General features: G+C 44.2%; 3 protein-coding genes and 1 pseudogene across 5 annotated transcripts in view; all 4 read right to left on the reverse strand.

The window, feature by feature from the left end:
• Positions 1–9,226: 9,226 nt before the first annotated feature.
• On the reverse strand, positions 9,227–20,927 carry slc18a1 (solute carrier family 18 member A1; the record flags this gene model as incomplete). The annotated part of the gene is made up of 17 exons (XM_079222079.1): positions 20,907–20,927; positions 19,537–19,635; positions 17,838–18,076; positions 17,021–17,145; positions 16,444–16,502; positions 16,091–16,174; positions 15,860–15,952; positions 14,847–14,936; positions 14,285–14,328; positions 13,004–13,064; positions 12,611–12,706; positions 12,416–12,494; positions 12,195–12,246; positions 11,400–11,463; positions 11,207–11,326; positions 10,699–10,832; positions 9,227–9,337 (listed from the first exon to the last, which is right to left on the reverse strand). The coding sequence occupies exons 2-17, from the start codon at positions 19,631–19,633 to the stop codon at positions 9,227–9,229; spliced, it is 1,548 nt and encodes a 515-aa protein (XP_079078205.1). The 5' UTR covers positions 19,634–19,635; positions 20,907–20,927.
• Positions 20,928–29,971: 9,044 nt separating this feature from the next.
• ppiaa (peptidylprolyl isomerase Aa (cyclophilin A)) lies at positions 29,972–32,608 on the reverse strand. Its single transcript, XM_079222088.1, has 4 exons — positions 32,451–32,608; positions 31,130–31,249; positions 30,516–30,688; positions 29,972–30,370 (listed from the first exon to the last, which is right to left on the reverse strand). Exons 1-4 carry the CDS (start codon positions 32,517–32,519, stop codon positions 30,238–30,240), a joined length of 495 nt encoding a protein of 164 aa, XP_079078214.1. The 5' UTR covers positions 32,520–32,608; the 3' UTR covers positions 29,972–30,237.
• A 4,927-nt stretch (positions 32,609–37,535) lies between these two features.
• Positions 37,536–54,228, reverse strand: LOC306740117 (zinc finger MIZ domain-containing protein 2-like; annotated as a pseudogene). Its single transcript has 20 exons — positions 54,179–54,228; positions 53,897–54,011; positions 52,739–52,941; positions 52,025–52,184; positions 51,649–51,951; positions 50,627–50,798; positions 47,665–47,783; positions 47,473–47,565; positions 47,150–47,340; positions 46,759–46,900; positions 43,311–43,389; positions 43,054–43,185; positions 42,874–42,979; positions 39,822–39,979; positions 39,353–39,420; positions 39,196–39,264; positions 38,871–39,115; positions 38,612–38,763; positions 37,994–38,155; positions 37,536–37,643 (listed from the first exon to the last, which is right to left on the reverse strand). The product of its transcript is annotated as a zinc finger MIZ domain-containing protein 2-like (transcript).
• A 12,829-nt stretch (positions 54,229–67,057) lies between these two features.
• LOC306739977 (2-oxoglutarate dehydrogenase complex component E1) overlaps positions 67,058–69,324 on the reverse strand; it is a 28,216-nt gene continuing 25,949 nt past the window's right edge. For both annotated transcript variants that reach the window (XM_079222078.1, XM_079222077.1), the window contains 3 exons: positions 69,264–69,324; positions 68,794–68,948; positions 67,058–68,611 (listed from right to left, as the gene is read on the reverse strand). The exon at positions 69,264–69,324 is cut by the window's right edge and continues 103 nt beyond it. In XM_079222078.1, the coding sequence (XP_079078204.1) occupies positions 68,491–68,611; positions 68,794–68,948; positions 69,264–69,324 (337 nt within the window). In that variant the 3' untranslated portion in view covers positions 67,058–68,490. The remainder of the gene's footprint in view (positions 68,612–68,793; positions 68,949–69,263) is intronic.

Here is a 69,324-nt window from a genome sequence, read left to right on the forward strand (position 1 = left end):
GTGAAGAGTAATACAGATTCCTGTTCTAACTACAACTGAGCTGCTGTAAGGGGAATTAAGATTTAACTTGTTTTGTGTAAGGCCTTTAGGCCTGTTAATTAAGAACGATTAACTTGAAATACTCAATATCAAAAGCTAATGCCATATACATGTCAACTTTGATAAGTTTTGGGATTTAATAAAGCCCCCAAAAAGGCTTTTCATTGGAGAGCTTTTGGCTATAAACCTTGATGTTAGCCTCCATGCTTTCACTAATAAATAACAACTAAAACAGTTAACTTTAGTTTCATGTGACTTTACTTACTTTATTTTCATTTGTTCTCCCTTCTTTGGCCATCAGTTGTCTCTGTCTGTCAGTGCTGCTGTCGTTTTTGATGCAGCATGTCTCTATGATGTCCTCCTCAGGAAAGTGAAACTCAGTGAACCAGGGTGGGGGATGGGCAAGGGTCAAATGGGGACCGCAAAAGTCAGGAAAAGTGTTTGTGTGTTCATCCCTCACTTCTTTGAGTCAGTGCAGAAATATTATCATTGCATCGCTTAATTTGTGTTTCACGAAAACATCAGTGCTTCAAAAGAAAATATATGTTAATCCATTTTTTTATGTCCTTAATTCTAAATTAATTTTGCAAAGTTGTGCTGATGCTCCAAACTATAAAAAAAAGCATAGTACGTTGACTATCATAGTGTGCTGTATTAATAGTTCAGTATTAAATGCTCGCGTTTATAATTCATATTATTTTTACATTTCATAACGCATGTTCCTACTGACAGTGAGCAACTGAAACTCCGTGACACGGCGGTTTGGGGATAGGTCCAGTGGGGACCGCAAATGTCAGGAAAGGTTTGTTCATACCTCACTCTTATTTTGATGCTTGTAGTAGGGCTTACTGTCTTCATACAAAGTACTCACTATATCATCATACATGGAGCAGAGATCTCTCCTATGTGCCACATCCTTACAGTTAGCATCAGTACACATAGTATCATCTCTAGGTAGATGACTTACTTAAAGATTTGTCTGTACGAGCATAATAGGCTAAAAAGTCCTCCTTTTGTGAGAGTTGACCAGCTCAGTTTTTCCATGTTGACACTTATTCCATTGCTCGTAAGTGCTGGGAGATCATCAACATTTATCGACATAGAAAAAGGTATATGATCAGTTGTTGCTGGCCCATAAAGAATGTCCATACTTCTCAATGAAGCATGTGCATCAGCTGTACTAACACAATGATCCATGACATAGTGTCAGGCCTCACTAATGTATGTAGAGCTATCTGTAGGCAAAAGCACTTCGCTTGACAATATAAAGTTATTATCTTGACAGAACTGAGCCATATGATTGGCAAATAATGAGCTAGTGTTTGAGATATCTGCATTCATATCCCCAATTACATATATACTAGAAGAAGTATTATCTTGAATAAAGGAATTGATTGAGGCAAGCCTATTTAGATATTCATTCTTATTGTGATTGCACTCATAGGGTGTATAGACATTTAGGACAAGGAATTCCTTATCATCGTGAGTAAACTGTATTGCAATACACCAGTCAACACCAAGCCTGAGCAGATGTATCAATAGATGATGCACATGTGCTTTATAAACGTGTTTTAATACTGCAATTAATGATTCATTCAAGTAGTTACTAGTCGTTAGTTAAGTATGTTCTGTGACCTCAGCTAGCATACTGGACGAATATCAATAATCCATAATGTGTACGTACGAATTATGAAACATACTCACCACTCGTGCCACTGACGGGCATCGCCCCATCACCATCATATTAATGCTCTTTATTACTTTTGTTCAGCTTTGAGGCACTGCTGGCATTTCAATATCACTTATTAATGAGTTGTAAAGCATAGATAGTCCTCACTTTATATGAGGTCAGAGAACATATTTAATACTTAAATACCAACTATTAACTACCTGAATTAATAATGAATTGCAGTATTAAAACACGTTTATAAAGCACATGTGCATCATCTATAAGTCCTTAATAATTGGTTTGCAATATATATATATATATATATATATATATATATATATATATATATTACTTCATTGGTTTGCAATATATATTACTTAATTTACAAATGGGGAATCCATCATTTATAAAGTATGAAAACCCAATCATGACACGCATAATAGTCAAGCTTATTAATCAAGAATGAAACATTTATACCTGTTTACGAATTGCATACTAATGAGTTAATAATAAGTGTTGGAACGATGCTTTATGAATAATGAATGAAGTGTTTACTCATGCTTTACTACTGCTAAATAGTGTGTAGTTATTATATTTAACTTTCCAATCCATATTCAAAAATATGTTAATATGTTTTTATTATCATTAATTCTAAATTAATAAGTTGTGCTGATGCTCCAAACTATACAAAAAGCATAGTTACGTTGACTATCATAGTGTGTTGAATTAATAGTTTAGTATTGAATGCTTGTGTTTATAATTCATATTATTATCATATTATTATATTATTTCCTACTGACTGAGCAATTGAAACTCCGTGACACGGCGGTTTGGGGATAGGTCCAATGGGGACTGCAAATGTCAGTAAAAGGTGTGTTCATACCGCACTTCTTTGAGTCAGTGCAGAAATATTATCATTGCACTGCTTAATTCGTGTGTCACGAAAATATCAGTGCTTCAAAAGAAAAAATATATTAATATCTTTTTAATATCCTTAATTCTAAATACATTTTACAAAGTTGTGTTGATGCTCCAAACTACACAAAAAGCACAGTAAGTTGACCATCATAGTGTGCTGTATTAATAGTTTAGTATTGAATGCTCGCGTTTATAATTCATATTATTTTTACATTTCATAACGCATGTTCCTACTGACAGTGAGCAATTGAAACTCCGTGACACGGCTGTTTGGGGATAGGTCCAATGGGGACCGCAAATGTCAGGAAAGGTTTGTTCATACCTCACTTCTTTGAGTCAGTGCAGAAATATTATCATTGCATTGCCTAATTCATGTGTCACGAAAACATCAGTGCTTCAAAAGAAAATGTATGTTAATATGTTTAATAACGGTTTACATACTATTGCATACTAATGAGTTACTAATAAGTGTTGGAACGATGCTTTTTGAATAATGAATTAAGTGTTTACTCATGCTTTACTACTGCTAAATAGTGTGTAGTTATTATATTTATCTTTCCAATCCATATTCAAAAATATGTTAATATGTTTTTTATATCCTTAATTCTAAATTAATAAATTGTGCTGATGCTACAAACTACACAAAAAGCATAGTAAGTTGACTATCGTAGTGTGCTGTATTAATAGTTTAGTACTCAATGCTCGCGTTTATAATTAATATTATTTTTACATTTCATAACGCATGTTCCTACTGACGGCAAAAAGCTGAAACTCCGTGACCGCTTAAATGTGTGCTTACGTCATGCAAAAAGTAAGGCATCTGAATGAATCAAATTTGCATACACACAACAATTATGACAATTGTATGAAGTTGTAGTTATTACTACAAGTTATAGGTCATATAAGTAGTGAACATGACTACTTGAACTGGTATAGTTCCAAAGGCAGTTGAATAAATTCTGAACAGGCTAGCTTAGTACAGTAGTGGGCTTATAGCCATGGTTTGTGTAAATGTCAGAACACTAGCTAACTTACAGGCATGGTCTGTGTTAATATCAGAAAACCAGCTAACTTACAGTCTTGGTTTGTATTAAACGTGATTTCGAGATGGATTTTTGTTTAAATATCAGAACTGCGTCTAACAAGCCTGCTTTTACATGGCCTCAGTTTGTATGACTATCAAAACAGCTGCTGACTTACAGCCTTGGTTTGTATAAATATCAGAACAACAGCTAACTATATTCTCAGTTTGTATAAATATCAGAACACTGGCTAACATACAGCTCTATAGTTTATATGATATCAGAACACCAGCTAACTTACAGCAATGGCCTGTGTGAATATGAGAACACCAGCTAATTTACAGCCATGGCCTGTGTTAATATCAGAATACCAGCTAACATATAGCTATGGTCTGTGTTTATATCAGAACACCAGCTAACTTATAGCCATGGTTTGTTTTAACATCAGAAAACCAGCTAATTTACAGTCTTGGTTTGTATTAAACGTCAGAGGACTGGCTAACTTAGAGATGGATTTTAGTATAAATATCAGAACTACGGCTAACAAGCCTGCTTTTACATGGCCTCAGTTTTTATGACTATCAAAACATCTGCTGACCTCCTTTTGTATGAATATCAGAACACCAGCTCACTATATTCTCAGTTTGTATAAGTATCAGAACACTGGCTAACATACAGCTCTATAGTTTGTATGATATCAGAACACCGGCTAACTTACAGCCCTATGGTTTTTGTTTTTAATGTCAGACCACTGCTTACTTATAGTCTCAGTTTTTATGAATATCAGAATATCGACTTACTTGTCACTACTATTTGTATGAATATCATAACCAGCAAACCTATAGTCTCAGTTTAAGTACTGGGGAACTTTTGTATATCTTTCTGGGTTCTGTATACTATGGCTGTCCTCTTTCAGGCCCTTTTTTCCCTCAGAAGTCTCAACTTTAAACACTTGGAGCTCCTTACATATACATAATTATCTATCAATTATAATAAAATAAAAAAATAATCTAGTCAATAAGCATGTTCATGGTTTGTTGATAGTTTATACTAATATAGTTATTCATTAAGAATACTTTAGGTCTACAAAAAATGATCATCAGTTTCTCCGTAGATCTGTGCCTCTTGTTCCCCGTGTTAAAGTAGTCGTATGAACCCCAAATGGGTTATATTAATTGTGTTACTTTATATAATTCTTTATCACTTTTATAACATATTTTGATCATAACTAGGAATATCCAGCATGATCTAAGCAAGATTTCCCAAAAATGTCTTTTGCAGCGGTTGCCGACTTGTACAAACTGTATGGTTCAGGCCCTTACCAACATCCCACGTACTAATACGACACCTTTTGGGTAAGATTAGGACCTAAAGAATCACAATAAAACGAAGCTTAGGGGTGTTGCGACGGATTTTCAATCAAAACTCTTTTTTATTTTGGGAAAACATTGCTGTATGACGTGTTTAGAAATATGGGCGGTACACGAAAGGCACAGAAAGCAGTTACGTGAGACAGAGAGAAGAAGAAAAACAACGTTTTGTGACTTTACAGGTACTAATAGGGGGGTTTATAATTATTATTATTGCTTTGTTAGACTCCCACAAGCCTTCCGGTCACGTGGATGTGTTTGTTAGTGAAATCTGACTTTGTAAGGGGTACTTATCACGAGTTTAGTGAAACGTTACGGTCGCCGCAGCAAGTTCACAGAGTTCTTACACTTAACAGTTACTTTAATTTACAGTAACTTTTTTTAAGTTCATAAACATTGTGGTTGTGGAGATAATTAAGTTTAAGTTTTATAAAAAGAGACTTTTTTTTCGAAACAGGCTTAAAAGGTTAAGAATAAAACTGTTTTGAAAGGAAGTTCATTGATTAAATGGGTTTAGTCATGGATTTCATGAAAACTTAATCGATAGCATGAAAGTCTGATTACATTAAAGTGCTCAAACTGTAATAATATCTATGAAATATGAAGTTTATTGGATATACACACTTACACACTTTCACACACTTTGTCAGGAAACGGTCCCCACCGTGCAACGACACACACCGCAATACCCCCTATGACCACTAGGTCACACACAAAGTAGGGAAAATCAACCCCGTGGGGTCCATTTTTTTTTCTTCAAAATAAAAGCACCAGGCATATCAGCAGGCTGTTTCCTATTGATTGCAATGCTCGTGCCCGTGGGGACCGGGGGTCGGTCCCCACGGGGAAAATCGGTCCCCACGGGGTGAGTGATATGTCAGGTGTTGGTCCCCACCGGGATAGAAAAACACACACACACACACACACACACTCACACACACACTCACACACACACACACACTCACACACACACACACTCACACACACACTCACACACACACACACACACACACTCTCACACACACTCACACACACACTCACACACACACACACACACTCACACACACACACACACTCACACTCACACACACACACACACTCACACTCACACACACTCACACACACACACTCACACACACACACACACACTCACACACACACTCTCACACACACACATATTAGCTTCTGTGTTTATTCATATTTCAAAGCCAGAGGAAATGTTTTGAAGCTGCTGTCAGAGGGTGTAATTATCACGATTAACCACACACACACACACACACACACACACACACACACACACACACACACACATCAGAATCAGAATCGGCCATGCGTGTTCATACACACATGGAATTTGCCTCCGGTTAAACGTTACTCTTCATGCTAATGTAGATACACAATACACAATAAACAAGATAAATATGAAAAAGACATTAAAGACAACAGTAGTCAAAAATAGTGCAAAGTAGTACAGATGTAGATTAATTGTTCATCATGGTAGCTCCTCCCATCATGCTAATATTAAAGTTCGCTCAGGGTTTAAGATGAGCTAATATTAAAGTTAGCTCAGGGTTAAAGATGAGCTAATATTAAAGTTAGCTCATGGTTTAAGATGAGCTAATATTAAAGTTAGCTCAGGGTTTAAGATGAGCTAATATTAAAGTTAGCTCAGGGTTAAAGATGAGCTAATATTAAAGTTAGCTCAGGGTTTAAGATGAGCTAATGTTAAAGTTAGCTCAGGGTTTAAGATGAGCTAATGTTAAAGTTAGCTCAGGGTTTAAGATGAGCTAATATTAAAGTTAGCTCATGGTTTAAGATGAGCTAATATTAAAGTTAGCTCATGGTTTAAGGTGAGCTAATATTAAAGTTAGCTCATGGTTTAAGATGAGCTAATATTAAAGCTAGCTCGTGGTTTAAGATGAGCTAATATTAAAGCTAGCTCGTGGTTTAAGATGAGCTAATATTAAAGCTAGCTCGTGGTTTAAGATGAGCTAATATTAAAGCTAGCTCGTGGTTTAAGATGAGCTAATATTAAAGCTAGCTCGTGGTTTAAGATGAGCTAATATTATAGCTAGCTCAGGGTTTAAGATGAGCTAATAATAAAGTAAGCTCATGGTTTAAGATGAGCTCATATTAAAGTTAGGTCAGGGTTTAAGATGAGATTATATTAAAGTTAGCTCATGGTTTAAGATGAGCTAATATTAAAGATAGCTCATGGTTTAAGATGAGCTAATATTAAAGTTAGCTCACGGTTTAAGATGAGCTAATATTAAAGATAGCTCATGGTTTAAGATGAGCTAATATTAAAGTTAGCTCAGGGTTAAATATGAGCTAATATTAAAGTTGGCTCGTGGTTTAAGATAAGCTAATATTAAAGTTAGCTCAGGGTTTAAGATGAGCTAATATTAAAGTTAGCTCAGGGTTTAAGATGAGCTAATATTAAAGTTAGCTCATGGTTTAAGATGAGCTAATGAGCTAATAACACATATAAACACATATATATACACATATAAACATGTATAAACACATATATAAACACATGTAAACATACATATAGACACATAGACATATATATATAAACATATATAAATACCTATAAATGTTTTGTTTGTTTGTGTTGTTTGTCTCTGTCTCTTGTCCACATTGTAAAGCATCTTATAAGTTTGAAATATTATTAATATAAATACATATAAACACATATATAAACAGATATAAACATATATATATATATATATATATATATATATATATATATATATATATATATATATATATATATAAACTTGTGTATAAACATGAATTAAAACTGAGCTGATCTTCTTCTTCTTCAGCCTAAAGACAGAGGTCAGCTGATCGACTGGAGACTATTCTTGTGGAACAAGGTTTCCATTGTTCTCTGGTATCAGAGCTAATGCTAATGATATCCGTCTTTGTGGAAAACCTGAGTCTCTGTGAGCTTTTCATCCACTTCCTGTTTACTCTGTGAGCTTTTCATCCACTTCCTGTTTAGTTTCCATCTGACGGAGCTTCAGTCCGTCCTGTCGTCACTTTCTTTGACGAAGAAACGAACCGCCAGGAAATTAAAGAGCAGATAAGAAGAATGTGAGCACACACACACACACACACACACACACACACACACACACACAAACACACACACAGGCGTCGTCCAGGTTACAACATGTTTTAATGGTCAGATACAGACTTGGGTTCAGTTTCACATGTATACATATATATACTATTTATATACTATACTTATTTTGCTATATATTATTAGAATTCACTCGTCTAAAAAACTAAACACAAGAGCTCAGAGTTTAAACATCATTGTTTACTTCCTGTCTGAGCTCCAGGACTCGCTGGGTGCGTTTAAATCCAACGTTTTTTATGTTATTGTTTGACAGTTTTTTAAATCTTGAATTATCCCTAAAATGTTTTGAGCTGAATAAATGACGTGAAGCATCATGTGACCAACTGAACAATATAAACAAATATGGAAATCAAGTTTTCAACATCGATTTTCACCGTTTCAGCTTTTTATTTTTTTAGTTTCATTGCACCCTTTTCTTCTGCTCTGGTTTCGTGATAATAATAATAATAATAATAATAATAATAATAATAATAATAATAATAATAATAATAATAATACAAATACAAATTATAACAGAAGTAATAATACAAATAATAATAGTAGTACTAATAATAGTAATAGTAAAAATAATAGTAATACTACTAATAATAATGATGATATTAACAATAATAATCACAGAACGGTAGCGGGCGTAAACAAGCGTTCATTCTGTTAAAATGTGGGATTCATTCATTTCAGAAAAGATTCAAAGAGTTTTGTTGGTAAATCTGGGACTTTCATTTTGTTAACGTTACGACCGAGAACACAATGCGTAGCAACAGAAACCAAGGGGGGCGGGACTTAGTGAACGGTCTTTAAGGGGATTTTGCATAAACTTATTCACATTATAAATCTGTAAACGTGCACACATGAACACATTTCTCACTGAACCCCAACTGTGTGAAGCACGATCATCAATAATCAATTATATTGTGTGTTATTGTGTGTAGAAATATAGAAGGTGATAAGGGTTTATATATCGACACTGTCCCTTTAAGAAGTGCTCCGTGTGACAACAGGAAGTGTGACGATGAAGGTAAAAGGTGTGTGTGTGTGTGTGTGTGTGTGTGTGTGTGTGTCACTCCTCAGTCTCCTCTTCTTCGCTGTAGTCGCTCAGAGGAAAATCCCGGCTCTCCTTCTGTGTGTTGTAGCTCTTCCTGTGCATCACACACTCCTGGTCGATGATCGCCTGCCACACACACACACACACACACACACACACACACACACACACACACACACACACACACACACACACACACACACACACGTTGATCAATAAACCTGGCTTTGCGTCTGTAATCTGTGTGTAATTGAGAGCTTATTAAGTAGAAATGTTTCCTCTGCAGCTTTGAGGCAGCAGCTTCTGATCTGTGATCAGTCTAATCACTGTGTAATGACTTCACACACACACACTTCCTACTGCTGTGTCAGGACCTGCCGTGTGTGTGTGTGTTTTGGGGAATCCGTTCAGGATGCTGCCACATGAAACGCTGCGTCTGTTTTGGATCAAACTAGTTTCCATCTGTGGCGTCATCTCCGTTCTTTAGTTTCAACAACGACGACGATGCTGAAGAGTCTCTGAGGGACGATACTGTCAATCACCCTGTAGCCCCGCCCTAAAGCATCGCCTGTCAATCACCCTGTAGCCCCGCCCTAAAGCATCGCCTGTCAATCACCCTGTAGCCCCGCCCTAAAGCATCGCCTGTCAATCACCCTGTAGCCCCGCCCTAAAGCAGCGCCTGTCAATCACCCTGTAGCCCTGCCCTAAAGCATTGCCTGTCAATCACCCTGTAGCCCCGCCCTAAAGCATCGCCTGTCAATCACCCTGTAGCCCCGCCCTAAAGCATCGCCTGTCAATCACCCTGTAGCCCCGCTCTAAAGCATCGCCTGTCAATCACCCTGTAGCCCTGCCCTAAAGCATCGCCTGTCAATCACCCTGTAGCCCCGCCTTAAAGCATCGCCTGTCAATCACCCTGTAGCCCTGCCCTAAAGCATCGCCTGTCAATCACCCTGTAGCCCCGCCCTAAAGCATCGCCTGTCAATCACCCTGTAGCCCCGCCCTAAAGCATCGCCTGTCAATCACCCTGTAGCCCTGCCCTAAAGCATCGCCTGTCAATCAGCCTGTAGCCCCGCCCTAAAGCATCGCCTGTCAATCACCCTGTAGCCCCGCCCTAAAGCATCGCCTGTCAATCAGCCTGTAGCCCCGCCCTAAAGCATCGCCTGTCAATCACCCTGTAGCCCCGCCCTAAAGCATCGCCTGTCAATCACCCTGTAGCCCGCCCTAAACAATCACCTGTCAATCACCCTGTAGCCACGCCCTAAAGCATCCCCTGTCAATCACCCTGTAGCCACGCCCTAAAGCATCCCCTGTCAATCACCCTGTAGCCCCGCCCTAAAGCATCCCCTGTCAATCCGTGGTCAGGAGAGAGAATGCAGCTTCAACACATGAAGCATAGACTTCTATACAACCAGAGGAGTTGCCCCCTGGTGGTCAGGAGAGAGAATGCAGTGCGAGGTTTCCTGTGGTTGGTATAACTGTGTATTTACCATCTTCTCCTCTCTGACGGCGGGGTTGCGCAGCAGGAAGCAGAGCGGCGCGTACAGGATGTTGATCACCCCGATGAACACCATGAGACATGGGAAGCCCACTGCCTGGACCAGAGCGCCCCCGGTGGACGGACCTGGAACAGAAGACCTTGGTCTCGTGTCGCGTTCACAACAAACACAAAGGACGCGAACCTCGGGAAAAATATTTTAACCGGAGCGATAAGTCTGTGTGATGCCGTTGAACCTCAGCGTTGAGATTTCTGATCGTTTCTGCTTCATCAGATAATATCATATTAGAAATATTAGAATTAGTAATACCTCATGTTAGTTTATGGACCACATGAAACTATATGTAAAAACATGTGTATAATAAACCTCGTGGTACAAACAATAACCACGCTGATATATTTACGTCTAGCGCTACAATGTTAGCTTAGCCTAGCACAGATCAAACCAGACTCCCCTCAGAAAACATGCGTGTGTGTGTGCGTGTGTGTGTGTGTGTTACCGATAGCGAACCCCAAACACAGCGCTACGTCTGCGATGGCGTACACGCTGCCGTAGACGGAGGCGTGGCGGATGTCCACCAGGTAACCCATGATGGCCATCATGGAGGAGTCCACCATCCCTGAAGCGGCATCATGACACATGAAACTCTGGACCATGAAGCTCCACACGTGAGGGAATGACATGATATTCACCTATAGCGAAGCCCAGGCCTCCATTTGGACCAATCAGACCGTAGATACTGGTGGCGAATGGAACCTGACACACACACACACACACACAGAGACACACACACACACACAGACACACACACAGAGACACACACACACACAGAGACACACACACACACACACACACAGAGACACACACACACACACAGACACACACACAGAGACACACACACACACACACACACAGAGACACACACACAGACACACACAGACACACACACACACACAGATACACACACATAGACACACACACAGACACACACACACACACAGAGACACACACACATAGACACACACAGACACACACAGAGAGACACACACACAGAGACACACAGACACACACACACACACAGATACACACACATAGACACACACACAGACACACACACACACACAGAGACACACACACATAGACACACACAGACACACACACACACACACACACACAGAGACACACACACACACACAGACACACACACAGAGACACACACACACACACACACACACAGAGACACACACACAGACACACACAGACACACACACACACACAGATACACACACATAGACACACACACAGACACACACACACACACAGAGACACACACACATAGACACACACAGACACACACAGAGAGACACACACACAGACACACACAGAGATACACACACACAGAGACACACACACAGAGACACACACACCAAGTTGAATGATATGTTCAGCATCATGGTTCAATGAATGATTAATGAATGTTTACTTACACACAGCAGACTGATGCCAATGATAAACATTCCTAACATGGAGCAGAGCCACCTGGACACAAGAAAGACCCATCAGCCACCTGTCTGTCTGTCTGTCTGTGACTTTTGAGAAAAGTCACACTCACAATAACACTCACACACACAATCACACACACACACACACACACACTCAGAGACAATCACAATCACACACACAATCACACTCACAGACACACACTGACCGTCCCATCTTGTTGGCCAGAATACCGAACAGGTTGGTTCCTATCAGGTAGGAGATACTGGCGGGGAGGAAGGCCATACCTGCAACACACACCTGTTAGGAGGAAGGAAGGAAGGAAGGAAGGGAGGAAGGAAGGAAGGAAAGAAGGAAGGAAGGAAGGAAGGAAAGAAGTGTTCGAGGACAGAGTGGATCGTACCAAGTTGCCATTTCGGGGAGCACATGGTCTGCATCATCCAGATGGGCAGAGTCGGCTCCAGGATGGCAACACCCATGTTTGCAAAACAAAGAGAACCTGCAGACAGACAGACAGACAGTCAGAGAGACAGTCAGACAGACAGTCAGACAGACAGACAGTCAGACAGACAGACAGTCAGACAGACAGACAGACAGTCAGAGAGACAGTCAGACAGACAGTCAGACAGACAGACAGTCAGACAGACAGACAGTCAGACAGACAGACAGACAGTCAGACAGACAGTCAGAGAGACAGACAGTCAGACAGACAGACAGACAGTCAGACAGACAGTCAGACAGACAGACAGTCAGACAGACAGTCAGAGAGACAGACAGACAGACTTCAGTCTCTTACCTGCACTAATGAGGATGTACGGATCCTTTAACAGCGTCAGCAACGGCGTCCCCTCCACACTCTGAAACACACTGAGGCTGATCACTCTGGTCCAGACCAGAACCAGAACATGAACCAGAACCAGAACCAGACCAGAACATGAACCAGAACCAGAACATGAACCAGAACCAGAACCACAACATGAACCAGAACATGAACATGGACCAGAACCAAAACCAGAACATGAACCAGAACCAGAACATGAACCAGAACCAGACCATGAACCAGAACCAGAACCAGACCAGAACCAGACCATGAACCAGAACCAGAACATGAACCAGAACATGAACCAGAACCAGAACCAGACCAGAACCAGAATATGAACCAGAACATGAACCAGAATCAGAACATGAACCAGAACATGAACCAGAACCAGACCATGAACCAGAACATGAACCAGACCATGAACCAGAACCAGAACATGAACCAGAACCAGAACATGAACCAGAACATGAACCAGAACCAGAACATGAACCAGAACATGAACCAGACCATGAACCAGAACCAGAACATGAACCAGAACATGAACCAGACCATGAACCAGAACCAGAACATGAACCAGAACATGAACCAGACCATGAACCAGACCATGAACCAGAACCAGAACATGAACCAGAACATGAACCAGACCATGAACCAGAACCAGAAGATGAACCAGAACATGAACCAGACCATGAACCAGAACCAGAACATGAACCAGAACCTGAACCAGAACCAGACCATAAACCAGAACATGAACCAGAACATGAACCAGAACCAGAACATGAACCAGACCATGAACCAGAACCAGAACATGAACCAGAACCTGAACCAGAACCAGACCATAAACCAGAACATGAACCAGACCATGAACCAGAACCAGAACATGAACCAGAACCAGAACATGAACCAGAACATGAACCAGACCATGAACCAGAACCAGAACATGAACCAGAACATGAACCAGACCATGAACCAGAACCAGAAGATGAACCAGAACATGAACCAGACCATGAACCAGACCATGAACCAGAACCAGAAGATGAACCAGAACATGAACCAGAACCAGAACATGAACCAGAACATGAACCAGAACCAGAACATGAACCAGAACATGAACCAGACCATGAACCAGAACCAGAACATGAACCAGACCATGAACCAGAACCAGAACATGAACCAGAACCAGAACATGAACCAGAACCAGACCATGAACCAGACCAGAACCAGAGCGGTGGTCCTGGTTCTGGCCCGTGGACTCACCCCAGGAGAGATCTTTGAAGGCTGCAGGATGAACATCTGTAACGCTGCAACACACAAAAGGTTCAAATCCCTGATGAGCAACGTGTCAACAATTACTATGTAAACCTAATATAATAATACAAATATTATTATTATTATTATTATTATTATATTATTAATAACAACAGCATTATATGTATTAATAATAATATGATCACTTATCTTGTCATCTCCATAAAGAGAAAGGTGTTCATTCTTTTGAGTTGTTTTTAAATATAAATTAAATGTTATTTGAGTCTGTAATAAATAATAAATGTCGGTAGTTAGAATTTATTCTGATCTGTCAGCAAAATAATTATAACTTTTTGTTTCTTCTTTTATTGTGATTATTAATGTTACTTTTTCATTTTTTTCATTTCATTTAATTGTTCATAAATTCTTACAACTAAGAACAAAAAAGGTTCAAATCTCGGTCATCGATATCACGTAGATTCAGTTCGCTGCTTGCACTTTGTCCAGTCCATGGTTATTGTTGCCGTTTAAACTACATGTCCCATGAGCCTCAGCGGGTTGTGTTTCTTACCTCCATCGAACAGCGCCAGCAGCGCCAGGATGAGGAAGGGAGCTCGCTTCCCCACGAACTCGTACATCACGCTGCCAAAGGGGGCGCCGACTGCAACGCAGCAGGACAGAGTGGAGGTACTAATACACGGAATACTGCAGTGGAGGTACTAATACACAGCAATGTACTGCAGTGGAGGTACTAATACACAGCAATGCACTGCAGTGAAGGTACTTATACACAGAAATACTGCAGTGAAGGTACTAATACACGGAAATACTGCAGTGGAGGTACTAATACACGGAATACTGCAGTGGAGGTACTAATACACAGCAATGCACTGCAGTGAAGGTACTTATACACAGAAATACTGCAGTGAAGGTACTAATACACGGAAATACTGCAGTGAAGGTACTAATACACGGAAATACTGCAGTGGAGGTACTAATACACGGCAATGCACAGCAGTGAAGGTACTAATACACAGAAATACTGCAGTAAAGGTACTAATACAGTGGAGAAATACTGCAATAAAGGTACTAGGCTTGGCTTTAAGGTCCAGGTTAGAACCTGGTTTAGGTTTAGTGCAGGGGAAAACAGAGACTGGCTTTTTAGGGTGCACTGGCTCACAAATATCTTTATAATAAAGGAACATGGTGTTTTCTCCCAGGTTTCTAAGATATTTCATTTTATTTGAGAGAATCAAACTCTTTTTGTTTTTTTGTCCCTACAGGTGTGTCCAAAGAAAATCTATACAGGTAAGATGATCAGTGCTGGTTAAGGCCAAAGGGGAAGAGCGTGCCTAATTTGTTGATCCAGTGTCTTTCTTTAAAGCATCTCCGCCCCTCTGACCACCAGGACCCCGACTCCAACCCCATACTCCACAAACTGTCTTCGCCATGTTGGCGGAAATGTTCGTGAAGGTAAGTATTGGTGTTGGTTTAGGTTTAGGTTTGGATGAGGGTTTGAGTAAGGGGCTTCATGTTGTGTGGTCCTCACAAAGACAGAGGTATAGGAATGTGTGTGTTTCTCACTCAGGACTCCCATAGCCAGTCCTCCCAGTGCCATGCCCATAGCGACGCCTCGCTCCTCATCATCTGTGTACACACTGGCCAACATACCCAGCCCTACACACACACACACACACACACACACACACACACACACACACACACACACACACACACACACACACACACACACACACACACAGTCAGTTTTAAGCGGTTGGTGTGTTCTGATGTTTGATGTTTCAGAGTGTTTACCTGCAACCGACGAGAAGGACGAGCCGATCCCCTGAAGAGAGCGAGCGAAGAACAGCAGAGCGTACGTCCCTGAGAACGCAAACACTGACCACACACACATATATATATACACACACACACACACACACACACACATATATATATATATATATATATATATATATATATATATATATATATATATATACACACACACACATATATATATATATATATATATATATATATATACACACACACACACACACACACACACACACACACACAATTAGGCATCTCTTTAGGGAAAACACACTGTGTGTGTGTGTGTGTGTGTGTGTGTGTGTGTGTGTGTGTGTGTGTGTGTGACTTACTGATGGTTGACACAAACATGATGAAAAAACCAGCAAACATGGGGATGTGATACCCGATCCTGCAGAGAGACAGACAGACAGAAAAACAGTGAGAGACAGACAGACAGACAGAAACAGAGAGAGACAGACAGACAGAAACAGAGAGAGAGAGACAGACAGAAACAGACAGTAGCAGGTTGTTAATATAAACGGAACACAAGTCCTAGATGATGTCATGATGATGTTGTTCACTGAGACCGATATCGACTATTTTGGGTGTCCAGTTCACGGGCCAATGGGATACCTGTTGGTGAGCGGGCCAATGGGATACCTGTTGGTGAACGAGCCAATGGGATACCTGTTGGTGAACGGGCCAATGGGATACCTGTTGGTGAGCGGGCCAATGGGATAAGGTTGGTGAGCGGGCCAATGGGATACCTGTTGGTGAATGGGCCAATGGGATACCTGTTGGTGAACGGGCCAATGGGATACCTGTTGGTGAACGGGCCAGTGGGATAAGGTTGGTGAGTGGGCCAATGGGATACCTGTTGGTGAACGGGCCAATGGGATAAGGTTGGTGAGCGGGCCAATGGGATACCTGTTGGTGAGCGGGCCCACGAAGGGGTTGATGAGCAGCTGGACCAGCGCTTTAGAGGCAAACAGCAAGCCCACACGCACATTCTCCTCCTCCAGAAACGCCCCATCCAGGAGACAGGAGGAGTCCTGCAGGAGAGAGAGAGGGACGTGTGAACTCACCTGGAGAAAGGTGTCACTCACTCGGGTGTCACTCGGGTGTCACTTTGTTGTCACTTGGGTGTCACTTGGGTGTTACTCAGGTATCACTCACTCAGGTGTCACTCGGGTGTCACTCGGTTGTCACTCGGGTGTCACTTGTGTCTCGGGTGCCACTCGGTTGTCACTCGGTTGTCACTCGGGTGTCACTTGTGTGTCACTTGTGTGTCACTTGTATGTCACTCAAGTGTCACTCACTCGGGTGTCACTCGGGTGTCACTCGGTTGTCACTCGGGTGTCACTCGGGTGTCACTCGGGTGTCACTCGGGCATCACTTGTATGTCACTCAGGTGTCACTCACTCGGTTGTCACTCGGCTGTCACTCGGGTCTTGGGTGTCACTCGGTTGTCACTCGGGTGTCACTCGGTTGTCACTTGGGTGTCACTCGGGTGTCACTTGGGTGTCACTTGTGTCTCGGGTGCCACTCGGTTGTCACTCGGGTGTCACTCGGGTGTCACTTGTGTGTCACTTGTGTGTCACTTGTATGTCACTCAGGTGTCACTCACTCGGGTGTCACTCGGGTCTCGGGTGTCACTCAGGTGTCACTCGGGTGTCACTCGGGTGTCACTCGGGTCTCGGGTGTCACTCGGGTGTCACTCAGGTGTCGGGTGAACGGCACCTACCGAAGCATTGGTGGTCCCGTTGAGCTGGGGGTCCGGGGTCGGGTCAGTCCGGACCTCCTGCAGTCTGAAGGTCGAGTTGTCGAACAGGGACACCAGCGGAGTCGAGCGGGGGCTCCGCTCTGTGGGAGCACCCGGGATCGGTGCCCCGCGGCTGGGGAGCGGGATGAGGGAGGGCTGGGCAGCCTGGGGCTTCGGACTGGGATGCTCCAAGGCGTAGAGGAAGGTCGGGATGATCGGCACTGGATGAGGAAGACGGATCGATTGGTTGAATAAAGGTAATAAACAGAAACTGAATGATGTAAATATGAAATGGATGTGTGTTTGATTTCTTCCTCAGCAGCCGTGTGCTCAGTACTGCCCCCGCTGGCCGAAATACGTATTACAGCAACACGACTGAATCAAAGTGTTTCTCTTTAGTTTCCACAGCAGGAATATAACACCCGGTACCATTTGGCTGTGTAACGTTCCATTATTGATTACTGAACAAGTTTTGTGGCGTTCACATAGAAACTGTAAAAGAACAAAAACATAATTGTTCTCCAGCACCGCACGGACTTCGAAATTTAAAAAAAAGAAAAACGACCGTTTGCATTTTTAGAGGAAGATCGTATGTATCGAGCACAACCTTTTATTATTAAAGAGTACATATAAATATATATACAATATGATATATAAATACATGTATCTAAACTACATGTAGAAATCCACCATCTTGGATTATTTGCTACTTTTCTTCCAAGTGAAGCCACTGAGCTCAAACACACTTCTTTTAACATACTCATATTTGTTTGTTTGTCACATTTTACTGTTGTATTTTTAAATTATGTTATTTAATGACCAAAACATTACTTTGATGCTACAAGTTACATTTCTCTGTTTAAACCTGAATAAATATGAATTTATTCTTCATTTATTTCACTTCATTCTCATGTTAGGTCAGCTCAGTATCTGTCTCTAGTAAGTGTCTCTATTTGGTTCTTTTACATCCAAATGAAGCTGATTGATTGATTGATTGATTGTGAGGTAAACACATTGATTAAAGAACCAACAACATTTTAAACCCATCAGAGCAGAAATTATATTTAATCTGAGAAGAAACCGAACGAGACAACTGAGACGGCCGGATTTAAAGTTCAAGGTCAGGAGGTTGTGTTTGTGTGTGTGTGTGTGTGTCTGTGTCTGTGTGTGTGTGCCTGTGTGTCTGTGTGTGTGTGTGTCTGTATGTGTGTGTGAGTCTAATTGATGACGACAGCGTTGACCTCCAGGTCTCTTAGTTGCGTCACAGATAAAAAGCAGCCAAGGCTCTGGTCATCTTCATCATCGTCATCACTCCCTTTACCCAGAGCCTCGTCTGACAGGCAGAGGTTCAACCCCCAGCATCCCATTGGGCTTACAGGCTAACCATTAGAGAGATATCTCGCTGTTAGCATGGTGGAATCAGCCAGCTAGCTAGGGGACAGTGGGCTACTAGCATGCTAATGATGTCATGCTTTCATAAAACACTGATCTGAAAGTTAACACTTATTATTCCTCTTTGACTTGTTTAGCGGTTGGCTAGTTAGCTGCCGTGAGGAGCAGAGGCAGGAACTTCAGCGACTAGCTAGCTAACTAGCCGGCTCGAACAGCGTCTTGTTTATTCTGTTTGAACAGAGAAGTGTTCTGTGTTGTTGTTGTTGTTGTTGTTGTTGTTTGTACTCACCGACCACAGTGAGCAGCATGTTGTCGAGCAGCAGAGCGACACACACCACCACCAGGACGAGTCGGGGGGAACCTCGACTCTGATGGAGCCACGCCATGTCTACACACACACACACACACACACACACACAAACACACACACACACACACACATACACACACACACACACACACACACACACATACACACACAGACACAGACACACACACATACACAGACACACTCACACACACAAACAAACATACACACACACATACATGATACAGTTTACCCTCTTAGTTAGCATGCAAAGCTAACATAGCTAATCAACAGATGTTGAGTCACAAAGATGTTTCTCGTTAACATGAGCTGACTTCTGTTTTGACTGCTGATTGGTTTAGAGGCTCTCTCTCCCTCACTAACACAGTTAACTCTCTCTCACACACACATACACACACATACCCACACATACACACACACAAACACACACACATACACACATACACACATACACACACATACACACACATACACACACACATACACATGCACACAAATACACACATACACACACACACACACATACACACACACACACACACCTGCTTTCATTCTCTTATCTCCGTTCATTTCGCTCGTCTCTTGTTTGATGGAGAATTGATGTGAAATAATAATAAATATATTAATAATTCTGCCTCTGAATCTTTAGTTTGAACATCATGAAGTCTGAAGATCGTTCTTCAGTTCCATATTCTGAAACATTTCATTATGAGTCACGTCTCTCCGTCACTTGTTGAGCGATTTGTAATCAATACATCATCATTTCATCCTGAACACTCAACAATACATCAACAAATATAGATGCAGAAGAAATAAACACATGAAAACAGCATTAAAATATATCAAATATTATATAAACATCACAAATAATATTAAAAGATCTCTGCTGTATTCGTAATGACTGAAAGGCAACATTAAGGAAAATGAAGTCCGATCAAAACATTTTAATCAATAAAACAAGAAGTATAGAAAGATTTAATAAAATCAATTTGAACTCTGGGAAACAAATTGATCAAATAATTAACTAACTTTAAAATATAATAAGACATATGAAATAGTAATATAAATATCATACATCTCAACATGTTATAAAATAAGCTGAAAGGAAAAACTCATCAAACTAAGACATAAACAAAAGCTGCAATATAAAGAAACAGTTCCTGAAATAAAACTTTAAGTAAAAACAAACATTAGAGCCATGAAATAATTCAGTCACGTTAAAAACCTGACGGACTCAAATCTGATCACCGATTTATTTCAAAGCATATTTAAATGAAAAATGTGGAAAAGATGAAATGAATAAAGTAAAAAGACAGTCAGGCGGCTCCTACCTGGACGAGTGATGCTCTCTGTGGTTCCTCCAGCTGACGGACGACTATATATCTGACCTGGGGGGGGCAAGGAGACAAGGAGAGGAGGAGGAGGCAAGGAGAGGAGGAGGCAAGTAGAGGAGGTGGATGTTTCCTCTCTTATTCTGATAAAAACAGACAATATGGAGACAGACACACACACACACACAACTACACACCAGCAACGCAAATGATACACCCTCTGACCTGTGTGTGTGTGTGTGTGTGTGTGTGTGTGTGTGTGTGTGTGTGTGTGTGTGTGTGTGTGTGTGTGTGTGTGTGTGTGTCAGTAATTGTGAGCATCTGCTGTCCTTTTATTGAAGCATGGAACAACCTGCAGGCTCAGATCTTATCACACACACATCAGCGGGTCTGTTTACTCTGCTACTCTGTGTGTGTGTGTGTGTGTGTGTTTATCTGAACACATAAAGTCTCTTCACATATGAACACAAACCAACACAACGTAACGAGCATCTGATGTATTAAACAGTCTCCACGTCATGGACGGACCAAATCCTCACGAACATCTTCTCATGCAGCTCTTTAGGACTTGTTGTGTTGTTGTATAGTTGTCTTGTTGTATTGTTGCATTGTGGTCTTGTTGTCTTGTTGCATTGTGGTCTTGTTGTATTGTTGTATTGTGGTCTTGTTGCACTGTGGTCTTGTTGTATTGTTGTATTGTGGTCTTGTTGTATTGTTGTATTGTGGTCTTGTTGTATTGTTGTATTGTGGTCTTGTTGTATTGTTGTATTGTGGTCTTGTTGTATTGTTGTATTGTGGTCTTGTTGTATTGTGGTCTTGTTGTATTGTTGTATTGTGGTCTTGTTGTATTGTTGTATTGTGGTCTTGTTGTATTGTTGTCTTGTTGTATTGTTGTCGTGTTGTATTGTGGTCTTGTTGTATTGTTGCATTGTGGTCTTGTTGTATTGTTGTCTTGTTGTATTGTGGTCTTGTTGTATTGTGGTCTTGTTGTCTTGTTGCATTGTTGTCTTGTTGTATTGTTGTCTTGTTGTATTGTGGTCTTGTTGTATTGTTGTATTGTGGTCTTGTTGTATTGTTGTCTTGTTGTATTGTTGTCGTGTTGTATTGTGGTCTTGTTGTATTGTTGTATTGTGGTCTTGTTGTATTGTGGTCTTGTTGTATTGTGGTCTTGTTGTATTGTGGTCTTCTTGTATTGTTGTATTGTGGTCTTGTTGTATTGTTGTCTTGTTGTATTGTAGTCTTGGTGTATTGTGGTCTTGTTGTCTTGTTGTATTGTGGTCTTGTTGTATTGTGGTCTTGTTGTATTGTAGTCTTGGTGTATTGTGGTCTTGTTGTCTTGTTGTATTGTGGTCTTGTATTGTGGTCTTGTTGTATTGTTGTATTGTGGTCTTGTTGTCTTGTTGTATTGTGGTCTTGTTGTATTGTTGTATTGTGGTCTTGTTGAATTGTGGTCTTGTTGTATTGTTGTCTTGTTGTATTGTGGTCTTGTTGTATTGTTGTATTGTGGTCTTGTTGTATTGTAGTCTTGGTGTATTGTGGTCTTGTTGTCTTGTGGTCTTGTTGTATTGTTGTCTTGTTGTATTGTTGTCTTGTTGTCTTGTTGCATTCTGGTCTTGTTGTCTTGTGGTCCTGTTGTATTGTTGTCTTGTTGTATTGTGGTCTTGTTGTATTGTGATCTTGTTGTCTTGTTGTATTGTTGTATTGTTGTCTTGTTGTATTGTGGTCTTGTTGCATTGTGGTCTTGTTGTATTGTTGTATTGTGGTCTTGTTGTCTTATTGTATTGTGGTCTTGTTGTATTGTTGTCTTGTTGCATTGTTGCCTTGTTGAATTGTTGTCTTGTTGTATTGTTGTCTTGTTGTATTGTGGTCTTGGTGTATTGTGGTCTTATTGTATTGTGGTCTTGTTGTCTTGTTGTATTGTAGTCTTGTTGTATTGTTGTATTGTGGTCTTGATGTCTTGTTGCATTGTTGTCTTGTTGTATTGTTGTCATGTTGGATTGTTGTCTTGTTGTATTGTGGTCTTGTTGTATTGTGGTCTTGTTGTATTGTTGTATTGTTGTATTGTGGTCTTGTTGTCTTGTTGTATTGTGGTCTTGTTGTATTGTGGTCTTGTTGTATTGTTGTATTGTTGTATTGTGGTCTTGTTGTATTGTTGTCTTGTTGTATTGTTGTCTTGTTGTATTGTGGTCTTGTTGTCTTGTTGTATTGTGGTCTTGTTGTATTGTTGTATTGTGGTCTTGTTGTATTGTGGTCTTGTTGTATTGTTGTATTGTGGTCCTGTTGTATTGTTGTCTTGTTGTATTGTGGTCTTGTTGTCTTGTTGTCTTGTTGTATTGTGGTCTTGTTGTATTGTGGTCTTGTTGTATTGTTGTATTGTGGTCTTGTTGTCTTGTTGTATTGAGGTCTTGTTGTATTGTGGTCTTGTTGTATTGTGGTCTTGTTATATTATTGTCTTGTTGTATTGTTGTCTTGTTGTATTGTGGTCTTGTTGTATTGTTGTCTTGTTGTATTGTAGTCTTGTTGTCTTGTTGTATTGTGGTCTTGTTGTCTTGTTGTATTGTGGTCTTGTTGTCTTGTTGTATTGTGGTCTTGTTGTATTGTGGTCTTGTTGTATTGTGGTCTTGTTGTATTGTTGTCTTGTTGTATTGTGGTCTTCTTGTATTGTTGTATTGTGGTCTTGTTGTATTGTTGTTTTGTTGTATTGTAGTCTTGGTGTATTGTGGTCTTGTTGTCTTGTTGTATTGTGGTCTTGTTGTATTGTGGTCTTGTTGTATTGTAGTCTTGGTGTATTGTGGTCTTGTTGTCTTGTTGTATTGTGGTCTTGTATTGTGGTCTTGTTGTATTGTTGTATTGTGGTCTTGTTGTCTTGTTGTATTGTGGTCTTGTTGTATTGTGGTCTTGTTGTATTGTGGTCTTGTTGTATTGTTGTCTTGTTGTATTGTGGTCTTGTTGTATTGTTGTATTGTGGTCTATATGTCTTGTTGCATTGTTGTCTTGTTGTATTGTTGTCATGTTGGATTGTTGTCTTGTTGTATGGTGGTCTTGTTGTATTGTGGTCTTGTTGTATTGTTGTATTGTGGTATTGTTGTATATTGGTCTTGTTGTCTTGTTGTATTGTGGTCTTGTTGTATTTTTGTCTTGTTGTATTGTGGTCTTGTTGTATTGTTGTCTTGTTGTATTGTGGTCTTGTTGTATTGTTGTCTTGTTGTATTGTGGTCTTGTTGTATTGTTGTCTTGTTGTATTGTGGTCTTGTTGCATTGTTGTCTTGTTGTCTTGTGGTCTTGTTGTCTTGTTGTATTGTGGTCTTGTTGTGTTGTGGTCTTGTTGTATTGTTGTATTGTGGTCCTGTTGTGTTGTTGTCTTGTTGTATTGTGGTCTTGTTGTATTGTGGTCCTGTTGTAGTGTTGTCTTGTTGTATTGTGGTCTTGTTGTCTTGTTGTATTGTGGTCTTGTTGTCTTGTTGTCTTGTTGTATTGTGGTCTTGTTGTCTTGTTGTATTGTTGTATTGTGGTCTTGTTGTATTGTTGTCTTGTTGTATTGTGGTCTTGTTGTATTGTTGTCTTGTTGTATTGTGGTCTTGTTGTCTTGTGGTCGTTGTCTTGTAGTCTTGTTGTATTGTGGTCTTGTTCTATTGTTGTATTGTGGTCCTGTTGTCTTGTTGTATTGTGGTCTTGTTGTATTGTTGTCTTGTTGTATTGTGGTCCTGTTGTATTGTTGTCTTGTTGTATTGTAGTCTTGTTGTATTGTTGTATTGTGGTCCTGTTGTATTGTTGTCTTGTTGTATTGTTGTCTTGTTGTATTGTGGTCTTGTTGTATTGTGGTCTTGTTGTCTTGTTTTATTGTTGTATTGTGGTCCTGTTGTATTGTTGTATTGTGGTCCTGTTGTCTTGTTGTATTGTGGTCTTGTTGTCTTGTTGTGTCTGCATGGCTTTGAGACAGGATGTGCCGGATCTTTGAGATGTTCCGTCGGTGAAAAAAGGCGGTCCTTGAGATCTGTTTCAGGTGAGAGCCAAAGGACAGGTCCTGGCCAAAAATAACTCAGAGATTCCTTACGGTGGTGGTAGATACCAGAGTGATGCCATCCAGAGAAACCATATCATCAGATACTTGATTTCTGAGGTGTTCTGGGCCGAGTAAAATAACTCTTGTCCGAGTTCAGCAGCAGGAAGTTGCAGGTCATCCAGGTTTTGATGTCTTTAAGACACGCTTGAAGTTTGGCGACCTGGTGGGTTTCATCTGGCTTGATCCACAGATATAGTTGAGCATCATCGGCATAACGGTGAAAGTTTATGGAGTGTTTTCTGATCATATTGCCTAAAGGAAGCATATATAAGGTGAATAAAATTGGTCCAAGCACAGAACCTTGTGGAACTCCATGATGAACACCGGTGGTCATCGAGGCCTCATCGTTTATAAATACAAACTGAGATCATCTGATGAATACGACTTAAACCAGCTTAGTGCTGTACCTTTAATACCAATCGACTGGTCTAGTCTCTGTAATAAGATGTCATGGTCAATGGTGTCAAACGCTGCACTAAGGTCTAACAAGACCAGTACAGAGACAAGTCCTTTATCAGCACTAAGGTCTAACAAGACCAGAACAGAGACAAGTCCTTTATCAGCACTAAGGTCTAACAAGACCAGAACAGAGACAAGTCCTTTATCAGCACTAAGGTCTAACAAGACCAGAACAGAGACAAGTCCTTTATCAGCACTAAGGTCTAATAAGACCAGAACAGAGACAAGTCCTTTATCTGATGCAACTAGAAGGTCATTAGTAATTGTCACCAGTGTCTCTGTGCTATGATGCTTTCTAAATCCTGACTGAAACTCCTCAAATAAACTATTGTTATGTAAAAGTCACACAACTGGTTTGCGACTACCTTCTCCAGTATCTTAGAGAGGAAGGGAAGGTTAGAGATAGGTCTGTAGTTAGCCAACACCTCTGGATCCAGAGGGGCTTCTTAAGAAGAGGTTTAATTACAGCTACTTTAAAGACTGTGGTACCAGTTAGTAAAGACCCATTGATAATATCTAGTAGAGAGGCACTAACTAAAGGTAAAACTTCCTTAAACAGCTTAGTCGGAACAGGGTCCAGGAGACAGGTAGACGATTTAGAAGTAGAAACCATTGAAGACAGTTGGTCGAGGTTGATGGTAAAAAATCAATTGTTGTATTGTGGTCTTGTTTTCTTGTGATCTTGTGGTGTGGGGGCGACTGTAGCTCAGTGGTTAGCATGACCGTCTTTCAATCAGAGGATCGGTGGTTCGAGCCCCTGGCTCCACTAGTCCATGTTGATGTGTCCTTGAGCTTAACCCCTAATTGTTGCTGTGTCTACGGAGTATAGAGCAAAAGAGCTAAATTTGTGGTCTTGAAACTCACACCTGTCCGTCACACAAACTCACACCTGTCCGTCACACAAACTCACACCTATCCGCCACACAAACTCACCTGTCCGTCACACAAACTCACCTGGACTGGGTTTGTGTGTTCAGAGACTGAATGCCTCTGAGACTGTTAATCAGCTGTAATCACCTGTAAACACTCACACATCCGCCCGCTCTAATGAGTCTTTATCCCGACATTAAGTCAAACCACACACACACTCTACCTGCCTGGTGTCTCCAGGTGTGTTTTCATCTCTCTGTGGTCTCTGCGGTGTCACGTATCAAACGGCCCGCCCTCACCTGAGGCCGCCTGCAGGGCTTCCAGGAAGGAAGTCTCCGCCGACTGATGCGGTCGAGCTTCAAACGCACCTTCAAAACATCTGAGGGACGCGACGGATCATAGAGGAGGGGAGGATATATAAAACAAACGCACCTGAGGGAGGAACCAGACGCAGCCGAGAGGGTCAGAACCGCCTGAGACCAGAAAGGAGCCGCTCCGAGGACTCATTCAGGACCTCAAACCATTCAGACTCAGATCAATAACCAGAGAGGAGCATCCAGTGATCAGCAGCTGAGAGACGACCGATCCAGACATCCACTGATCGATACATTGACTGATCCAGCATGTGGGTGTGGAGCAGCGTTCTGTGTGTGTCTCTGGTCTGTGGTCTGGGTCTGGACCACAACACCATCCGGTCCTCCAAAGAGGCGACGCAGCAGAGCGCCGAGCGGCCGGTAAGAGTACTTCATGTACTTTATACTACTACTGCGTGGGGTGAGAGTACTTCATGTACTTTATACTATTACTGCGTGGGGTGAGAGTACTTCATGTAGTACCTTTATACTACTACTGCGTGGTGTGAGAGTACTTCATGTAGTACCTTTATACTTCTACTGCGTGGTGTGAGAGTACTTCATGTAGTACCTTTATACTTCTACTGCGTGGTGTGAGAGTACTTCATGTAGTACCTTTATACTACTACTGCGTGGTGTGAGAGTACTTCATGTACTTTATACTACTACTGCGTGGTGTGAGAGTACTTCATGTACTTCATACTTCATGTCTTCATGTCTCCATGTCTTCATCCATCAGGTGGGAGGCTGCAGCAACCGAGCTCAGAGGAGGCCGTCCTCACAGGACAGACAGGTGGACAGACAGGTGGACAGACAGGTGGACAGACAGGTGGACAGACAGGTGGACAGACAGGTGGACACCTTCAACAGGACCAAAGGTGAGTGATTGGAAGACAACTACGAATCCCAGAGAGCACTGCTGTGGGCTTTAGAAGTACACAATATAGTACTTTTTACTGTACTACATCTCAGAGGTACATATTGTACTTCTTACTGGACGCAGGTCCTGTACTTGTACTGTAGTATTTCCGTGTGTATCAGTACTTTCCTGCTACACGGTGGTGCGTTCAGGTGTAACCCGTGTTTTCCCGTGTTTCCCGCGCAGCTCCAGAGATGTCCAGCTGCGTGCGCAGCGGGGACTGTGCTTCCGGTCTGTGCTGCGTCCGGTACCTGACCGGAAGGCGCTGCCAGCGGATCCCGGAGCAGGGAGAGGCCTGCCTGCTGCGGGGGTCCGGGAAGCTGCGCAGGAAGCTCGGCCGCTGTGACTGCGCAGCGGGGCTGTCCTGCGCCGCCGCCGGGGGGGCGGGGCCAGGGAAAGCCAAGGGACAGGGGGCGTGTCAGCCCAAAGTGGGGCGGGGCCAGAGGAACACAAGGCATTCTGGGAAGAAGAGGCGGACGGCGGAGAGGAGCTGCTGACGCGCTCTTTGTGAACTCGTTTTTATTTAAATAAACATGAATTGGTGAGAGATGAACTTTGAACACCTGCAGCGGGAAAGAGTTATAAATATGTCCAACATTATTATTATTATTATTATTATTGTAGTTATTATTAATAAAAGATGATAGATTATTAAAGACGTAGTATGAGTGTTATTCTGTTCAAATGTTTGTAAAGGGAGAACGGAAATGTGCAAGCTTTATAGTATTACTATTATTAATATTATATTACTTATACAGCAGGTGGGGACAGCTAGCATTAATGTGTTAACATCTTGCTGTCTTTTACACAGACAATAGCATGTTAGCATAGCTTAGCATAAAGACTGGCAGTAGGTGGGGACAGCTAAGTTTATATTATATTGTCTCCGTCTTTTAAACAAAGACAATAGCATGTTAGCCTAGCTTAGCATAAAGACTGGCAGCAGGTGGGGACAGCTAGCATTAATGTGTTAACGTCTCGCTGTCTTCTACACATAGACAATAGCATGTTAGCATAGCTTAGCATAAAGACTGGCAGTAGGTGGGGACAGCTAAGTTTATATTATATTGTCTCCGTCTTTTAAACAAAGACAATAGCATGTTAGCCTAGCTTAGCATAAAGACTGGCAGCAGGTGGGGACAGCTAGCATTAATGTGTTAACGTCTCGCTGTCTTCTACACATAGACAATAGCATGTTAGCATAGCTTAGCATAAAGACTGGCAGTAGGTGGGGACAGCTAGCATTAATGTGTTAACGTCTCGCTGTCTTCTACACATAGACAATAGCATGTTAGCCTAGCTTAGCATAAAGACTGGCAGCAGGTGGGGACAGCTAAGTTTATATTATATTGTCTCCGTCTTTTAAACAAAGACAATAGCATGTTAGCTAGAGGAGCTGCTAGCAGGCTAGCTGTTTCCTTCTGTTCCCAGTCTTTATGCTAAGCTAAGCTAAGCAGCTTGTATTTAATATCTTTCCAGCAGACGTCCATGCTTTAAAACACGGGTCACTACGCTTCTCTGGCCTCTGGTCCAGGAGGCGCTTTGTGGTAAATCTCTCCACGTGATGCTACTCAATGTATTCCGATAAGCTCCAGTGATTTAATCAAGAAAGGACAGACTCTTGTTCATTCTCCTCACGTTTCAAACCAACGTGTTCAGAGGCCGTGACGACGAAGAACGAGACGAAGCACAAATCTGTTGAGCAAACGAACCGTCATCCGACACGAAGACTAAACCACGCAGGAGCAGATTAACTACACATGAAGACGTGGCTTCAGTGATGACATCACTTCACACCTGAATGAGGTGAATCTAAAGCTGCAGGGAAACAAGTCTGTTCAGTTGGTTTTTCAAAAGCCTTGTTATGTATTTTATTCTTGAACGCAGCCCGTGTAGCACTTTAAACAAGAACATTATTAGATTATGTATTATTTAGAATTCAGTTAAATTAGAACGTTGTAGATTGATCAATACTTTTCTTCATTCGACTCCAGATGTTGAAGCTTCTTCATACCGGACCTCGCTGAACGTTAATAGAATACCTATGCTTTAAACCTCAGGTGTGTTTGTGGGCGGGTCCAGAATGATTGACAGCTCGTTCACAATTAAAGGTCCCATCAACTTCTTGTCCTGATAAAAACTTATTCATTCTTAGAGTTTTACTGCAGAAAAACTCACATCTGAATATCAGAAATATTAATCTTAAACACTAAATACAAGTCAAGCTGTTGAGCAGCTGAAGAGCGCCCTCTGCTGGACGAGCCGCTCATGAAATAACTTGATCATGCACGGAATGTGTTGGAACTTAAGTTACACTTCTGGTCACATGACATCTATTGTCCTGCATTAAAGGTTGCATAACAGCACAAGTTTGAAATAAAAACAACAACAAATGTTTCAATTGTCAAGGCAACTTTTCTGTTTTATTTTCTTATTCTTCATTATTTGACTTAAAATAAAAAAACGTTGGGACATTGTGAAAAGAACCTGCTAATGCAAAAGAAACTTCTGAAAGGAAAAGTCACGAATGCAGCAACATTATTTCAATAAGAACGGAACAAAATAAAAAAGGCAGGTGGGGGTTTGAAACGCCATCTATAAGGAATGTTGAACGGCAGAGGGGGCGGAGCCTACGGGGGCGTGGCTACAGGGCTGAAGCGCCGGCGCTCAGAGCTGACCGCAGTCGGCGATGGCGATCTTGGACGAGGTTTTGCCGCTCTGGCTGCCGGTGGCCTCTATCTTCTTCACCACCTCCAGGCCCTCCACCACGGTGCCGAACACCACGTGCTTCCCATCCAGCCTGCGACACAGACACATCATCATGCTAAGCTAACGTGCTACTTCTGTGTAGAGGACAGAGACGTTAAAACATTAATGCTAGCTGTCCCCACCTGCTGCCAGTCTCTCTGCTAAGCTATGCTAACATCCCACATGAGATGGCTCACCAGGGGGTTTTTTCTGTGCAGATGAAGAACTGGGACCCGTTGGTGTTGGGCCCGGCGTTGGCCATGGACAGGGTGCCGGGCACGGTGTGCTTCAGGGTGAAGTTCTCGTCGGCGAACTTGTTGCCGTAGATGGACTTCCCGCCGGTTCCGTTGTGGTTGGTGAAGTCACCGCCCTGCACACACACACACACACGTACTCAAGTAGTGTTCTACAGAAAGACAAATATTAACGTTATGCGCTAATGCATGTTCATGACTTTAAAAAACATGGTCATGACAAACATTTAGTGAAATCTGGGTGTAAACAGTAAAAAGTGAGTAAATGTAGTATTTAAACTAACAATGAGAATACAAAGCATACAGTAAACCTTAAATGACTCAAATGAATGAGACAATAGTTTGATTAAAAGAATAAACATCTATATAGAAGCCTGTATGTATGCCTGCTGATATTTTGAGTCTCTTTTAAAAGCCTATTAATTATTTCAAACTCAGCGTAAATGAACGTCATGAACACATGAATATAACACATCTACATGACTTTTACAACACTTTTGGATTTTTCCAGGCCTGGAAATAACCATTTTAATCTTCATGGGTCATGGCCGCCTCACCTGGCACATGAACTTGGGGATGATGCGGTGGAAGCTGGAGCCCTTGTAGCCGAAGCCCTTGTCGTGGGTGCACAGGGCCCGGAAGTTCTCGGCGGTCTTTGGCACCACGTCGTCGCGGAGCTGCAGAGGACGGAAAAGAGGGTCAAAGGTCGTGAGATCAGTGACCCGCTGACTGTCACCAAGACTGATCTGAAACCAGCTAAACTGGTCTCGCTGCACACAGGTCAGCGGGGAGACTGATGCCAGAGCAGCAACAGACACCAGAGCTCCATAATGCAGGAGCCTCAGACTACATTCTACACCAGCTGAATGTAGACTAGCTAGCAGCAGGGAAGCTGGAGAAGTGAGAGTTCACGGGTCCGTCGGGAACGCGCATTATGGGGCTCGGCTGCAACGGGCACAAAATGGCAGCGTTGCGTTCAGCTTCATTTAACAGTATATAAAGGACCCACGTGACAATGACGTCACTGTAAAACCAAACAGCAGCCCGTTACGCAACGGTCCGCTTCTTCATTGTGGAACAAGATTACGGTTAAAAAAAAAGGTCACGGGATGTCGGCCATCTTCCTTACAGCCCCCCCCCCATCATGCGGAGAGCCCCTCCCCTCTCGTGGAACTTTCCAGAACTGCGTGCGCAGGCAGGAAGCGGCGCAGTTCGCTTCTGCGGCAGACAGTAAACTTTCACATTTTGAAATCAGAATGAAACCAGAATAAATAAAACACAATACAAAAAGTATAATTATTATAATTCACACAGACATTCATCGAGACCTTACAACATAAAAGACGCCCGTGGATTTAAGTAGGTTTTCCCGGGCTTGTGAAAAGGCCGCGAAACGCAACAAAGAGTCGACTGAACGGTCCGTTAGCTTTAGCTCAGCCTGCGGCTCAAACATGGTCCGCGGGCCTCCAGCGGCCTCAGCGTGACGCTATCGTTAGTCAGCCCGTTATGAGGGCGTGCACGAGCCGGTGGTCTAGCGTTACAATACCGGTCAGATTATACAGATATAGTATCTTTATCGTGCACATAACCGCCATGTTAAATATGACAATAAAGCGGTGACGTGAGGATCCGTTACGTAGTGGCTTTAGCTCGAGCCACACACGCACACACACATGGTCCAGTCAAGGCAGATGCGCCCGTGACAGCTCGGCTCCGGGTCCGCTCGTGCGTTCTGAACCGTTAGCGGAGAGGGAACACACGGGTTCAACCGCCCGCAGCACACAGGGGCTTCATGGCCATAAAAACAAAGACGGTTAGCGGAGCCGGAGCAGCAGATAACGGGCTGCTGCACCAGCTGCACGGCGGAGAGACGGTTACCTCCATTACCACCCGGCCAATCGGGTTGCCGTTGGAGGTGACGTCGAAGAAGACTCGTGGTCTGGACATTTTAGCTGACTGAACCGGAGCGAGTGGACTAAACGGTTTTTTTTTCTGGAGCTGAGACGCGGCTGGCCAGAAGGATCCGAGAAAAGAAGGTGCAGTGTGGTTTAATTTTATATAACACGCCGATGGGCGGTTTGAAATCAAAGCGAGCCAATTGGTAGCCCCGAAATATGTGATTGACACCCGTTTAAGCAAATCAGCGGCCAGAACGGATGAACCCGCCCCTTTTGTCTGGGCTGTAGCTGAACGGACCTATTAGAGGGTGAGTTTGATTAATTCAGCTGTGTGGCCCGCTACGGGCGGGGGTCTGGTATTTTTAGGGCATTCTCGCTGTAACACCGCCCTCTTTTCTCTGTCCCGGTTACAACATCCTGAACAGCGCGCGCCCCCCTGCATCATTGTGACAACTCGGCTATCCAATACGTGTAGCGCACGCGGAGGGCTAAAGTCAAGTCCCGCAGTCGTCGCGCGTTCCCGCTGTCAGGCGGAGAATGTGGGTGCGCGATCACGCGGCAAGGGCGCGGTCCGTCCGGTTCAATACAAGTTTAGTTCTCTCACACACACACACACACACACACACACACACACACACACACACACACACACACACACACACACACACACACACACACACACACACACACACACACACACACACACACACACACACACACACACACACACACACACACACACACACACACACACGGGATCAATAACGGATATCTACTGATTGAACATAGTGACATCATGAACTGTGTGTCTTTCCAGTGTGTTTATTAAATTACAAAGGCTTTCATCATCTTCATCGTAACCGAATCAAACAGTGTGACCATGTACAGATTGATTTCCCCAGAAGCCACTGGGCTCACTGAGCACGAGACACCGGTGGTCCAGTGTGTGTGTGTGTGTGTGTGTGTGTGTGTGTGTGTGTGTGTGTGTGTGTGTGTGTGTGTGTGTGTGTGTGTGTGTGTGTGTGTGTGTGTGTGTGTGTGTGTGTGTGTGTGTGATGAAGCTCTTATCTGATGAAAACACAGATTTAAGTCATTTACACTCAGCCGCCTCAATTCTATTCATATAAAATAATGTTTATTGATAATAAACTGACGGAGGAAAGAACAGATTCTGGATCGTCCAGAGAAACCTGCTTATTGATCACGCTACAGAACCGCCAGCAGTATTGATCAGACCTGATCGGGACCCTGAACCTGATGACCAACAGACCTTCACTCTTTATGCGGCTCACATTATTTATTATTAGGAAGCAGAAGATCACAAGAGAAGAGTTCACTTTTAGGTTTCATGTCTCCAGAGAACTAGTAGAAGAAGAAGTAGTAGTAGAAATAAAAGTAGTAGTAGAATAAGAACTAGTAGAAGAAGAAGAAGTAGTAGAAGTAGAAGAACTAGTCGAAGAAGAAGAAGAAGTAGAAGAACTAGTCGAAGAAGAAAAAGAAGAAGTAGTAGAAGAAACAGTAGTAGAAGAAGTAGTAGAAATAATAGTAGAAAGAGTAGAAGAAGAAGACGACACTCGTCTCTGTTTCCATCTGATCTCTGAACCCTTTTTACACAGAAGAAGAAGAACTGGGACTAAACGTCACAAACATCAGTGGAGAGGACGTGGCCTGTGATTGGTCAGAGAGACAGGAGGACGTGGCCTGTGATTGGTCAGAGAGACAGGAGGACGTGGCCTGTGATTGGTCAGAGAGACAGGAGGACGTGGCCTGTGATTGGTCAGAGAGACAGGAGGACGTGGCCTGTGATTGGTCAGAGAGACAGGAGGGCGTGGCCTGTGATTGGTCAGAGAGACAGGAGGGCGTGGCCTGTGATTGGTCAGAGAGACAGGAGGGCGTGGCCTGTGATTGGTCAGAGAGACAGGAGGGCATGGCCTGTGATTGGTCAGAGAGACAGGAGGGCATGGCCTGTGATTGGTCCTCCTGTCTCTGCAGCGGAGAGACAACGTGAGAGGGAAACATTTTATTTGACAGGAAACCAGGTGACCCACCGTTTACATGGAACAGTGAAGATATCAAACATTATGACACATAACCTCACGTGTGAGAGAATAAAAGTGTTTAAAATCTAACTTGAACTCCTGTAAAACAACAACAACAATAATAATAATAATAATAATAACGTTAGAGGCGCGGCGGCTGAGTGTGAACGGGGAACTTCCTGTTTGTGAACCACGTTTCTCTTTAAAGCTTCACATTTAAAAACCTCACTCACACTTTAAACTACAAATTCCAGCGTCCTCCCGGTCGCTGCCGAACGTAGACGAGGCCGAACGTAGACGAGGCCGAACGTAGACGAACGTAGACGAGGACGAACGTAGACGAACGTAGACGAACGTAAACGAGGCCGAACGTAGACGAACGTAGACGAGGACGAACGTAGACGAACGTAGACGAACGTAAACAAGGCCGAACGTAGACGAGGACGAACGTAGACGAGGACGAACGTAGACGAACGTAGACGAGGACGAACGTGGACGAACGTAGACGAGGACGAACGTAGACGAACGTAGACGAGGACGAACGTAGACGAGGACGAACGTAGACGAACGTAGACGAACGAAGACGAACGTAGACGAGGACGAACGTAGACGAACGTAGAAGAGGACGAACGTAGACGAACGTAGACGAACGTAGACGAGGACGAACGTAGACGAGGACGAACGTAGACGAACGTAGACGAACGTAGACGAGGACGAACGTAGACGAGGACGAACGTAGACGAGGACGAACGTAGACGAGGACAAACGTAGACGAGGACGAACGTAGACGAACGTAGAAGAGGACGAACGTAGACGAACGTAGACGAACGTAGACGAGGACGAACGTAGACGAGGACGAACGTAGACGAACGTAGACGAACGTAGACGAGGACGAACGTAGACGAGGACGAACGTAGACGAGGACGAACGTAGACGAGGACAAACGTAGACGAACGTAGAAGAGGACGAACGTAGACGAACGTAGACGAGGACGAACGTGGACGAACGTAGACGAACGTAGACGAGGACGAACGTAGACGAGGACGAACGTAGACGAACGTAGACGAACGAAGACGAACGTAGACGAGGACGAACGTAGACGAACGTAGACGAACGAAGACGAACGTAGACGAGGACGAACGTAGACGAACGTAGAAGAGGACGAACGTAGACGAACGTAGACGAACGTAGACGAGGACGAACGTAGACGAGGACGAACGTAGACGAGGACGAACGTAGACGAGGACGAACGTAGACGAGGACAAACGTAGACGAACGTAGAAGAGGACGAACGTAGACGAACGTAGACGAACGTAGACGAGGACGAACGTAGACGAGGACGAACGTAGACGAGGACGAACGTAGACGAACGTAGACGAACGTAGACGAGGACGAACGTAGACGAACGTAGACGAACGTAGACGAGGACGAACGTAGACGAGGACGAACGTAGACGAACGTAGACGAACGAAGACGAGGACGAACGTAGACGAGGACGAACGTAGACGAACGTAGACGAACATAGACGAGGACGAACGTAGACGAGGACGAACGTAGACGAACGTAGACGAACGTAGACAAGGACGAACGTAGACGAACGTAGACGAGGACGAACGTAGACGAACGTAGACGAGGACGAACGTAGACGAACGTAGACGAGGACGAACGTAGACGAACGTAGACGAGGACGAACGTAGACGAGGACGAACGTAGACGAACGTAGACGAGGACGAACGTAGACGAACGTAGACGAGGACGAACGTAGACGAACGTAGACGAACATAGACGAGGACGAACGTAGACGAGGACGAACGTAGACGAGGACGAACGTAGACGAACGTAGACGAGGACGAACGTAGACGAACGTAGACGAGGACGAACGTAGACGAACGTAGACGAGGACGAACGTAGACGAGGACGAACGTAGACGAACGTAGACGAACGTAGACGAACATAGACGAGGACGAACGTAGACGAGGACGAACGTAGACGAACGTAGACGAACGTAGACGAGGACGAACGTAGACGAGGACGAACGTAGACGAACATAGACGAACGTAGACGAACATAGACGAGGACGAACGTAGACGAGGACGAACGTAGACGAGGACGAACGTAGACGAACGTAGACGAACGTAGACGAGGACGAACGTAGACGAACGTAGACGAGGACGAACGTAGACGAACGTAGACGAGGACGAACGTAGACGAACGTAGACGAACGTAGACGAGGACGAACGTAGACGAACGTAGACGAACGTAGACGAACATAGACGAGGACGAACGTAGACGAGGACGAACGTAGACGAACGTAGACGAACATAGACGAACATAGACGAGGACGAACGTAGACGAGGACGAACGTAGACGAACGTAGACGAGGACGAACGTAGACGAACGTAGACGAGGACGAACGTAGACGAACGTAGACGAGGACGAACGTAGACGAACGTAGACGAGGACGAACGTAGACGAGGACGAACGTAGACGAACGTAGACGAGGACGAACGTAGACGAACGTAGACGAGGACGAACGTAGACGAGGACGAACGTAGACAAACGTAGACGAACGCAGACGAGGACGAACGTAGACGAACGTAGACGAATGTAGACGAGGACGAACGTAGACGAACGTAGACGAACGTAGACGAGGACGAACGTAGACGAACGTAGACGAACGTAGACGAACGTAGACGAACGTAGACGAGGACGAACGTAGACGAACGTAGACGAACGTAGACGAACGTAGACGAGGACGAACGTAGACGAACGTAGACGAGGACGAACGTAGACGAACGTAGACGAACGTAGACGAGGACGAACGTAGACGAACGTAGACGAACGTAGACGAGGACGAGACACTTCCTGTGAGCGGCGAGGTCCGATGAGGAGTCCCGGCATCAGAGGGTTAAAAAACATCAATAAAACAAGAGTCCTCCGCTCTAAAGGTCCGCTCCGTCCAGTGAGGAGTCGAGTTCATATCTTACAGTGTTTGTGTGTGTGTGTGTGTGTCTGTCTCTGTGTGTTCAGTTGTTCTCAAACAGCGACAGCAGATCGTCGTTGTTGTTGTTCGGGAGGTCCGGAGGTCCGAGGTACGACAGCAACTCGTCTGGGTTGGTCAACTCCGGAAGCAACTTCACAAACAAACAAACAGGAAGTGATGAAACACGACTTTCTGTTTTCATCCTGAAGACTCAACAAACTGTTTAGCTTTAAATACATGTAAATAAACTATATCAATATTTAAATACGTGTAAACAATAGTATCAACATGTTTAAATGTATTATATAAATAGTTAAATAAGTTTAAATATATTATATAAATAGTTAAATACGTTTAAATACATTATATACATAGTAAAATACGTTAAACATGATATGTTATTATTTAGTACTAATACCACGGTAGAGTATTACATAGTGGTGTTTAGTGGTGATAATAATAATAATATATATATATATATATATATATAAATAATCTCACGTCTAAAGACGGTTCAGGAACCTCCGTCGCTCCGAGACCGAAGGAGCCGTCGCCTTGGAGACGGGTGTTCTGGTTGCTACGCTGCATCATCATGTTGCCATGGAGACCCTGCTGCTGGGAGAGAGCTGCACCATGGGAAGTGGAGTCCAAACGGCCCGACATCTGAGAGCAGGGGAGGAGAAGACAGAAGGAGACAGGAGAGGAAGGAGACAGGAGAGGAGAGGAAGGAGACAGGAGAGGAGAGGAAGGAGACAGGAGAGGAGAGAAGGAGACAGGAGAGGAGAGGCAGGAGAGGAGAGAAGGAGACAGGAGAGGAAGGAGACAGGAGAGGAGGGGAGAGGAAGGAGACAGGAGAGAAGGAGACAGGAGAGGAGATGAAGGAGACAGGAGAGGAGATGAAGGAGACAGGAGAGGAGAGAAGGAGACAGGAGAGGAGAGGAAGGAGACAGGAGATGAGAGGAAGGAGACAGGAGAGGAGAGAAGGAGACAGGAGAGGAGATGAAGGAGACAGGAGATGAGAGGAAGGAGACAGGAGAAGAGAGAAGGGAGCAGGAGGTGAACTGAGTGAGTGGAAATAATCCCCATTATAAACATGATGAAGATGAAGATGAAGCCTACCTGTGCAGCCAGGTGGGGGAGGGGCTTGTCGGGGGAGAGGAGGAGCTCAGACTGGTAGGAGAGGGGGGGCGGACCGGGGGACGAGAAGTCCCCACCAAGACCAGGACCAGTGAAGTCTGAGAAACCGGTATGTTGACTGGGATAGGACGGAGCTGAGGACACACACACACACACACACACACACACACACACACACACACACAGTTGTGATCACTGATCATTGGTCACTGGTCAGCAGCAGGACCAGGAGGACGGGTACCTGGAGGGTAGTCCGCTGCGCTGCCCCCTGCAGGGAGGGGCGGGTAGGGCATAGGCGAGGAGGGGGCGGGGCCTAGTGAGGCGATCATCTCCATGACGCTGGGCAGCACCATGTGACTCGGGCTGAGCGTCCTGCAGCGCTTCAGCACCGGGCCGTCCGGGTCCTCCTTCACATGCAGGTCCGGCTTCACCGGGACCGGCTTCCAGCTGCACACCGGGTCGATGGTGATCTCCTCGTACTCGGAGCTAGGGGAGGAAACAGACCTTCAAAATAAAATACAGACGCTCAGAACACTCAAAGTAAAGTCTGAAGGAAGGTTTCTTACTTCTGAACGTAGATGAGGATCCCGAGCATGTACTGATCCACCTCCAGGCCTTCCAACAGGGCGGTTTTACTGCACACACACACACACACACACACACACATTATATACATGTGTAAAAAACAGGTTTTGTGATCAATAAATAATAGTAGAGACGTACTTGCACACAGGACATCTCCAGGTTCCTCTCTCACAGTTCAGCTGCAGGTACGACTCCAGGTCAAAACACTGCAGACAGATCAGTGTGTTTATTTTATATATTTATTTATATATATATATATATATATATATATATATATATATATATATTAATATATACATCAAACTCTTTAACCCTTCAGGGTCTTAGGCCTTTTCTAAGGTTCACAAAAGCAGTGAAATATATGAATAAAATGGTAGATACATGTAAATAAATGTCTAAAAATGCGTCTGCAGTCGTGACCTCTGACCTTTATGTGTCTGCAGTCGTGACCTCTGACCTGTATGCGTCTGCAGTCGTGACCTCTGACCTGTATGCGTCTGCAGTCGTGACCTCTGACCTGTATGCGTCTGCAGTCGTGACCTCTGACCTGTATGTGTCTGCAGTCGTGACCTCTGACCTGTATGTGTCTGCAGTCGTGACCTCTGACCTGTATGTGTCTGCAGTCGTGACCTCTGGCCGGCAGCTGGATGCGGCGGAACGTGATGGGACACTTCAGCGAGACCCGGATGGCGGTCTGCTCCACGCCGTCCTCTCCGTTCAGCCCAGGCGTCCCGGGGATCGAACCGCTGCTGAAGTTCCTCTTGACTGAGAGAGAGAGAGAGAGAGAGAGAGTTCACGTTAGCAAAACACGGTTGATCGGCTCAGAGCGTCGATGCATGTGTCCATGCGTGTCGACGCATGTGTCCATGCGTGTCGACGCGTGTGTCATGCGTGTCGACGCGTGTGTCCATGCGTGTCAGTGCGTGTGTCCACGCGTGTGTCCACGCGTGTGTCCATAAGTGTGTCGGCGCGTGTGTCCATGCGTGTGTCCATGCGTGTTGACGCGTGTGTCCATGCGTGTGTCTATGCGTGTCGACGCGTGTGTCCATGCGTGTCGACGCGTGTGTCTATGCGTGTGTCCATGCGTGTCGACGCGTGTGTCCATGCGTGTGTCGACGCGTGTGTCCATGCGTGTCGACGCGTGTGTCCATGCGTGTGTCGACGCGTGTGTCGGCGCGTGTGTCCATGCGTGTGTCCATGCGTGTCGACGCGTGTGTCCATGCGTGTGTCGGCGCGTGTGTCCATGCGTGTGTCGACGCGTGTGTCCATGCGTGTCGACGCGTGTGTCGGCGCGTGTGTCCATGCGTGTGTCGACGCGTGTGTCCATGCGTGTGTCGACGCGTGTGTCCATGCGTGTGTCCATGCGTGTGTCCATGCGTGTGTCGACGCGTGTGTCCATGCGTGTGTCGACGCGTGTGTCCATGCGTGTGTCGACGCGTGTGTCCATGCGTGTCGACGCGTGTGTCCATGCGTGTGTCGGCGCGTGTGTCGACGCGTGTGTCCATGCGTGTGTCGGCGCGTGTGTCCATGCGTGTGTCCATGCGTGTCGACGCGTGTGTCCATGCGTGTGTCCATGCGTGTGTCCATGCGTGTGTCCATGCGTGTCGACGCGTGTGTCCATGCGTGTGTCGACGCGTGTGTCCATGCGTGTGTCGGCGCGTGTGTCCATGCGTGTGTCGGCGCGTGTGTCCATGCGTGTGTCGACGCGCGTGTCCATGCGTGTGTCCATGCGTGTGTCGACGCGTGTGTCCATGCGTGTCGACGCGTGTGTCCATGCGTGTGTCCATGCGTGTGTCCATGCGTGTGTCCATGCGTGTCGACGCGTGTGTCCATGCGTGTGTCGGCGCGTGTGTCCATGCGTGTGTCGGCGCGTGTGTCCATGCGTGGGTCGGCGCGTGTGTCCATGCGTGTGTCGGCGCGTGTGTCCATGCGTGTGTCGGCGCGTGTGTCGACGCGTGTGTCCATGCGTGGGTCGGCGCGTGTGTCGACGCGTGTGTCCATGCGTGTGTCGACGCGTGTGTCCATGCGTGTGTCGGCGCGTGTGTCCATGCGTGTGTCGGCGCGTGTGTCGACGCGTGTGTCCATGCGTGGGTCGGCGCGTGTGTCCATGCGTGTGTCCATGCGTGTCGACGCGTGTGTCCATGCGTGTGTCCATGCGTGTGTCGACGCGTGTGTCGACGCGTGTGTCCATGCGTGTGTCCATGCGTGTCGACGCGTGTGTCCATGCGTGTCGACGCGTGTGTCCATGCGTGTGTCGACGCGTGTGTCCATGCGTGTCGACGCGTGTGTCCATGCGTGTGTCGGCGCGTGTGTCCATGCGTGTCGACGCGTGTGTCGGCGCGTGTGTCGACGCGTGTGTCCATGCGTGTGTCGACGCGTGTGTCCATGCGTGTGTCGGCGCGTGTGTCCATGCGTGTGTCGACGCGTGTGTCCATGCGTGTGTCGGCGCGTGTGTCCATGCGTGTGTCCATGCGTGTGTCGGCGCGTGTGTCGGCGCGTGTGTCCATGCGTGTGTCCATGCGTGTGTCCATGCGTGTGTCGACGCGTGTGTCCATGCGTGTGTCCATGCGTGTGTCGACGCGTGTGTCCATGCGTGTGTCCATGCGTGTCGACGCGTGTGTCCATGCGTGTCGACGCGTGTGTCCATGCGTGTGTCGGCGCGTGTGTCGACGCGTGTGTCCATGCGTGTGTCGACGCGTGTGTCCATGCGTGTCGACGCGTGTGTCCATGCGCGTGTCGGCGCGTGTGTCCATGCGCGTGTCGACGCGTGTGTCCATGCGCGTGTGTCCATGCGCGTGTCGGCGCGTGTGTCCATGCGTGTGTCGACGCGTGTGTCCATGCGTGTGTCGACGCGTGTGTCCATGCGTGTGTCGACGCGTGTGTCCATGCGTGTCGACGCGTGTGTCCATGCGTGTGTCGGCGCGTGTGTCCATGCGTGTGTCGGCGCGTGTGTCCATGCGTGTGTCCATGCGTGTGTCCATGCGTGTGTCGACGCGTGTGTCCATGCGTGTGTCCATGCGTGTGTCGACGCGTGTGTCCATGCGTGTCGACGCGTGTGTCCATGCGTGTCGACGCGTGTGTCCATGCGTGTGTCGGCGCGTGTGTCGACGCGTGTGTCCATGCGTGTGTCGACGCGTGTGTCCATGCGTGTCGACGCGTGTGTCCATGCGCGTGTCGGCGCGTGTGTCCATGCGCGTGTCGACGCGTGTGTCCATGCGCGTGTCGACGCGTGTGTCCATGCGCGTGTCGGCGCGTGTGTCCATGCGCGTGTCGACGCGTGTGTCCATGCGTGTGTCGACGCGTGTGTCCATGCGTGTGTCGACGCGTGTGTCCATGCGTGTCGACGCGTGTGTCCATGCGTGTGTCGGCGCGTGTGTCGACGCGTGTGTCCATGCGTGTGTCGACGCGTGTGTCCATGCGTGTCGACGCGTGTGTCCATGCGCGTGTCGGCGCGTGTGTCCATGCGCGTGTCGACGCGTGTGTCCATGCGTGTGTCGACGCGTGTGTCCATGCGTGTGTCGGCGCGTGTGTCCATGCGTGTGTCGACGCGTGTGTCCATGCGTGTGTCGACGCGTGTGTCCATGCGTGTGTCGACGCGTGTGTCCATGCGTGTGTCGACGCGTGTGTCCATGCGTGTGTCGGCGCGTGTGTCGACTCACTCTTGGTGACGCAGTGCTCGGCCGGCAGCAGCCTCTTCTTCATCAGACCCTGAAGCACCGAGCGGACCGACGGGCGGTGGACCAGCTGGAGGACGAACAGGTGAGACTGCGGAGAGACAGACAGGTGCGTTAGCGTCGAGCGGCTCCTCCTCCCTGTGGCGGACGAGCGGAGCTTCTTACGCAGCAGCAGGCGGTGACGGTGATCTGGATGGTGTTCCTGCCCGGCTGGCACACCTGCTTCAGGTACAAGGGCTTGTGGGAGGTCTTGTTGTCGCCTCGCTCGATGGTGAGAGGGGTCGCGTTCACACTCACCTGAGGAAGAGAAGGAGGATCTATTGTCGTGAACGTGATCCTCTTTGTTTACAATGTTTACACGGGTCGCTTGTGACTCAACATACAAACTAAAAGACTGGAGGTAAAAGAAGAGGAGGTCAGACCTGGACCGAGGCGGGCCAGTTGGTGTTCATCTGTCGATCCTCGTGGTGGTAACACTTAAACTGGAGCTCCAGGTCCGGTCTGAGACAGACAGACAGACACACACACACACACACAGACACAGACACACACACACACACACACACACACACACACACACACAGACACACACACACACACACACACACACACACACACACACACAGAGACACACAGAGACACAGACACAGAGACACACACACACACACACACACACACACACACACACACACACACACACACACACACACACACACACACACACACACACACACACACACACACACACACACAAAATGGAAATGACCGGATCAGATATGGGGGAGGCGTGGCTTTTTATGTCCAGAATAACATTCCAGTAAAAGTACGAAGTGATTTAATGATGTGTGGCATTGAGGCACTGTGGTTACAAGTTCATCTGCCACAAACTAAACCGATACTTGTGGGTTGCTGCTATAGGCCGCCTAGTGCGGACATGGCATACTTAGATTCTATCTGCGAAATGTTGGATAATTCTAGTGATGATAACCGTGAAGTGTTTTTTGAGGGTGATTTAAATATCGATTGGTTATCTAACTGTCCGTTAAAGAAGAAGCTTCTTGCAGTAGCCAGTGCTTGTAACCTAACGCAAACTATTACATTACCAACAAGAACTAGTACAAATAAGAATGGGCTAAAATCATCTAAATGCAATGATCACTTCTTCACTAATACCCCTGAGCACTGCTCTAAAGCAGTGTCAGTAGTTGTTGGTTTCAGCGATCACAACTTAACAGCACTTAGAAGGAAAACTAAACTCCTGAAAGTGTGTAAGCCTGTAGGATTACACACAAAAGGTTATACAAACACTTCCAAGAGGAATCTTTTATGGAGGATGTAAAGAATGCAAACTGGTCAATGGTGTGTCAAGAGGAGGACCCTGTTTTGGCCCTAAGCATATTCATGAAATTATTTATGAATATTGCTGATAAACATGCACCATTCAAAAAAAAAACTGTAAAGGCAAAATGTGCCCCATGGGTCAGTAGTGATTTAAAAATACTTATGGTGCAACAGAATGAGGCAAAAATAGTGGCTGAAACATCTGGCTTACTGTCTGGTAGGAAAACGTACTGCAAATTAAGAAATCATGTAACTGAACTGAACTGAGGGAAAACGAGAGAGTATTACCAGAGTAAAATTGACGACTCAAAGAATGATGGAAAAAAACTCTGGAGAATTATGAATGATATTATGGGTAGGTCCTCACATCAATCAATGCCTAACATAATAAATAATGGTACTTTCCTCACAAGACCAGTAGAGATTGCCAATTACTTCAATAACTACTTCATGAGTAAAGTTGATAATCTCAGAACGAACTTGACACCCACTGATGGCTCCTCCTCATGCACACTAATCGAGAATTATATGATGAAGGATACAAACTGCCATTTTGATTTTGTGCAGGTTACTTCCCTGACATTGAGAGAATGCTGTTGTCTCTGCCTGCTGATAAAATGGCTGGTACAGATCATCTCGATGGTCAGCTGTTGTGATTTGCCTGTTTACATATCTATTCCAATATGTCACATCTTCAACAAGTGCTTAATGTACGGCGTATGCCCAAAGGTCTGGAAAGTGGCGAAGGTGATTCCTATACCAAAGGACAAGCAATCAGCCTTCACATGTGTAAATAGTCGTCCAATTAGTATACAACCCATTTTGAGCAAATTGTTGGAGAAAATAGTTTTCAAACAAATACAGGATTATTTTATTGTGAATAACCTCATTACTAGCTCCCAGCATGCATCCAGACCGAATCACTCAACATCAACTGCCCTTGCCCAGCTAACTGATGACTGGCTGATACAGATGGACAATAAGAACATGGGCGGCACAGTCTTGCTTGACTTTAGTGCTGCATTTGATGTTATTGACCAGACAATTGTGATTACCAAACTTGAAAGCTATGGATTCAGCATTACTGCACTCTCTTGGATGGTCAGTTATCTTTCTGAGAGATCAAAGAGTCTTTTGTAATAGCAGTTTATCAGACTGTAGTTACGTTAGCTGTGGAGTTCCACAAGGAAGTTGCTTAGGCCCTTTACTCTTTTCCATTTTTACAAATGATGTCCCTTTATCAATTAAGAATTCCAACATGGTAATGCATGCGGATGACAACACTGTTTGACACTGTTTGTTTGAAGCCAGGCTTCAACCCAACTAGAACTCGCAACCATTCTGAATCAGGATCTGGAGAAAGTGTCTGATTGGGTGAAACTGAACAAATTAGCCCTGAACATTTCCAAAACTAAATGTATTGTGTTTGGCTCAAGGAACACACTTAATGGTGACACAGCTTCACCTGTCAATGTCAGGTTCAGCAATAGAACAGGTCAGGAAGTCCAAACTACTGGTGTAGTGTTGGATGAACAGTTGTCTGGTCTGAGCACATTGATGGCTTTGTCACTAGAATGGGAAGGAGCATAGCTATGACCAGAAAGTGCTTAACTTATTGAACTCTCTATTGTTTGTCAGGTGTTACACTCCCTGGTCTTTTGTCACCTGCTATACTGTCCATCCATATGGTCAGTAGCTGCTAAGAAGGACATAAATAAACTACAACTGGTTCAAAACCGAGCTGCCAGATTAGCACTTCAGTGTTCAATTAGAACTAATACAGCATATATGCATCTCGCCTGTCATGGTTCTCAGTAGAAACTCTACTTCACTATAGCCTCCTCACGTTTTTCAGAAAGGTCATATTTAATCAGACACCTGAATATTTCTTCAATCAGTTACAATATACATTTAATAGACACAACCATCTCACAAGGAACGCTAGCTCAGGTCACTTGATTCCTCCAACCCCAAGAACAAACCTCCTCAAACAAACAGTTATTTTTCGTGCAATTAATGCTTGGAATTCGCTCCTCATATAACTCACACTGGTAATAATCTGTCATTCAAAAAACAATTAAAGGCGCACCTCAGGACATCAATCACTTAACGTTTTCCTTTGCTTTTTAGTCATCTGATTTTCTTGTATAAGTTATGGTTGAATTGCACTTGATATCTGACTGTACTCTTTTTATTTTTATTCTGTTTGTATTATTTTTAACTGTTTGCTTCACGTTATGTTTTGCATGTTTTTGTATGTATTTTGTCCTTTCTGTGGACCGCAGGAAGATTAGCGGCCGCTAAGGCGTCAGCTAATGGGGATCCAGTAAATAAACTAAACTAAACACACACACACAGTTAACATGCATCAACGAGAACAATGCAACAGATCCATCCGACCCAAAAATCACTTTAACACTCTGAAGTCCATCAGAATGTATCTGTGTGTGTGTGTGTGTGTGTGTGTGTGTGTGTGTGTGTGTGTGTGTGTGTGTGTGTGTGTGTGTGTGTGTGTGTGTGTGTGTGTACCTCAAGATGAGTGTTTTGTAGACGGAGTCTCTCAGCTGGAAGACGTGGTTGCTGACCGCCAGGTTGTGCTCTAATCTGAAGGGCTCTAGGACCACGCCGTCACGCACCGGGAAAGTCAGCCGCAGGTCGTCGCTCGGGTTACCTGTTGACAGGAAGTCACCTCAGTCAGACACCTGCACTCACACTGTGACATCACAGTGGGTGTGTTTGTTATTGTGTGTGTCTGTTATCATATATGTGTGTGTCTGTTATAATAAGTGTGTGTGTGTGTGTCTGTTATCATATAAGTGTGTGCGTCTGTTATCATATTTGTGTGTGTGTGTTATCATGTAAGAGTGTGTGTGTGTTTGTTATCATAAGTGTGTGTGTTATAATAAGTGTGTGTGTGGACCTGAAGGCGGCGGTGGCGGCAGGCCGGCCATGTTGGGTTTGATGTCAGGCAGGAAGGAAGAGGGCGGCGGCTTGACGTCACTGTTGCCTGGCGACATGTAGGGCGGAGCCATGGAGCTGCTGGGCGTGATGGGGGGGGGTCGGGTTACCCGGGACCGGAGAGGAGGGGTAACCCGGCAACCCTCGACCCGGCTGGGGGTAGGGGGGGGGTAAACATCATGAGTAGAAGTACAAGTACATGAAAACACTCGGCTCACCCCAGACTAGTGGGGTAAAAAGTACTTCATGAGTAGCAGTACAAGTACATGAAAACCCTCGGCTCACCCCAGACGGCTGGTTGAAGGAGTTGTAGACTCCAGCGGCGCCTCCGGTTGCCATGGCGTTCAGACCTCCACTCTGACCGTTAAACTGCTCCTGCTGCATCAACAAACAACAACAACAACAACAACACATGTTAATGTTTACCTGCTTTACCTTTCATTACTGTGGACACACAACACACATGAAGCTCCTCACCTTGTAGTACTGTGAGTTGGGGGGTCCTGAGGGGGGGTACTGTGGGAGGGGCATTTTATGGGTCTGATAGGAGGGGGAGGAGCCAGAGCGCTGGGGGGCGGGGCCTGGACCTCCGGGACCTGCAGGTAAACGGACAGGAAAGACCCCGAGTAACAGATCAGTACCCCTTTGTGCTAAGCTAACATCTGACATAGAAGAAGTACATGTATCTACTTTTTTATATTTTAACATGTTTGTTTCAAGGTTTGTGGGGTTCCTGTACCCATTCTTCAAGTAGTCGTATGAACCCCAAATGAGTTCATTTTATCAAGTTTCCCCCAAAAGGCCTTCAAGGTTCAAGGCCTAAACAACGTACAAGCTCCTTACTCTATCTCTAATGCCGTGTTCACACCAAAACAGTTGCGAATTTTCGCAACGCCACTTCGCCTATATCGCGCCGCAGGTATAAAATTCGCTCTGTGCTTAATCCGTTTTTTCGCAACCATCGCTGGGGAAAGGGGGCGGGGCTTATCTCTGTGTCTTGAAAACATTTACTATTTCCTTCATCCACCAGGTAAATAACCTCTAGTTCTGCTTTATACTTGTTGAGGAAGTCCCACACACGTCGGGACATCAACCGCCCCGTGTCTGGGTTCATGACATTATCCGTAGTCACACACAGCTCGACTCCTCCAGGACGAGTGTCTGAATGAAGCCGTTTCCAGCGCTCCTTCAGCGGACCAGCAGTTTCATTCAGTAACGGCGGTGATGCCGGGTGGAGCTTCTCAACGCTGATTGGCTTTCGCAACTCCGCGTCATGCGAATTATTCGCTGGAGTTGAAATATTTAAACGGCAGCGAAAAAGCGAAAAAGCGAAAAAGCGGCGTTGCGACGCCGTTTCGCTTCAATCGCGACGCCCGGCGAAAAATTCGCTTTTTCACAACCTAACGCGGCTGTGCATTGACTTAACATGTAATCTGGACACGCGAATATTTCGCAACTGTTTTGGTGTGAACACGGCATTAGGCTGAGCCCTACAGAGGAAACTCATCTCCTTACTCCTCTCTTAAGCCCTACAGAGGTCAGTGAAGGTCAGGAACAGGACCGGTGATGAAGGGCAGCCTGGTGGAGGCCAACACCCACCAGGAACATGTCTGACTTACTACTGAGGATACGAACACAGCTCCTCCTACAGTACAGAGACCGGATGCCCCGTTGCAGCAGGTCCGCCACCCCATACTTCCACAGCACCCCCTACAAAAACCCAGAGGGACCCAGTCGGAGCCTCCCTTCCAGCACCCTGACATAAGCTCACTCCAGGAGGCTGAGCAGGGTGGCACCCTGATAGTTCACTCTCTCCGGTCCCCCTCCTTGAAGATGAACCAGCCTCCCGGTCATCAGTCCATGTTCCTGACCTCCATGTGACATTGAAGAGGCGTGTGACCCAAGACAGCCCAACAACGTCCAGCGCCTCCAGCATCTCAGGGTCTCATCCCCCCGGCGCCACCAAGGAGCTTTCTGACTACCTTAGTGACCTCCAGCAGGGATATGGGTGCATCCACCCCAAGTCTTCAGGCGCTGCCTCCTCTCCAGGGGACATGTTGGCCGGGTTTAGGAGTTCCTCAAAGTGCTCTTTCCACCGCCGACGATGTCCCTGTCTGAGTCAGCAGAACCCCCGTCCACTGACAACAGCTTGAGGTCGGCCCTGCTTTCCCTTCCTGAGCCGTCGGATGGTTTGCCAGAACCTCCTTGAGGCCAACCCAGTTCACCCTCACTACACATTTGGGCTTGCCAGGTCTTTCTAGCCGGTTCCCCGCCATCTGATCCAACTCCCCACCAGGTGGTGATCAGCTCTGCTCCTCTCTTCTCCCGAGTGTCCAAGACATACGTCCCAGATGATACGATTACAAAGTCCATCATTGATCTCCGGCCTAAGGTGTTCTGGTACCAAGTCCACTTATGAGCCTCCTTATGCTCCAACATGGTGTTCATATGGACAAACCATGGCTAGCACAGAAGCCCAACAACGAAACACCTCTCTGGTTCAGACAGGGCAAGACGTTCCTCCTAATCACCCCAAGACGTTCCTCCCAAACACCCCAAGACGTTCCTCCCAAACACCCCAAGACGTTCCTCCCAATCATCCCAAGACGTTCCTCCCAAACACCCCAAGACGTTCCTCCCAAACACCCCAAGACGTTCCTCCCAAACACCCCAAGACGTTCCTCCCAAACACCCCAAGACGTTCCTCCCAAACACCCCAAGACGTTCCTTCCAAACACCCCAAGACGTTCCTCCTAAACACCCCAAGACGTTCCTCCCAAACACCCCAAGACGTTCCTCCCAAACACCCCAAGACGTTCCTCCCAATCATCCCAAGACGTTCCTCCCAAACACCCCAAGACGTTCCTCCCAAACACCCCAAGACGTTCCTCCCAAACACCCCAAGACGTTCCTCCCAAACACCCCAAGACGTTCCTCCCAATCATCCCAAGACGTTCCTCGCAAACACCCCAAGACGTTCCTCCCAATCACCCCAAGACGTTCCTCGCAAACACCCCCCACCAGGTTTCTCTGTCATTGTCCACGTGAGCGTTGACGTCTTCCAGTAGAACTATGGACAACTTTCCAAGACCCTCCCACTGACTCCAAGGACGGATACTCTGAACTGCTGTTAGGTGCTCTGAGATCACTTTGCTGATGTATTAAAGCGTGATTTAGAGGAGTCATTCTGAGTGTCGCTTAGGTTCCAGACTCCATTCAGAAAACAAGCGTTTTAAAAGTGGTTTGCTTGTCGTGTTGCAGACAAAACTGACAAAGCATGAAATCTGACATCCTACAAATCAGCATCAATGTAGTTATGTCGGCATCTCTTTTGTTTAAAATCAGATTATAGCAAATAAACAGATATAACCCTACCCCTACCCCAGCTTCTATTGTGAGAGCTAAGCTAACGATCACAGATGATCATTAACCGTCTTACCTGGATGGTACTGCATGTTGGTGCTGGAGTACGGGCCGTGACCTCCATGACCTCCGTGACCGCCGTGACCGACCCCACCTGAACCTGGAATCGAACCGCCGGCGCCACCGGGACCCGACAACACGCTGGGACCGACTGGAACGCCGTACTGCTGAGGCATTCCTGGGAAAGACTGGGGAAGAAAGGAGAAGGACAGAGGACGAAGGAGAAGGACAGACGAAAAGAGGGCGAAGGATAGAGGAAGAAGGAGAAGGACAGAGGGTGAAGGACAGAGGACGAAGGACGAAGGAGAAGGACAGAGAGCGAAGGACAGAGGGCGAAGGACAGAGGACGAAGGACGAAGGAGAAGGACAGAGGGCGAAGGATAGAGGGCGAAGGACAGAGAAGAAGGACAGAGGGCGAAGGATAGAGGGCGAAGGAGAAGGACAGAAGAGAAGGACAGAGGGCGAAGGATAGAGGGCGAAGGATAGAGGGCGAAGGACAGAGGGCGAAGGACAGAGGGCGAAGGAGAAGGACAGAGGAGAAGGACAGAGGAGAAGGGCAGAGGAGAAGGACAGAAGACGAAGGAGAAGGACAGAGGAGAAGGACAGAGGGCGAAGGAGAAGGACAGAAGAGAAGGACAGAGGGCGGAGGACAGAGGGCGAAGGATAGAGGGCGAAGGAGAAGGACAGAGGAGAAGGACAGAGGGAGAAGGACAGAGGGAGAAGGACAGAGGGAGAAGGACAGAGGAGAAGGACAGAAGACGAAGGAGAAGGACAGAGGAGAAGGACAGAGGAGAAGGACAGAGGGAGAAGGACAGAGGGGAAGGACAGAAGACAAAGGAGAAGGACAAAGGAGAAGGACAGAGGAGAAGGACAGAGGGTGAAGGAGAAGGACAGAAGACGAAGGAGAAGGACAGAGGATGTGAGTCACATGTGAATAAAGAAGCTTTTATGTTCATGTTTCATATTGAGGGAGCCCCATTGAGCCCATTGAAGCAGGTTCAATGAGGAGGTGATCCGTGTGGCCCTCCAGGCTCTCACCTCAGAGTTATAGGGCCGTTTCAGGCCCTGTGGGGGCCTCAGGTGGCCCTGTTGTGGTCCGGGGCCGTAGTTAGGGTGCTGAGGGTGCTGAGGGTGCTGAGGATGCTGTGGGTGCTGAGGATGCTGTGGGTGCTGAGGATGCTGTGGGTGCTGTGGGACCCTCTGGGGGCCCCCACCAGGTCCGTACATGGGGCCCATTGAGGGAGGGCCCCTGGTAGGTCCGGGCCCGGGGCCCATGCCTCCGGGGGGGCCGCGGGGGCCGGAGTGGGCCATGAACTGGTTGCTGTAGCCCTGACCGCCCATCTGGCACACGAAACAGAGATCAATCACCTGAAGCCTCCAGCAAAGGGCGCACTACCGCCTCCTCTCTCCTTACCTGTCCGTAGTTCATGTCCTGGTTTTGTTTCTCCTGGATGGCGGCGACGGTCGCCGTGGCGGTGGCGGTCGCCGTGGCGGCGGCAGCAGCGACGGCGGCGGCAGCGGCGGCCTGAGAGAAGTCGGCCGAACCTCTGGAGCCGCCGGCGTTCTGTGGGTAACTAACAATAACACGTCCATACATCATTAGTTATGAGGAATATCCTGCGACCATCAAAATACACTTATTACAGGGTTCATGCACATTTTGACCAATGGATTTCCATGACTTTTACCAAATTTCTATGACCATTTCATCTTGTGAAATCTGGGTGTAAACAGTAAAAAGTGAGTAAATGTAGTATTTAAACTAACAATGAGAACACAAAGCATACAGTAAACCTTAAATGACTCAAATGAATGAGACAATAGTTTGATTAAAAGAATAAACATTTATATAGATGCCTGTATGTATGCCTGCTTATATTTTGAGTCTTTCTTTTAAAAGCATATTCATTATTTCAAACTCAGCGTAAATGAACGTCCTGAACACATGAATAGAACACATTTACATGACTTTTACTAAACCTTTGGGGATTCAAGGAAAAGTCCTTGAAAAATAAAATCCCAAAGGTTTTGTAAAAGTCATGTAAATGTGTTACATTCCAATATAGGCCTGTAAATAACCATTGTAAACTCCATGATGTTCCAGGTGTCCGTGCCGTGAGACCCTCACCTGCTCGTGTAGCCCGGTCCTCCTCCGTAGCCGCTGGGCCGGCCGTACATGCCCTGGTTCATGTAGCCTTTGCTGGGCTCGCCGTAGCCCTGCTGGCCCATGTAGCCTCCGTGCCCGCCGGCCATGCCCGGACCCCCGGGGCCCTGCATCATGGGGCCCCCGCCCGGGTTGGCCCCGGGCCCCATCACCCCTCCACCCATTCCCTGATGGACACACAGGAAGTAACACACTCGTCACACACACACGTCGGTAGTCGACTAGGGCTGCAACTAACGATTATTTTAATAATCGATTAATCGGATAAAAAAATGTTTTAATCAAAAAAGCGTTCATTTCCAACCCTTTATTCAAAAACAGAAGTGACAGTGCAAAACATCTTCAGAAAGTGCACAAACAGGTTGCTCCTTGAACATCCCTGAGCCTGACCTTTTTACTGTAATTGATCCCTCCAGAGGCTGCATTTACATACCCTGCTTTATCAATATGTATGAAATACTGGACAGAGGGAAGCTGTACTGCTCCATATAGAGAGTCCTCTTCCTTAAACTCTTTCATTCTGGGTCTCTTATGACCACGACGTCACGTTGTTGGCTAAGCCCAACTACGTGATTTGCTTCATTCTACTTAAAAAAAAAACCAAACCTTTAGCCAGATCCTCCGGTGAGCCGGTTTAACGTTAACGAGTGACAGCGTGAACTGAACCAGACCGGGGGGTGACGGCATGTTTCATCACGTTACGTTTTTTTACAAGCAAGACTGAACTGTAACGGAACATAACGGAACTTTAACGACAATACACAACCCAAACATGTTAGCTAACGCGATAGCAAGCTGACTAGCTTCATTAAAAACAAGTTTGAGGAACATGAAGACGCTGATTGGCCAAGACTCGACTTGTCAAAGATCTTCTATTTTTGAGAGGATCACAACTTCAGCTTTTCTCGTGTCTCACTCCAATCTCAGAAACGCTGGCCGGCCAGTTGCTCTGCTCCGCTCTTTTTTTTCTTCTCCACGACTTATTGCCGGCGTAATAATCGCGCGACACAACGAATCGATAATGAAATTCGTTGCCAACACTTTTGATAATCGATTTTTATCGATTTTATCGTTCGTTGTTGCAGCCCTATAGTCGACACTTCCTGCTTGGTGAGGTCATACCTGGCTGGCCGAGGGATTGGTCACGCCCCACACGGTGGTTACCACGGAGAGGGATCCTGTGGGCTGATTGGTGGGCTGCTGCCAGCCGGAGGGGTCGTAGGGGTATGAACCCTCACTGCACACACACACACACACACACACACACACACACACACACACACACACACACACACACACACACAGTCAGTGTCATATAAACTATAAAGACTTCTATAAGAGATCAATTAAATCAGGGTGTGTGTGTGTGTGTGTGTGTGTGTGTGTGTGTGTGTGTGTGTGTACCTGTGTGGGTTGTTGCCAAGTCCTGCCTTCATCTGGTTCAGAGGGTTCATGGTGGGCGGGGCTGATGGCTTGCCGGCGTCGAATCAGACAAACTCCTGAAGAGAGAGAGGATTCATTATCTAAACTACATTTCCCATCATGCCTCAAAGGGACGTGTGAGTGACATAATAGAAGAAACAAAACCTGGATGAAACTCACTAACCTCTCTGACTAGTTCACTAACACACTCTGTTCTCTACCTGTTCTCTACCTGTTCAGGTACTCTGTTCTCTACCTGTTCAGGTTTTCTACCTGTTCAGGTTCTCTGTTCTCTACCTGTTCTCTACCTGTTCAGGTACTCTGTTCTCTACCTGTTCATGTTCTCTGTTCTCTACCTGTTCTCTACCTGTTCAGGTACTCTGTTCTCTACCTGTTCATGTTCTCTGTTCTCTACCTGTTCTCTACCTGTTCATGTTCTCTGTTCTCTACCTGTTCTCTACCTGTTCAGGTACTCTGTTCTCTACCTGTTCAGGTTCTCTGTTCTCTACCTGTTCATGTTCTCTGTTCTCTACCTGTTCAGGTTCTCTGTTCTCTACCTGTTCAGGTTCTCTGTTCTCTACCTGTTCATGTTCTCTGTTCTCTACCTGTTCAGGTTCTCTGTTCTCTACCTGTTCAGGTTCTCTGTTCTCTACCTGCTCATGTTCTCTGTTCTCTACCTGTTCTCTACCTGCTCAGGTTCTCTGTTCTCTACCTGTTCAGGTTCTCTGTTCTCTACCTGTTCAGGTTCTCTGTTCTCTACCTGTTCTCTACCTGCTCAGGTTCTCTGTTCTCTACCTGTTCATGTTCTCTGTTCTCTACCTGTTCAGGTTCTCTGTTCTCTACCTGTTCAGGTTCTCTGTTCTCTACCTGCTCATGTTCTCTGTTCTCTACCTGTTCTCTACCTGCTCATGTTCTCTGTTCTCTACCTGCTCATGTTCTCTGTTCTCTACCTGCTCATGTTCTCTGTTCTCTACCTGCTCATGTTCTCTGTTCTCTACCTGCTCATGTTCTCTGTTCTCTACCTGCTCATGTTCTCTGTTCTCTACCTGCTCATGTTCTCTGTTCTCTACCTGTTCTCTACCTGCTCAGGTTCTCTGTTCTCTACCTGCTCAGGTTCTCTGTTCTCTACCTGCTCATGTTCTCTGTTCTCTACCTGTTCAGGTTCTCTGTTCTCTACCTGTTCAGGTTCTCTGTTCTCTACCTGTTCAGGTTCTCTGTTCTCTACCTGTTCAGGTTCTCTGTTCTCTACCTGTTCTCTACCTGCTCATGTTCTCTGTTCTCTACCTGTTCAGGTTCTCTGTTCTCTACCTGCTCAGGTTCTCTGTTCTCTACCTGTTCAGGTTCTCTGTTCTCTACCTGTTCAGGTTCTCTGTTCTCTACCTGTTCTCTACCTGCTCATGTTCTCTGTTCTCTACCTGTTCAGGTTCTCTGTTCTCTACCTGTTCTCTACCTGCTCATGTTCTCTGTTCTCTACCTGCTCAGGTTCTCTGAACATAAACATGAACATGAACATAAGCGGTTCAAAGAGAGAATGGTCCCCGCTGTCCCCCTACAGGAGCTTTCTAGCGCTCTGCCTGGTTTTCCTCTGTGCTGAGCAGCTGATGGCTGCTGGGCGTCGCTGCTGATAAAGGTCACATTTAATTGCCAGATTTGTGAATGGACTTTGGTCTGTTCATCTGACAGCAGCAGGAAATATTCATACTCTTCAGGAAACGTCCTGAGGTTGAGCTACAAGCAGCCTGTAGTTTTGGGGTATTTAAATAAAAATGTTGGGCATTTAAAAAAACTATTACACTCATATTACACTTTTCAAAGTCAGACTCAGAAATAATATATCAAATTAAAATACATAAAAACATTAGAATAAACGTGTCCAGTTGCAAGTTAATAAACTACAGTCACTGTCTTCAATATATATATATATATATATATATATATATATATATATATATATATATATATATTAAAAAAATGGTATAGCTGATACAACATAATACAAACATAATAATACAATAATACAATAATATTATAATACAAATAATAATACAATACTACTACTAACAACAATAATAATAATAATAATAATAATAATAATAATAATAATAATAATAAGAGCCGTTCGAGTCAGGAGACATTTTGAGATTCCTTCACCAGGTAGAAGCTAATGCTACGTGCTAACATGCTAACGAGACGACAACAAGTCACAGCGTCTAAAAACGAACTAAAACCATAATAATAACAATAATAACACTTTACCTCACGAGGACACGAAGCGACGACACACACGTCTGATATTAAATTTAATATTTATCACGTTTTGTTGATAATATTTGAGTGTTTGACAGCTAGCTAGCCGGTTAGCATCGCTAGCTGCTGCGGGCTGTGACAATGGAGGCTAACAGTTAGCTTCTGCTAGGCGCTTCCCCTCAGCTCTAAACATGTGGACCGGGACCAGGACCGGGACCAGAACCGGGACCGGGACCGATATCGATACGTATTAGATGTGGATCTCACAGACCCTGAAAGCAGACCTACCTCCTCTCACCTCCCCGGAGTCCGAGCCCTCCTCCGGGCCTCCGGGCATCAAGGACCCAGACCGGTCCGCTACCAGAACCCAGACCGTCCGCTACCAGAACCCGTTCAAAGACGCCCCACAGGATCCACAAACCGATTAAATCCTGCACGGAGGCCGAGACCGAGTCGTGTGTTTGAGTCCACAGTCTGAATATCCGGGTCCAGGTCCAGGAGGAGAACCGGGTCCAGGTCCAGGAGGAGAACCGGGTCCAGGTCCAGGAGGAGAACCGGGTCCAGGTCCAGGAGGAGCTCCTCTTAAAGTATAAAGAAATAGTCTCGGGAACGACTGAGCGTCTAATGTCTTCTGGACGTTAAACTCCGCGCTGCTGCCTCCGCATCGCCGAGGTGGAGAAATCACACACACAGGAGGGCGGGGGGGGAAGAGGGGGGGGGGGGGGGGGGGGGAGAGGGAGAAGGAGGGCGAGAGAGAAGGAGGGAGAAGGAGGGAGGGAGGGGGAGAGAGAGAGAGAGAGAGAGAGAGAGAATGAGGGAGAGAGAGAGGGAGGGAGAGAGAGAGAATGAGGGAGAGAGAGAGGGAGGGAGAGAGAGAGAATGAGGGAGAGAGAGAGAGAGGGAGAGAGAGAGAATGAGGGAGAGAGAGAGGGAGGGAGAGAGAGAGAATGAGGGAGAGAGAGAGGGAGGGAGAGAGAGAGAATGAGGGAGAGAGAGAGAGGGAGGGAGAGAGAGAGAATGAGGGAGAGAGAGAGAGGGAGGGAGAGAGAGAAGGAGGGAGGGAGAGAGAGAGAGAAGGAGGGAGAGAGAGAGAGAGAGAAGGAGGGAGAGAGAGAGGGAGGGAGAGAGAGAAGGAGGGAGAGAGAGAGAGAGGGAGGGAGAGAGAGAAGGAGAGAGGAGGGAGGGAGGGAGAGAGAGAGAGGGAGCGAGAGAGAGAGAGAGAAGGAGGGAGAGAGAGAGGGAGGGAGAGAGAGAAGGAGAGAGAAAGAGGGAGAGAGAGAGAGGGAGGGAGAGAGAGAAGGAGGGAGGGAGAGAGAGAGAGAAGGAGAGAGAGAGAGAGAGGGAGGGAGAGAGAGAAGGAGAGAGGAGGGAGGGAGGGAGAGAGAGAGAGGGAGCGAGAGAGAGAGAGAGAAGGAGGGAGAGAGAGAGGGAGGGAGAGAGAGAAGGAGAGAGAAGGAGGGAGGGAGAGAGAGAGATGGTGGACTACAGAGATCTGATCCAGGACCGTATAGGATCGTGGACTACAGAGATCTGATCCAGGACCGTATAGGATCGTGGACTACAGAGATCTGATCCAGGACCGTATAGGATGGCTCTCCTCCGGTCCCGGTGAACATCCAAGGACCGGACATGGAGATGGTGAAGTCTTACCTGTGCTCACCTGAACAATGAACACTTTGTAAAAAGGAGGAACTGAAGTCCTTCCTTCCTGCTGCTGTCAGGCTGCACAAGCAGCTGAGCTCCCATCGACCATGAAGCCACTTCAACCTGTGCAATATGAACACTGTTATGTATTCTGTCTGTGTGGATAATATTCAGTATTGTTGACTGTTTTCTACCGTTTATTATTTATATTTGTTTACTTTGCTGCTCTAATCCTGCAAATCTCCCCACTGCGGAACTAATCAAGGATTATTTTATCTAATCTACGTGATGTTTACATGATGTTGTTCATGTTTACATTATGCTGTTTCCATGTTGTTTGTTTACGTGATGCTGTTTCCATGTTTATGTTTCCATGTTTATGTTTACGTGATGCTGTTTCCATGTTTATGTTTCCATGTTGTTTGTTTACATGATGTTGTTTCCATGTTTATGTTTCCATGTTGTTTGTTTACGTGATGCTGTTTCCATGTTTATGTTTCCATGTTTATGTTTCCATGTTGTTTGTTTACGTGATGCTGTTTCCATGTTTATGTTTCCATGTTTATGTTTCCATGTTGTTTGTTTACGTGATGCTGTTTCCATGTTTATGTTTCCATGTTGTTTGTTTACGTGATGCTGTTTCCATGTTTATGTTTCCATGTTTATGTTTCCATGTTGTTTGTTTACGTGATGTTGTTTCCATGTTGTTTGTTTACGTGATGTTGTTTCCATGTTTATGTTTCCATGTTGTTTGTTTACGTGATGCTGTTTCCATGTTTATGTTTCCATGTTTATGTTTCCATGTTTATGTTTCCATGTTGTTTGTTTACGTGATGCTGTTTCCATGTTTATGTTTCCATGTTTATGTTTCCATGTTGTTTGTTTACGTGATGCTGTTTCCATGTTTATGTTTCCATGTTTATGTTTCCATGTTGTTTGTTTACGTGATGCTGTTTCCATGTTTATGTTTCCATGTTGTTTGTTTACGTGATGTTGTTTCCATGTTTATGTTTCCATGTTGTTTGTTTACGTGATGCTGTTTCCATGTTTATGTTTCCATGTTTATGTTTCCATGTTGTTTGTTTACGTGATGCTGTTTCCATGTTTATGTTTCCATGTTGTTTGTTTACGTGATGCTGTTTCCATGTTTATGTTTCCATGTTGTTTGTTTACGTGATGTTGTTTCCATGTTGTTTGTTTACGTGATGTTGTTTCCATGTTTATGTTTCCATGTTGTTTGTTTCCGTGATGCTGTTTCCATGTTGTTTGTTTACGTGATGTTGTTTCCATGTTTATGTTTCCATGTTGTTTGTTTACGTGATGCTGTTTCCATGTTTATGTTTCCATGTTTATGTTTCCATGTTTATGTTTCCATGTTGTTTGTTTACGTGATGCTGTTTCCATGTTTATGTTTCCATGTTGTTTGTTTACGTGATGCTGTTTCCATGTTTATGTTTCCATGTTTATGTTTCCATGTTGTTTGTTTACGTGATGTTTCCATGTTTATGTTTCCATGTTGTTTGTTTACGTGATGTTGTTTCCATGTTTATGTTTCCATGTTTATGTTTACGTGATGCTGTTTCCATGTTTATGTTTCCATGTTTATGTTTACGTGGTGCTGTTTCCATGTTTATGTTTCCATGTTGTTTGTTTACGTGATGTTGTTTCCATGTTTATGTTTCCATGTTTATGTTTACGTGATGCTGTTTCCATGTTTATGTTTCCATGTTTATGTTTACGTGGTGCTGTTTCCATGTTTATGTTTCCATGTTGTTTGTTTACGTGATGCTGTTTCCATGTTTATGTTTCCATGTTTATGTTTACGTGATGCTGTTTCCATGTTTATGTTTCCATGTTGTTTGTTTACGTGATGCTGTTTCCATGTTTATGTTTCCATGTTTATGTTTCCATGTTGTTTGTTTACGTGATGTTTCCATGTTTATGTTTCCATGTTGTTTGTTTACGTGATGTTGTTTCCATGTTTATGTTTCCATGTTTATGTTTACGTGATGCTGTTTCCATGTTTATGTTTCCATGTTTATGTTTCCATGTTGTTTGTTTACGTGATGCTGTTTCCATGTTTATGTTTCCATGTTGTTTGTTTACGTGATGCTGTTTCCATGTTTATGTTTCCATGTTTATGTTTCCATGTTGTTTGTTTACGTGATGTTGTTTCCATGTTGTTTGTTTACGTGATGTTGTTTCCATGTTTATGTTTCCATGTTGTTTGTTTACGTGATGCTGTTTCCATGTTTATGTTTCCATGTTTATGTTTCCATGTTTATGTTTCCATGTTGTTTGTTTACGTGATGCTGTTTCCATGTTTATGTTTCCATGTTTATGTTTCCATGTTGTTTGTTTACGTGATGCTGTTTCCATGTTTATGTTTCCATGTTTATGTTTCCATGTTGTTTGTTTACGTGATGCTGTTTCCATGTTTATGTTTCCATGTTGTTTGTTTACGTGATGCTGTTTCCATGTTTATGTTTCCATGTTTATGTTTCCATGTTGTTTGTTTACGTGATGTTGTTTCCATGTTGTTTGTTTACGTGATGTTGTTTCCATGTTTATGTTTCCATGTTGTTTGTTTACGTGATGCTGTTTCCATGTTTATGTTTCCATGTTTATGTTTCCATGTTTATGTTTCCATGTTGTTTGTTTACGTGATGCTGTTTCCATGTTTATGTTTCCATGTTTATGTTTCCATGTTGTTTGTTTACGTGATGCTGTTTCCATGTTTATGTTTCCATGTTTATGTTTCCATGTTGTTTGTTTACGTGATGCTGTTTCCATGTTTATGTTTCCATGTTGTTTGTTTACGTGATGTTGTTTCCATGTTTATGTTTCCATGTTGTTTGTTTACGTGATGCTGTTTCCATGTTTATGTTTCCATGTTTATGTTTCCATGTTGTTTGTTTACGTGATGCTGTTTCCATGTTTATGTTTCCATGTTGTTTGTTTACGTGATGCTGTTTCCATGTTTATGTTTCCATGTTGTTTGTTTACGTGATGTTGTTTCCATGTTGTTTGTTTACGTGATGTTGTTTCCATGTTTATGTTTCCATGTTGTTTGTTTCCGTGATGCTGTTTCCATGTTGTTTGTTTACGTGATGTTGTTTCCATGTTTATGTTTCCATGTTGTTTGTTTACGTGATGCTGTTTCCATGTTTATGTTTCCATGTTTATGTTTCCATGTTTATGTTTCCATGTTGTTTGTTTACGTGATGCTGTTTCCATGTTTATGTTTCCATGTTGTTTGTTTACGTGATGCTGTTTCCATGTTTATGTTTCCATGTTTATGTTTCCATGTTGTTTGTTTACGTGATGTTTCCATGTTTATGTTTCCATGTTGTTTGTTTACGTGATGTTGTTTCCATGTTTATGTTTCCATGTTTATGTTTACGTGATGCTGTTTCCATGTTTATGTTTCCATGTTTATGTTTACGTGGTGCTGTTTCCATGTTTATGTTTCCATGTTGTTTGTTTACGTGATGTTGTTTCCATGTTTATGTTTCCATGTTTATGTTTACGTGATGCTGTTTCCATGTTTATGTTTCCATGTTTATGTTTACGTGGTGCTGTTTCCATGTTTATGTTTCCATGTTGTTTGTTTACGTGATGCTGTTTCCATGTTTATGTTTCCATGTTTATGTTTACGTGATGCTGTTTCCATGTTTATGTTTCCATGTTGTTTGTTTACGTGATGCTGTTTCCATGTTTATGTTTCCATGTTTATGTTTCCATGTTGTTTGTTTACGTGATGTTTCCATGTTTATGTTTCCATGTTGTTTGTTTACGTGATGTTGTTTCCATGTTTATGTTTCCATGTTTATGTTTACGTGATGCTGTTTCCATGTTTATGTTTCCATGTTGTTTGTTTACGTGGTGCTGTTTCCATGTTTATGTTTCCATGTTGTTTGTTTACGTGATGTTGTTTCCATGTTGTTTGTTTACGTGATGTTGTTTCCATGTTTATGTTTCCATGTTGTTTGTTTACGTGATGTTGTTTCCATGTTGTTTGTTTACGTGATGTTGTTTCCATGTTTATGTTTCCATGTTGTTTGTTTACGTGATGTTGTTTCCATGTTTATGTTTCCATGTTGTTTGTTTACGTGATGCTGTTTCCATGTTTATGTTTCCATGTTGTTTGTTTACGTGATGCTGTTTCCATGTTTATGTTTCCATGTTGTTTGTTTATGTGATGCTGTTTCCATGTTTATGTTTCCATGTTGTTTGTTTACGTGATGTTGTTTCCATGTTTATGTTTCCATGTTGTTTGTTTACGTGATGTTGTTTCCATGTTTATGTTTCCATGTTGTTTGTTTACGTGATGTTGTTTCCATATTGTTTGTTTACGTGATGTTGTTTCCATGTTGTTTGTTTACATGATGTTGTTTCCATGTTGTTTGTTTACGTGATGTTGTTTCCATGTTGTTTGTTTAGATGATGTTGTTTCCATGTTCTTTGTTTACATGATGTTGTTTCCATGTTTATGTTTCCATGTTTATGTTTCCATGTTTGTTCACGTGATGCTGTTTCCATGTTTATGTTTCCATGTTGTTTGTTTACGTGATGCTGTTTCCATGTTTATGTTTCCATGTTGTTTGTTTATGTGATGTTGTTTCCATGTTTATGTTTCCATGTTGTTTGTTTACGTGATGTTGTTTCCATGTTTATGTTTCCATGTTGTTTGTTTACGTGATGTTGTTTCCATATTGTTTGTTTACGTGATGTTGTTTCCATGTTGTTTGTTTACATGATGTTGTTTCCATGTTGTTTGTTTACGTGATGTTGTTTCCATGTTGTTTGTTTACATGATGTTGTTTCCATGTTCTTTGTTTACATGATGTTGTTTCCATGTTTATGTTTCCATGTTTATGTTTACGTGATGTTGTTTCCATGTTTGTTTCCATGTTGTTTGTTTACGTGATGTTGTTTCCATGTTTATGTTTCCATGTTGTTTATGTTTACGTGATGTTGTTTCCATGTTTATGTTTCCATGTTGTTTGTTTACGTGATGTTGTTTCCATGTTTATGTTTCCATGTTGTTTATGTTTACGTGATGTTGTTTCCATGTTTATGTTTCCATGTTGTTTGTTTACGTGATGTTGTTTCCATGTTTATGTTTCCATGTTGTTTGTTTACGTGATGCTGTTTCCATGTTTATGTTTCCATGTTGTTTGTTTACGTGATGCTGTTTCCATGTTTATGTTTCCATGTTGTTTATGTTTACGTGATGTTGTTTCCATGTTTATGTTTCCATGTTTATGTTTACGTGATGTTTGTTTACGTGATGCTGTTTCCATATTTGTTTCCATGTTTATGTTTACGTGATGTTGTTTCCATGTTTATGTTTCCATGTTTATGTTTCCATGTTGTTTGTTTACGTGATGTTGTTTCCATGTTTGTTTACGTGATGTTGTTTCCATGTTTATGCTTCCATGTTGTTTGTTTACGTGATGTTGTTTCCATGTTTATGTTTCCATGTTGTTTGTTTACGTGATGTTGTTTCCATGTTGTTTGTTTACGTGATGTTGTTTCCATGTTTATGTTTCCATGTTGTTTGTTTACGTGATGTTGTTTCCATGTTTATGTTTCCATGTTGTTTGTTTACGTGATGTTGTTTCCATGTTGTTTGTTTACGTGATGTTGTTTCCATGTTTATGTTTCCATGTTGTTTGTTTACGTGATGCTGTTTCCATGTTTATGTTTCCATGTTGTTTGTTTACGTGATGTTGTTTCCATGTTGTTTGTTTACGTGATGTTGTTTCCATGTTTATGTTTCCATGTTGTTTGTTTACGTGATGCTGTTTCCATGTTTATGTTTCCATGTTGTTTGTTTACGTGATGTTGTTTCCATGTTGTTTGTTTACGTGATGTTGTTTCCATGTTTATGTTTCCATGTTGTTTGTTTACGTGATGCTGTTTCCATGTTTATGTTTCCATGTTTATGTTTCCATGTTGTTTATGTTTACGTGATGTTGTTTCCATGTTTATGTTTCCATGTTTATGTTTACGTGATGTTTGTTTACGTGATGCTGTTTCCATATTTGTTTCCATGTTTATGTTTCCATGTTGTTTGTTTACGTGATGCTGTTTCCATGTTTATGTTTCCATGTTGTTTGTTTACGTGATGCTGTTTCCATGTTTATGTTTCCATGTTTATGTTTCCATGTTGTTTATGTTTACGTGATGTTGTTTCCATGTTTATGTTTCCATGTTTATGTTTACTTGATGTTTGTTTACGTGATGCTGTTTCCATATTTGTTTCCATGTTTATGTTTCCATGTTGTTTGTTTACGTGATGCTGTTTCCATGTTTATGTTTCCATGTTGTTTGTTTACGTGATGCTGTTTCCATGTTTATGTTTCCATGTTTATGTTTCCATGTTGTTTATGTTTACGTGATGTTGTTTCCATGTTTATGTTTCCATGTTTATGTTTACGTGATGTTTGTTTACGTGATGCTGTTTCCATATTTGTTTCCATGTTTATGTTTACGTGATGTTGTTTCCATGTTTATGTTTCCATGTTTATGTTTCCATGTTGTTTGTTTACGTGATGTTGTTTCCATGTTTGTTTACGTGATGTTGTTTCCATGTTTATGCTTCCATGTTGTTTGTTTACGTGATGTTGTTTCCATGTTTATTTTTCCATGTTGTTTGTTTACGTGATGTTGTTTCCATGTTGTTTGTTTACGTGATGTTGTTTCCATGTTTATGTTTCCATGTTGTTTGTTTACGTGATGCTGTTTCCATGTTGTTTGTTTACGTGATGTTGTTTCCATGTTTATGTTTCCATGTTGTTTGTTTACGTGATGTTGTTTCCATGTTTATGTTTCCATGTTGTTTATGTTTACGTGATGTTGTTTCCATGTTTATGTTTCCATGTTTATGTTTCCATGTTGTTTGTTTACGTGATGTTGTTTCCATGTTTGTTTACGTGATGTTGTTTCCATGTTTATGCTTCCATGTTGTTTGTTTACGTGATGTTGTTTCCATGTTTATTTTTCCATGTTGTTTGTTTACGTGATGTTGTTTCCATGTTGTTTGTTTACGTGATGTTGTTTCCATGTTTATGTTTCCATGTTGTTTGTTTACGTGATGTTGTTTCCATGTTGTTTGTTTACGTGATGTTGTTTCCATGTTTATGTTTCCATGTTGTTTGTTTACGTGATGCTGTTTCCATGTTTATGTTTCCATGTTGTTTGTTTACGTGATGTTGTTTCCATGTTGTTTGTTTACGTGATGTTGTTTCCATGTTTATGTTTCCATGTTGTTTATGTTTACGTGATGTTGTTTCCATGTTTATGTTTCCATGTTTATGTTTACGTGATGTTTGTTTACGTGATGCTGTTTCCATATTTGTTTCCATGTTTATGTTTCCATGTTGTTTGTTTACGTGATGCTGTTTCCATGTTTCTGTTTCCATGTTGTTTGTTTACGTGATGCTGTTTCCATGTTTATGTTTCCATGTTGTTTATGTTTACGTGATGTTGTTTCCATGTTTATGTTTCCATGTTTATGTTTACGTGATGTTTGTTTACGTGATGCTGTTTCCATATTTGTTTCCATGTTTATGTTTACGTGATGTTCTTTCCATGTTTATGTTTCCATGTTTATGTTTCCATGTTGTTTGTTTACGTGATGCTGTTTCCATGTTTATGTTTCCATGTTTGTTTACGTGATGTTGTTTCCATGTTTATGCTTCCATGTTGTTTGTTTACGTGATGTTGTTTCCATGTTTATGTTTCCATGTTGTTTATGTTTACGTGATGTTGTTTCCATGTTTATGTTTCCATGTTTATGTTTACGTGATGTTTGTTTACGTGATGCTGTTTCCATATTTGTTTCCATGTTTATGTTTCCATGTTGTTTGTTTACGTGATGCTGTTTCCATGTTTATGTTTCCATGTTGTTTGTTTACGTGATGCTGTTTCCATGTTTATGTTTCCATGTTGTTTATGTTTACGTGATGTTGTTTCCATGTTTATGTTTCCATGTTTATGTTTACGTGATGTTTGTTTACGTGATGCTGTTTCCATATTTGTTTCCATGTTTATGTTTACGTGATGTTGTTTCCATGTTTATGTTTCCATGTTTATGTTTCCATGTTGTTTGTTTACGTGATGCTGTTTCCATGTTTATGTTTCCATGTTTGTTTACGTGATGTTGTTTCCATGTTTATGCTTCCATGTTGTTTGTTTACGTGATGTTGTTTCCATGTTTATGTTTCCATGTTGTTTGTTTACGTGATGTTGTTTCCATGTTGTTTGTTTACGTGATGCTGTTTCCATGTTTATGTTTCCATGTTGTTTGTTTACGTGATGTTGTTTCCATGTTGTTTGTTTACGTGATGCTGTTTCCATGTTTATGTTTCCATGTTGTTTGTTTACGTGATGTTGTTTCCATGTTTATGTTTCCATGTTGTTTGTTTACGTGATGCTGTTTCCATGTTTATGTTTCCATGTTGTTTGTTTACGTGATGTTGTTTCCATGTTGTTTGTTTACGTGATGTTGTTTCCATGTTTATGTTTCCATGTTGTTTGTTTACGTGATGCTGTTTCCATGTTTATGTTTCCATGTTTATGTTTCCATGTTGTTTATGTTTACGTGATGTTGTTTCCATGTTTATGTTTCCATGTTTATGTTTACGTGATGTTTGTTTACATGATGCTGTTTCCATATTTGTTTCCATGTTTATGTTTACGTGATGTTGTTTCCATGTTGTTTGTTTACGTGATGTTGTTTCCATGTTTGTTTACGTGATGTTTGTTTACGTGATGTTGTTTCCATGTTTATGTTTCCATGTTGTTTATGTTTACGTGATGTTGTTTCCATGTTTATGTTTCCATGTTTATGTTTACGTGATGTTGTTCATGTTTGCATTATGTTGTTCATGTTTACGTGATGTTTACATGTTTACATGTTGTTTGTTTCCATGATGAAAGAACCAGGCGAAGCAGCAGATCTTCAGGACAGTTTTCTTTATTGAATGAAGCAAAACAATGAATAAAAGAATTTTAATCCCCTATTATGAAAATAAATAAATCATTTTCTTTGTCTCACAGAAGCTCAGAACCAACGAGTTCTTCTTCTGCTGTCTCTTTGTTTGTGTTGACAACCACAAGAGTTCTACTTCCTGTTGACAAGAGTTCTACTTCCTGTTGACAAGAGTTCTACTTCCTGTTGACAAGAGTTCATTCAGCTGGAAAAAGAAAGACATGAGACACTCCGTTTTGGCACGAGATGAACGCTCGCGAGAGAAGAGGAGGAGGAGGAGGGAGAAGGAGGAGAGAGAAGAGGAGGAGGAGGAAGAGGAGGAGGGAGAAGGAGGAGAGAGAAGAGGAGGGAGACAAGGGAGAAGATGAAGAGGAGGAGGAGGGAAACGAGGGAGAAGATGAGGAGGAGGGAGAAGATGAAGAGGAGGGAGAAGATGAAGAGGAGGGAGACAGAAGCCGAAGGGTTAAATCATAACCAGCGATACATTTGGTTGAGCCGTCATTTAAAATACTCAAAACGTAAAAGAAAAAAAAAAAATCTCAATGTGCGAGTTAAGCGTTGCCGTAGTGACCAATTAATCCCAGACCTTTCCTGTAACGAGCCAACACACCTGCTGAAAGGCAACAACAACAACCTCCACCTGCTGCGAGGCCACGCTCACTGGCTCCTGCTAGCGGGCCGCCCATTCGTTTACAATGGGAGCGCTAAAGGAAGCTAACGATGCTAACGAGCCTTCATATCAAAATTAAAAAGTTAAAATGTTTCCTGGAAAGTTTCAGGTGAAGAAGAGGAGGAGTGATGAAGATGATTTAATACCTGCTGACCTGCTGGTTCACAGCACAGCTGGAGTGTGTGTGTGTGTGTGTGTGTGTGTGTGTGTGGACGGAGGAAGGTGTGTGTTTGACCTTTAAACTCAGCAACCTGTGGAGCAACCTGGCAACACGTTGCTCATTCTAAATGTTCTACTTCCTGTCTGAGATGAACTTTAAGTCAACTCTGAATGAATCCTGAATATTGTAAGTAGTACTACACATAAAGTACACACTGTGTATGTGCTGTACTGTAAGTAGTACTACACATAGTACTGAATATTTGGTTTTATTTCATCAATCAATAATCAATAATCAATTAAGGTGAAAACAGGAGGTAGATTTATTGATAATAGAAACATGTAGATATTTGTATCTCTACTGTTTTATGATGAAATAACAGTACTAGTAATACTACTAGCAGTAGTACTAGTACTCATGTAGCTGGGATAAACAGTGTGTACTATGTAGTACTCTTGCAGTATTCCTGTGTGGATGCGGTCAGAAGGGGGCGTGTCCAGATGACAGAAGGGGCGTATCAGGATGGGGGGGTGTCCATATGGGGCGTGTCCATAAGGGGGCGTGTCCAGAGGTCACTGCTGGTCCTTGAACGCGTCCAGGCCAAAGGCGTTGTCTAGGAAACGCTGCAGCTCCATCAGGTGAGCCGCCTTGTTGCCCGTAGCCGGAGCAGCAGCCGGACCTCTACCTGCATACCTGAGGAGGAAGAGGAGGAAGAGGAAGAGGTCACTCAGGGGGAGGAAGAGGAGAGGAGGAGGAGAGAGGAAGAGGGGAGGAAGAGGAGGAGGATAGAGAAGGAAGAGGAAGAGGAGGATGAGGTCATTCAGGTGGAGGAAGAGGAGAGGAGGAGGAAGAGGAGGATGAGGAGGAGTAGTTACCAGACGGGCTTGGCCCTCTGGATGGTGGTCCTGATGCGAGGCTTCACGTAGTCATAGTAACCCTGGTTCTTGTGCTCCTCCTGACACCAGACTAGGTCGGCGCTGGAGAACCGCTCCGACTCGGCCTTCACCTGGTCGAAGGGGAACGGGGACAGCTGGGGGCGGAGCCAGAGTCACATGTCATTACGGGGGCGGAGCCAGAGTCACATGTCATTACGGGGCGGAGCCAGAGTCACATGTCATTGGGGGGGCGGAGCCAGAGTCACATGTCATTAGGGGGGCGGAGCCAGAGTCACACAACATTAGGGGGGCGGAGCCAGAGTCACACAACATTAGGGGGGCGGAGCCAGAGTCACACAACATTACGGGGGCGGAGCCAGAGTCACACGTCATTACGGGGGCGGAGCCAGAGTCACAGAGCATTATCACACACACACACACACACACACACACACACACACACACAGCACCTGCTCGATGCGGGCGATGGCCACCGTGGCCTCCATGCCTCGGCTCTTCCTCTCCTTCGTC

The sequence above is a fragment of the Taurulus bubalis genome (assembly GCF_910589615.1).
Source record: "Taurulus bubalis genome assembly, chromosome: 8".
NCBI classification, from domain to species: Eukaryota; Metazoa; Chordata; class Actinopteri; order Perciformes; family Cottidae; genus Taurulus; species Taurulus bubalis.

What these genes read in the sequence shown, in the direction of transcription:
- ppiaa (XM_079222088.1), bottom strand. Translation starts at nt 32,519, where the DNA reads ATGTCCAGACCACGAGTCTTCTTCGACGTCACCTCCAACGGCAACCCG. An exon ending in TTGGCCGGGTGGTAATGGAG is followed by an intron (nt 31,250 to 32,450) that starts GTAACCGTCTCT and finishes CGTCCTCTGCAG; the next exon opens with CTCCGCGACGACGTGGTGCC. An exon ending in TGCACAGAAAAAACCCCCTG is followed by an intron (nt 30,371 to 30,515) that starts GTGAGCCATCTC and finishes TCTGTGTCGCAG; the next exon opens with GCTGGATGGGAAGCACGTGG.